Source organism: Electrophorus electricus, chromosome 17, assembly GCF_041902795.1.
Source record: "Electrophorus electricus isolate QZ-2024a chromosome 17, ASM4190279v1, whole genome shotgun sequence".
In the NCBI taxonomy this organism is placed as follows: domain Eukaryota; kingdom Metazoa; phylum Chordata; class Actinopteri; order Gymnotiformes; family Gymnotidae; genus Electrophorus; species Electrophorus electricus.
Genome location: NC_137513.1, coordinates 6,958,304 through 7,028,948, shown reverse-complemented (window position 1 = coordinate 7,028,948; position 70,645 = coordinate 6,958,304). Strand labels below are relative to the sequence as shown.

General features: G+C 36.9%; 8 protein-coding genes across 14 annotated transcripts; 4 read left to right on the top strand and 4 right to left on the bottom strand.

Annotated features, from left to right (window-relative positions):
• Positions 1-887: 887 nt before the first annotated feature.
• lipt2 (lipoyl(octanoyl) transferase 2) lies at positions 888-2,739 on the bottom strand. Of its 3 annotated transcripts, XM_027005829.3 has the most exons (4): positions 2,660-2,739; positions 2,143-2,313; positions 1,460-1,949; positions 888-1,386 (listed from the first exon to the last, which is right to left on the bottom strand). In XM_027005829.3, exons 3-4 carry the CDS (start codon positions 1,902-1,904, stop codon positions 1,133-1,135), a joined length of 699 nt encoding a protein of 232 aa, XP_026861630.2. In that variant the 5' UTR covers positions 1,905-1,949; positions 2,143-2,313; positions 2,660-2,739; the 3' UTR covers positions 888-1,132. The 3 variants fall into 3 exon arrangements, 2 of the variants coding, with proteins under 2 accessions (XP_026861630.2, XP_026861631.2); XM_027005830.3 differs by lacking the exon at positions 2,143-2,313 and having other exon boundaries at positions 2,660-2,721; XR_003410348.3 differs by lacking the exon at positions 1,460-1,949 and having other exon boundaries at positions 1,246-1,386; positions 2,143-2,733.
• Positions 2,740-6,418: 3,679 nt separating this feature from the next.
• Positions 6,419-14,068, top strand: rnf169 (ring finger protein 169). 2 transcript variants are annotated; one of them, XM_027005828.3, is made up of 6 exons: positions 6,419-6,824; positions 8,824-8,897; positions 9,134-9,220; positions 9,556-9,665; positions 9,791-9,890; positions 10,045-14,068. In XM_027005828.3, the coding sequence occupies exons 1-6, from the start codon at positions 6,434-6,436 to the stop codon at positions 11,206-11,208; spliced, it is 1,926 nt and encodes a 641-aa protein (XP_026861629.2). In that variant the 5' UTR covers positions 6,419-6,433; the 3' UTR covers positions 11,209-14,068. The 2 variants fall into 2 exon arrangements, with proteins under 2 accessions (XP_026861629.2, XP_081556554.1); XM_081700428.1 differs by having other exon boundaries at positions 8,824-8,918.
• A 2,143-nt stretch (positions 14,069-16,211) lies between these two features.
• On the top strand, positions 16,212-19,669 carry spcs2 (signal peptidase complex subunit 2). The gene is made up of 5 exons (XM_081700534.1): positions 16,212-16,286; positions 17,703-17,786; positions 17,877-18,041; positions 18,419-18,549; positions 18,646-19,669. The coding sequence occupies exons 1-5, from the start codon at positions 16,248-16,250 to the stop codon at positions 18,830-18,832; spliced, it is 606 nt and encodes a 201-aa protein (XP_081556660.1). The 5' UTR covers positions 16,212-16,247; the 3' UTR covers positions 18,833-19,669.
• Positions 19,670-22,936: 3,267 nt separating this feature from the next.
• On the top strand, positions 22,937-37,362 carry abcg1 (ATP-binding cassette, sub-family G (WHITE), member 1). The gene is made up of 15 exons (XM_035534291.2): positions 22,937-23,125; positions 24,090-24,333; positions 29,344-29,461; positions 29,848-29,980; positions 30,509-30,559; positions 31,124-31,269; positions 32,319-32,442; positions 32,604-32,718; positions 32,982-33,130; positions 33,641-33,742; positions 34,119-34,287; positions 34,493-34,593; positions 35,252-35,410; positions 35,541-35,659; positions 35,999-37,362. The coding sequence occupies exons 1-15, from the start codon at positions 23,063-23,065 to the stop codon at positions 36,225-36,227; spliced, it is 2,022 nt and encodes a 673-aa protein (XP_035390184.2). The 5' UTR covers positions 22,937-23,062; the 3' UTR covers positions 36,228-37,362.
• Positions 37,363-38,424: 1,062 nt separating this feature from the next.
• pgm2l1 (phosphoglucomutase 2-like 1) lies at positions 38,425-50,703 on the top strand. 4 transcript variants are annotated; one of them, XM_081700399.1, is made up of 14 exons: positions 38,425-38,730; positions 40,776-40,943; positions 41,698-41,804; positions 43,006-43,090; positions 43,325-43,408; positions 44,150-44,343; positions 44,442-44,631; positions 44,962-45,059; positions 45,486-45,666; positions 45,959-46,052; positions 47,135-47,264; positions 47,935-48,124; positions 48,289-48,351; positions 48,834-50,703. In XM_081700399.1, the coding sequence occupies exons 1-14, from the start codon at positions 38,629-38,631 to the stop codon at positions 48,834-48,836; spliced, it is 1,689 nt and encodes a 562-aa protein (XP_081556525.1). In that variant the 5' UTR covers positions 38,425-38,628; the 3' UTR covers positions 48,837-50,703. The 4 variants fall into 4 exon arrangements, with proteins under 4 accessions (XP_081556525.1, XP_081556524.1, XP_026861644.1 ...); XM_081700398.1 differs by having other exon boundaries at positions 38,426-38,730; positions 44,962-45,050; positions 48,218-48,351; XM_027005843.3 differs by having other exon boundaries at positions 38,426-38,730; positions 48,218-48,351.
• Positions 50,704-54,891: 4,188 nt separating this feature from the next.
• Positions 54,892-56,182, bottom strand: LOC113574700 (olfactory receptor 4B13-like). The gene has a single exon (XM_027005801.3). The coding sequence runs from the start codon at positions 56,014-56,016 to the stop codon at positions 55,084-55,086; it is 933 nt and encodes a 310-aa protein (XP_026861602.2). The 5' UTR covers positions 56,017-56,182; the 3' UTR covers positions 54,892-55,083.
• A 6,481-nt stretch (positions 56,183-62,663) lies between these two features.
• On the bottom strand, positions 62,664-63,873 carry LOC113574744 (olfactory receptor 4S1-like). The gene has a single exon (XM_027005875.3). It carries the CDS (start codon positions 63,788-63,790, stop codon positions 62,807-62,809), a length of 984 nt encoding a protein of 327 aa, XP_026861676.3. The 5' UTR covers positions 63,791-63,873; the 3' UTR covers positions 62,664-62,806.
• A 1,452-nt stretch (positions 63,874-65,325) lies between these two features.
• On the bottom strand, positions 65,326-67,027 carry LOC118242578 (olfactory receptor 4S1-like). Its single transcript, XM_035534371.2, has one exon. The coding sequence runs from the start codon at positions 66,904-66,906 to the stop codon at positions 65,905-65,907; it is 1,002 nt and encodes a 333-aa protein (XP_035390264.2). The 5' UTR covers positions 66,907-67,027; the 3' UTR covers positions 65,326-65,904.
• Between the last annotated feature and the right edge of the window lie 3,618 nt (positions 67,028-70,645).

Genomic DNA, 70,645 nt, shown 5'->3' with positions numbered 1-70,645 from the left:
GAAAGTACCATGAAGGTGGAGTTTTATCTTACAAAACCCGATGGTATTAATACACACAGACACACACACACACACACCTCTAATTAATATTCAGTAAACCTGATATTTTAACTTTACATTGTAATAAAAAACAAAAGCTAAAAATGTAAAAGCAGGGTGACTCAGGAGTTAAGTTAGTGTGACGTTGGTGGCAAGGGGTGAGTGAGTCGAGTGAATCGGTATTCTCAATAAAACCTGGACTCGAGCAAACTGGAAAGTAAAAAACTGACAATGCAGCAGTACCAGCTCGATATGCAAACACAAGAACGAAGGTTGCTTGAGAACAGGTACAGGCGACAGCTCCAGGCACAGAGCAACTGGCAACGTGCAGCACCGATAGCAGGTACCTGTGAGTTTAAGTAGCAGGGAGAACAAAAAAAGAGCAAACAATGAACAGATGTGTGCAATAACTAATAAGTGGGTGATTGGGACTCTGGCAGGTATGTTGTGTGTATATGCACATGGCCCTGCTGAGGGGTGCCTGGCGCACATGGTGCACCGTGACAGTTAGCTGTTAAGAACACCTCTACATTTAATGCTGCATGTAAACATATGGAGAAAATACAGTTTCATTCTAAAGAATTGTAAAATAAATTACTATTATTTTAATATTTGCTGCTTTATGACCTTATTAAACTTTTTAATAATCATCATTAGTTTCACTATACACTATATTCATTATAAATATTCACTATACTCAATGTTTCATTATACACAAAAAATGACATCCACTAAAAAAGCCTTAAGAGTAATAAATGGGGATCTGTTGTGCAGAACAAGGTCATAAATCTTCAAGTGAACAGGACCATGTCAACAGCCAAAGAATGCATGTACTGGGAGTAACAAAATTAAAACATTTTGGTTTTATATGATGCATTAATACAAATAAAAGAATTCAGAAAAGCCACCATGAAACATATAGAGTATATGTACCTATACTCATATATAAAGTATATAGAGTAGGTGTATTATCAATATAATTACTCAGTGTGCTACAGTAAATCATTGTGCCTTTAGTAAAAAACTCAGCAGGCCAGAATCCAAGATTCAAACAATGAAGACCGAATCCACACTAGACGTTAATGTACATTTATTAATTCAGACTCTGTTCTGCCTGGTCACATGAGCTTTCAGCAGTTGTCAGGGTGCAGTTGAAATGGTCACTGAAAGCCTCTAGTAATACTTGAGTAGCCTCTTCTATTGTGACATCCCGGCCAAGCTCTTGACTAAGAGAGGTCACTCCTTTCCCCATGATCCCACAGGGGACAATGTTGTCAAACCAACTCAAATCGGTGTTGCAGTTCAGGGCCAATCCATGTGAGGTTACATATCTACCGCAATGGATGCCTGAAAAAGATAGATAGCCATTACAATTCTGTCATGCACATGATGGTCACTGTCAAACAAGGAAAAAAATTACCAATTGCACATATCTTGTTGTTTCCAACCCATACACCTGTGTCTGGAGAGGTGGACGCTTTGATCCCAAATTTGCTACACATCTTAATCACAGTCCTTTCCAGCTCGCACACATACCACCTCAGGCTCTTCTTAAAGTAGCCCAGGTTGAGGATAGGATAACAGACCAATTGCCCTGGCCCATGAAAAGTTATTAGGCCTCCTCGATTTGTGCGGAAAAAGTCTGCACCAAGTTGTTTCAATCTCTGTTCCTCCTCAACTGGGTAGTGTGCTCGCCTGATGCCAATGGTGTAAACAGGATAGTGGTTGCAGAGTAGCAAAGTGTTTGGAGTTTGGCATGAAGAATCAAAATGCTTCCTGACATAGTGCTCCTGTATCTTCAGACCATTGCAGTAAGCAATCCTCCCCAAATTCACAACGTTGACTGAAGTCTTTCCCAGTGACATTTCAACTTTAGGTGCTTGCTGTCTCTTAGGTTTGCATGGCCTGATCTGCGGTGACAAAGTACGATGGCAAATAAAATTAATATGAGCAATGTCAGGTGTTGGTTTTTAGGGGGTAGATAGGCATATAAAACTGTACATATTCATTTGACATCGGTAAAGTGCTCTTAAAAGAAAAGGTTTACAGCAAGCTAATTATTTAATGAAATTATTTAATGAAATTTAGCATGCGCAGACTTACATTAGTTGTTATAAAAAATGTGAAAAGGAAATACTTTGAAGTGCACCCTTTTGACAATAGTAGTTCTTCTGTATTTACACTCTCTATTCCCGCAAAACGCAACGACAATGGTTGTGCTCAATTACAATTCCTGTTCGACATGAATTGTTATTTTCTTCGGACTGACGATGTCTGGAACAAAAATACTTTAAACTGTCAAAATCAAATAGATTATGTGCAGGCCTGTAAGTACGCTGCCATTTTGACCAGAGACTTTAGCAAACAAAGCTAGAGACGAAAGAACGTGTAACTGCTTGGAAAGCGAATATACGTTGGGAAAGAACAGTGCTGCCGTCTAGCCTACCCTAAACATTTAGTATTTGTTAATTATAGGTTCATTATTAGAGAGTTGTAATCTTTGTTAAAAAGGATGTAATCTTTGTTACATACAGGCCTGCTACTGCTAGTGTTTTATTCAAGCTGAACTGAGACAGTTAGTCTACGAAACCTGTCTAAACTGAATTAGAGTCGATCTTACGTTGGAAAAACGATCTGCTTGGACATCTTCATTCGCTAATATCTTTGTTTTCTCTTTTTCCGTTTGAGGTTTGTTAGGACTTGTATGGTAACACAGTGCCACCTATTGGCCTGGAGACTATTTTGTCTCCCGCCACTACATAATTGTAGGATTAAACAGTCGGAGCAAAATTCAGTGAAAAAATAGTAGATTTGTGCTGACAGAAAGAACAATTTTCCATGTTTTAGATGAGCAATTCTATGCAATGAATGATTCATAATGTAATGTAATGAAAATCAATCCAGTGAAACAAGTTTATTCCACTCTCCCTCACTCATTTCAAGTTGTACCACAACTACCCTCCATTTAAGAAACAACTATGAAGAGACTTCATAGTTTATATACCTTCATATGAATATATATATATATATATATATATATATATATATATATATATATATATATATATATATATATAAGCAGTCATTAAATTTTACTATATATATATATATATATATATATATATATATATAGTGTGTGTGTGTGTGTGTATATATATAGTGTATGTGTGTGTATGTATGTGTGTGTGTGTGTGTATATATATATATATATATATATATATATATATATATATATATATATATATATATATATATATATATATAGTAATTAAGCTGTCATTAAACTTTTTTTACTTAACAAATATATATTTAACTTTTGATGAAGCATACAGTAAAACCCCTGGGTATTTGTGAAAACAATAGCCTTTATTGTCTGATGCTGAGAACAAAAAAAGTGAGTTTTAACCTCTAACTAAGTAGCTGAGCAGCACTGTTTTCTTTATTTTTTAAATTCTTATCTTTTCATAAATACAATTTTTGTTTTATTCTTATTTCAGTTGATGTGTATCTAATATTTTGTCAAATGTGTTCCAATACTATCCCAGGATGTTTTCCAATCTATATTAATTTCATCATACAATTCTAAGGAACCATTTCCAAATTAAATATCAGTATATGAATATTTAAAAAATGCATTATGATTAAAAACACTTGTGACTGATATATTCAAACTGACATTGATTTGTTCCATCTAAAAATATAAAGAACTTTTTTTAGTTATCAATTTTCATTTATCATTTAAAAATGCTTTAAATACCATTGCATATAATAACCTAATTATATCTTTAAAAGCATTTGCTTTCATTCTTAAGAAATTTCACTTCTAGGATATATACATTTCACCAGTTGGATATTCTTATGCCTTAATGTATATTCACATAGATAGACTACAAAAGAACAATTTGATTTGCTATTAGGGAACCTAATATGTGTTTGAATGATGCATAATTCTGTATAAAATATGCATTGTTTGAATGCACCTCTGAGCTTAAAAGATGCTAAGGGGTCAGACCAAAGAATCAGTTTATGTTTTCAGTTTTACAGAGCACTGCCTCTGGGAGTTGATGCATAGTCCATAACCCTTAATAAAATCTGCATTATTTGAATATACCTATTAATATTAACCAGGAATGGATTTGGCATTTCTGAGGCACCAAGAAATGTTATGACTAATGTTATGACTTGGGGCTCTAATCAAATACATTTAAAAACATTTTTAAAGCAAAATCAGTATTTACCCACCCTGCACAATCTTTACATATCTTCTTACTGCAGTCAGAAGTGAACCACCTTGGTTTCTTTCCTTTCTTTTCTTTCTTTTATGGGTGCCACTGGGATACGAGTGTTTCATGGTTGCATTCAAGAGTTCTGATTAGCTATGTATCTAGCATGTATCACTTAATGTTATACAATGAAAGAATGAATGCAGTTAGTTGTTGTTTTTTTGTTTGTTTGTTTTCTGAGCTGACCACTTGTGGCCACCCAGGGCCCCCAATCTCTGGGGCCCCACACATTTGTGTTTGCTGCGAATTTCATGTAAGCTCATATTTGCCAGTTGACATTGCTTCCTGAAAAACATAAAGGTATGGGGTAGGCAAAAAACCTGTTGACTCATTTGAGACTAGATTAACCATGCCACCAGCCGTGGACACTGCCTTTGGGCTCTGGAGGCTTGACATTTAAGGATTAATTCTTCAGGGACCACAGCACATTGTCTGGCCTGGAGTGTGATACATGTCACCATTAAGTGGCACCATTAGGCCTGCTTAATACCTTAAGACCTCTGCAGCCACCAACAAGGCCCTTTTCAAAACAAGTTATGTATTTCTGTGGACTCTTATTAAAAATATTAACAGAGTTAAAAGTGCTGTGACATAACGGATTGTGTTAATGGAGCAATTTTTAACCAACAAACACCAAGTCCCGTTTGCACTAATTCACTAGATGAAAATGCATTAGGCATGAGTGAATTCCTCCCAACTGCCTTCTTACTAAGCACTCACAGATTAAATTAATCAATATTAGCAAAATTATTTACAGAATCCATGATGTAACTTCTAATAGTTTGAATGGCTTTCTCCAGCATTCCCTAGTCACAGCAAAGTGGGTGATTATTAAGGAATTATGTATTTTTCTCAACTGACAAATTGTGACAGATGGTGTTGTGATGGAAAAGAAAGTTTGCTGCCAGCTATGCTAAACTATGTTCTAAAAATATTTATTGAAGAGCCAATCTGAAGACAAATGACACATTATGATACCACAGTAGACACATATTCAACCTATTCAAGATCTAGATTCCTTTGATGTGATGTGAATTAATTTTGACTAACAACAAATGTTAAGGCAGCATGAGTTATTAAGTTATATGAGTTATTCCACCTAAGGAGTGATCATCCCATCTTTCCATTGCTTTAAAGGCCCTGCTCAGATGTTTTTTGAAATCTGTGAAAAATAAATATTTCTGCAAAGAATGTTATATATTCCAGTTACCTTCCAATCATTTCAACTAAAACGCCATTAAAAGGAATGTTTTGAATGTTCTTTTTTATCTGTCGCCTTTTACCATTGTGTTGTGTGAGCGTGGATCCAAACAGAATAACAGCCTCAATGAATAAATGTCACCAAAGTTACACAATATAGAGCAGGTTGGAAACAGGATTGCACTGGCCTTAGTTTTATGAACCTGAAGAAGAGAAAAGCGGTTAGAGTTCTAGATACATAGGATACATGTTAGGGTTCTCAATACATAGGGTGCTCGATACTGAGGATACATGGAGTTTACCTTTTATATGATCTTTGTATGGAACCTTAACAAGGCCTAAAAATGCCCAAACAGAGCTGATAATGACGCTCTGAGAGTTGGCCTCATTTTTTTTGTGACAAAATTATTTGACGTAAATCAGTCTCCTTACACTCACACCCACCTCCTGCACACTGCTTAAATTACTTTTTAGGCATGTACGTCTAATAAAACAGGGAATAAGAACAAATCTGACAAATAAATGTGTTAAAAGTGAAGAATACGTACAACTGTTTTTTTTTGATAACCAAAAATTTTCACTCTCAATTTTCTATTATAGAAAGTAATTGTAAAATGAACACTGCTATAAAACTTCGTAGTGTGACACTGATATATTTATTTACTTAAAGAGTCACATAAACATTTTATCCATATTTGTAGAATAAGGGTGTGACAAGATTATCCTACTTATCATTTGTTCTTGCGTTCTCAGAGTGCAATTACCCTAGTCCTTGTTACAGAAGCGCACTCCCGCGCTAGTACCGTGATTGGAAAACGGCATTCATATTGAGATTCAAGTAGTCCCTGGCCTTACCCCCTGATGCAAAAACTGGGCGGGGCTTGTTTTTCAAACCTAGTAGTGTGATACCAATGAAAATGGCGGCTATGGGGTGCGCCAAATCCGCCAGTGGATTAGGACAGAGGAATAAAACGAAGCCTGGCGCAGTTGCACCTCGGATTCACATACCTATGCGCGCTCTTACTTTAGAGGAAGCAAGATGTCCTGTTTGCTTGGAGATATTATTAGAACCCGTAACTATGCCATGTAGACATTCTGTTTGCCTTCATTGTTTCAAGCGGACGGTAGAGTTTACCAGTTTGTGCTGCCCCTTATGCCGGCTGCGAGTATCCAGCTGGGCCCGTAAACAGTCCCGTGAGAAGAGCCTGGTAAACATAGAACTATGGGAGATGGTTCGACAAAGTTACCCAGAAAGATGCAAGCGGAGAATAGCGCAAAGAGATGGAGAGGCGGTTGGGGAAGGTAACGTAATCTAAAGCTATAGAATGGTTAAATTAACTGCTGATGCGAAAATACACTCGCATATCATACACGTCGGTGTTAACATTTCGGTGATACATTTTAGTGTTAGGCAGGAGCATTGTCGTATTCCTCTGGCCTAATGTATACCTGTCAAACAACCCTTAAATATATATAAACGTTTCACAGTGTTACGGTACGTCATTTTCCCACGTCTTTATATAGCTGAAAGTGCACTTATGAAAGATGAGTTATCCTAACGTACTTGTATAACTGTCCTGAAAATGGTTGTTTACATAGCCCAAAAGTCGTCTCAGCAGCAGAAAACGAGGCGCTTGTGCGGAGGTGCTGTAGGAGTTTACTCTTGATATCTATATACTTTATGGAGGAGCCAATAGCTTGGCACCTCTCTTTTTGTAAGTTGTGTTTCAAAATAGTTTTTAGTTAGCTCTGTCACTCGTTTTTTTTTCCCCCGTGTAACGATAGCATAACTTCATTTTTTGGCCGGCCAAATAAATTCTTACATCATATTCATAGAGTCAGGTACATAAGTGGAAGACAAGGGAAGCAAAAAAAGGCAGAGTGCAATTTTAGGGACATGGTTTATGCTTTAAAATTCCACAGTTGGTTGTCTGTTGTTCTACATGTCATTTAGGTCACGCATGTGATCGATTATCTTGTATTTAAAATGTAGCTGTCATGTACCTGCAACAATGCAGTATAAGGCTCTAATGGGAAGGCCACAAGAAAAGGTTTTGAAGGAATTGTGATAATGTTGCCACTTAACATGAGGGAGCACAAAGTTTGAAGCACAGATGACTTTCAGTTGCGCGCACTCCACCCCCCCACCCCCACCCCCACACACACACACACACACACACACACACAAACACAACCCTCACTAAATTGGTAGACCTTTTTTATTTGATTCAAAGACCTCCACTGCTGCAGTATACAATATAATAACTTGTGCTGCCCCTGAAAGTATTGACAGATGATAGATTTTTAAAATTAGTTTTAATGTCTTTATTTGTTGAATGCTTGGCTTTAGAGTTACAGGTGGAACAAAAATAACTTCTCAGAATTCCACTGGGTACAATCTTTCATTCAAGGAATGGTAATTCTCAACCATGAGCATAAAAACAGTTTTGCAGCGTCATGTCCTCAGGCTATTTAGTGAATTATTAGTCGGTAATTAAATATACTTGCACAAAAAAGTAACCATAAATCATTGCAGCTAACTAGACAGCTAGTAGCCTAGCTCTTGCTGATAGTTGTTTGATCCATTAGTTAATGGATGCCTATTCTCAAGTGTGACATTTTAATCTCCCATAAACATGTTTGACAACAGGGTTTAAATATAGCAGTTTGAAGTGAATCTGTATGTATTTGAACTGTAGTACCTATAAAGAGTTGACTGCTGACTGACTGACTGCTCATGGAGAACATGCAAGGACATGCAGAAACATATCACTTTCATTTGAGGGTGGAGCAGTAAAGTATTCCCATTTACATTGTAAGATATTTATGGCTTTTGTTCTTTGTCAGGTTCCAACAAGGAAATAAATTAATAGCATATTAGTTTTTAAATGCAATCTTAAAATTTGCTAGTCTTGAAGTCTATAGGAGGTCATTTTTGGTTTAGTAACAAGCATTTGACAATCACTCTAAAACCATTTAAATTGGTTTTGATGTTTAGCACTGAGATATTCCTTTAATGGCATTTCTGAAAATGTGCTATAACTAAGAAAGTCAACATCGTGCTGTTTATCTGTGAGTGAGTAACTAGAAGTAATATCTTGTAGTTTTCTTTCTATGCCTTTTCATGTGAATAACCCATTTTTCTAAGCAATTGTATACTGTATCTGTATTATACCCACCCTGTTTTGTTTTTCCTGTGGAAGTTTGGTTTGCTGGGTTTACTGTTTCCTGCAATATCTTTGGTATTTGCTTGAATCCTTTGCAGTCAGTAGTGACATTTTTTGGAAATTCTCTTGCACAGACATTTTCAATTCACCTCCACAATTACATAAAGCTGGAGAAATGCGGCATGAAAATGAGAAGCAAAAGAGTAAGGTCAGTTACCAAAGCAAAAAGGTAAGCCCTAAGTCCACATTCCCCAGTGTTCTTGGCACCTTAGCTGATGGTAATTAATATTATAGTCTGTATTCTTATATAGAGTGAAATGAAAAACATTAAAGAAGCATTAATGAGAAACCACACAAATACAATACAAGGTAGGGCAACCAGAAATCCTTAGGCACTGTAAAATATTTGTTAGTTGATAAATAATGTGGGCCTCTCATTTCTAGATGACTGATGATGAAACTGAGCAGAGAAAGAAAAAAACGGTGCACCATAAAAAGGAAGAATGTGAATTGCTGCACTTTCAAGACACTGTATGTTTTTCCTTTTCCTGCTTCTTAAAGTAAAGAGAGGGGTTTTTGATCTACAGAGGTAGTGTTGTTTGTCTGCATCATTTCTAAGAATGAAGTACATATTTATATGTATTCTGATTTATTTTTAAATGCTCCACAATGAAGTGCTGTCTGTAAAAGTTTTAAATTTGACCTCAAAACACTGTTCAAGCGCATAAACATGAATATATATCAGGCTAAATATTACGATTTTATTTTCACTGTATTGCTTAATGGCAACATTGGTGAGTGGTCATTCATAGGTTATGTCAGATTGAGGACTACACAGTTCCCAATAACAGATTCTTATTTTTCAGACTCTTGGCGTACTGTCAGACTCTGAGAATGAAGAACCTTGGAGAATGAGGACCAGGCATGTATCAGCATTTGTGCGTAAAACCAGGTTCTCTCCGGCATTCAACAGAGGGTACAGCACCTTTTTTAACTTCATAATCAGAATATGCATCAGTATCCTTCTTGTGTGTAGTGGTGTCTTGAATTTGATTTTGTATTTTTTTGCTTGTTTTCCACCTTTTTATATTCTTTGGACAGTTTACAAAACAGCATTGTGCAGAGAAGCCAAAGTTGTACAGACTCTGAGGAAGGTAGAGGAAAAGGTAGAGCTCAGTCACACCTTTCTGCGCCAGAGAAGGTATGACACAAGACCTGAACAAGTGTATTCAAATGAGATTTTTGCGGTCCCCAACCCCCCACCCCTTCACCCCCATTCACTTCTAATGTAACTGTGCCTACCTACTATATTCTTATTCGTGTAATAATAACAACTGCATTTCTGTTCACTATAGGCCATTATTGCTCATAGTTATAATGCTGGAATCCTCCTGTCCTCTGAGAACAGTTGCTCCTTCTCAGCACCTGTTCTCCCTTTTGATAAGAGACACCACTGGCGTTCCATCTTGGCTTCTCCTGCTACTTCCTTAGTGCCTCATGTTAAGCCAGAGCGGTCTATTAGCCCAGAGAGCAATGACAGCATCTCAGAAGAGCTGAACCACTTCAAACCCATTGTCTGCTCACCGTGCACCCCACCAAAGAGGCTGCCAGATGGCCGGCTATTGGAGCCCACTATTGTTAAGTCCACTCCCAGGAACCTAACCCAGAGCCTGCAGAAAACCACCAGCTATGAAGCCAGCCCCACGATCCTGCAGAAGTGGAAGCAAATCGAGATAGATCGTCAGTGTATCAAAGTGACGTCAAAAGGCACCATCACTAGTCCAGTGGTTGACTATCTCGCTGTCAAGCAGAGCTTTGGAGAAGAGAAAAATGGCAAACCATGTAACTCTGTTCCAGTGGAGAAAGGATCACAAGGTCAGCACTGCACTTGCAGTGCAAAGACAGATGTTTATGGAAAGCAGAGGGAAAAGTCTTTGCTGAGTAATAAGCGACGGTTGAGTTTTGATCATTGCAGGGAGTGCGATGTACAACCAACATTATACAGTTTTAATACTCATAAGTCATGTGGCGTTTGTGAAACACATTGTGCACACTCAGAACAGCATAACAACTTTAAATCACCCATGATTGATAAATATGCTGGAGAAAGTCATCATAATCACAGTATTGAAGAACTTCAAGACTCAAGGGATGAGCATACAGTCAGGAGTTATGTATTCAACAGACCTACCTCAAGAAGGGGCAAGAAGAGGAACCAGAAAACCAAACATTTGGAAGAGACTGGGAAGCTAAAAATATCCCGGACAGAAAGCTGTGATGCCTTTGAAACACAATGTAGAGAGAGTGATTTATATGCTGAAAAGATGTGTCAAGAGAGGAGGGACAGAGAGCTTGCAATAAAGCTGCAAAGACAATTTGATAAAGAAGGCCAGGTAGAAAGGCATAAGACTAGCTCTGATAAATATTTTCTACGTTCCTGGGTATCTGTAGATAGTACAGCAGTCCTCAAGCCACGCAGGTCAGAAAGATCTTCTAGAAGGATTAAACACTTTAATTAGAAGTCTGAAATGACGATTGTTTCGGAGGGGTGGAGGGAGATGGACAAACGCAAATCGAGCATGCAATTCTCGGTTATTCTATGGGGTAGAAAATATTGCTGGGACTATGACAACTATGCTTGATGTTTTTGATCCCCACAAAATGCATGGTAAAATGAGTTTCTCAGATAATTGTGCTAAAACAACAGTTTCATGTGATAAATTTAAGGCATAGATCCTTGCTGTTAATGATTTTCATTTTGCTTCATGTTACATTTGTATAAAGTCTTGTCACTGGTTAAATATCCATCAAAAAGAAACTCCCCTGGGACTGTTATGATTTATTGGAGTCTAGAAGAAAGTAAAATAGCCTACCTTTATGCAATGTATTATTGCTATAAAGTTAATGTCTTATTTTGTAAAAATTCAAAAAGGCACCAATATGTAAATGCTGAATATCAGTTGTAATTTTAACTGCAAATGCATTTTTATTTCTTTATGTATTAACAAACCATTTAAGTGCTCAATATAATGATGTCAATGGAATGGACTTGAATGTCTGGCCAAGAGACACGTGCAGTGCTCATATCCAAATATATACATTTGGGCAGCACTATAAAAGCTTTACCTGCATTACCCAACTCACCTCATTAATTATCTCAGTAAAAATGTACTGTTATGTTGCTTTGAGAGATTTTTTTTTTTATTTTCAATGAATTGATATTGGGAGCTTCCTTCATGTTGTGCATTATGTTTGCACATATGTGAAGTACTTCTTTTTATTACATTTTATTCCCTCTATTTGAATATTATTCAGTACATATGAGTGTGCATACTATGAAAAGTTTTTATTGTATCCAACAAGGCCTACACCTTTAATGTTTAAAGAGAAGTTAAACACTTGCACTATATGTATGAATAGTCATATACATCGCTTATGATTCATCATTACTGTAAAGTTTAAAAAAGTCTATAATGAAGTTTCATAGATGTGCCAAAATCTTTCCCATTTATTCAGACCACATATTTTTTTCTATAGACCTTGTCTACATAGAAGGTCCAACTGGACATTTTCTTCAGTACTGTACATTGGGTTTTAAATACTGTTAAGGACTTTTAAGGAGATGAAACCCTGCTTTTATTGCAAAGGTGCGTGTTGGAAGTGGATTAGCCTAAATTGCCCCGACTTGTCTTCACTTCTTCATAGTATTTGGCATGTATAGCATGTATATTGGAGTGTTCAGAGCAAGTTGTGTATGATCTGAAAATTTTGTGAATAATGGGACCAAATCCACAAATTGTTTATTTTTCTAAAAAATATTTTAATTGTATAGCCTTTGAGCCACAGTGTTCTCTCAGTTCGTCTGGACACAATTATACGACCTACAAGCAAAAAAGAAACGTAGCATATCAAATATAGTTTATTACATAGTTTATTATTTTCCATTTTATTTTATTTTTTTTATATGTTCAGGAAGACATTAAGTACTATTTCAGTAAATTAAGCATATAAAATTGATACTTGTCTGGTGTTTATAAGATTTAGATAATCAAATTAATATGGCTGGTTTATGACTAACGGTAGTTCAAGGCTATTAGCAATCCAGTTTGGTGTTTTTTTTTTGTTTTTTTTTTTAATTTATCATTTATATATATATATATATATATATATATATATATATATATATATATATAAATAAATTTTTCACATTGATATTCTCATTTATCCTCTATACTGTTTTGTTAATTTTTTGATCAGAGAAAGATTCTTGAAGAAAATCGAGACATGTTGACCATTTATTCATTTAATCAGAGTGAATAAAAGATAAAACATATTTTTACTGGTCAGCACGCTCCTTCTTTTTCACTATTGAATGTGCACAAGAAGGGAGGCAGATGAACATAATATTTGACATGGAACTCATGAACATGAGGATATTAAGTTTATAAAATTGGTTTTGCACCTACACAAGAAAGATGTATTCTGCAAATTGCATTGTGACTTTGAAATATTTTGTTTGCATATTATCTAATAATCTCTTTTGGAATAACCAGTTCTTCCCTATGGGCTCTGTTAAGTTCTTCTTTAGAATGATATCACTTGATTAGTAACAAGTTAACCTGTGAAAGTGGTGTGTACTTTTGTCAGTTTTCTTTGTATTATAATGATTTTTATTATGATAGCTGCTGTACTTCCACTCACATCTTTTTTGTGCTTTTGTTTTGTTAAATGGCAACAAAGGAATCCAAAATGCAAGACTACCAATAAAATTTGCCCTCTAAAATTGTCGGCAAAGTAGTACAGCTTGCCTAAGGAGAAATGGGTGCAAATTCAAATCTCCTAGTATGTTTAGGACCTCAAGGTGCTAGAGCTGGATTATAAACACAGTATTAAAACATATTTTTAGAGTACATGTTTCTGCATCAACTTCAGCACCTAATTAGTTTACTGCCTATCCTACACATATGTGTACATTATGATCATCAGTCACCTAATGGTGCCAGCCAGCCAGTGCCTGTGCCTCCAATCTCCTGTTGTTTCTTGACATTGGCAGGGGTGCCTGGGATGCTGGATGCCACAGTGTGCCTAATTTATATATTTATACAGATTATGACTTTATGGTTCATTTTTGAAGCTCACAATCTGTAAAGGAAAGTGAAAGTCAGAGCTAACCCTCAGAATTAACATTTTATTTTCATAGCTGTAATCTCAATAATATGATTTATTTTATTTTATTATTACCTCATCCACATCCTTTTATGCATACTTTCTAAAAGGTAAATGCCAATATGAAAGTCTTTTGTTAGGCACATGCAACATTGGATTAGAGAAGTTAGAATTTTTATTCTTCAGAATAAATACTTGGCTTGACTAAGCAAAGGATCTCCAAATTTATATTGTTTTTGCCTTTACCCTGGCTTTTGACAAATGAACATGGCCAGTGAGTAGGCTTACATGTTTGTGACAGGACATAAAGTAATTTGTTATCTTAAAGAAAAGAATGGCTCAATCATAGTCAAAACACTAGGCAGTCCAAAGGCTTTCATTTTTTGTTGGAAAAACAAAAGGTTTATTATTATAGTTTTGTCATGTCTATACTGGCGCACAGCCCAGTTAAAGTGGGATATTTTACATTAAATAGGCATTATGTCTAGACTACCTTTTTGAGTCATTTTGTTGATGCCATCTGTAGTTACCTTATCACTACTGATGAATGAGGCAATTCCCTTTTTGTTGTTAATTTTTTATTTACCATTTTTAAACTTATTACACAAATAAAGACATACACTAAGAAAAAAAATGAATGAGATAATTCCTGTGTGTGCAGTGATGGATTTTATTCTGATTCCACTGTCAGTCATAGAAGAGGTAAGACACTGAATCATATGCATTTATCACTTTAAATGTTATTTAAATCTTCTAGCTATATTTCTATCTATTATATTTTGATTTTGTAGAAGCTTACAGTTGGCTAATCTGCAAAAATAAAAACACTGCTGGCTGTTTATTTACCAATTTCTACCAACTTCAAGTTTTAAAAAAAAAAAAGTCTCTATCCTCTTTTATGTATCAACATTTTCAGTCTATTTCCAATTCATCTTATTGTATTTGCATAGAGCCTGTTCTGTTTTTTGTTTGTTTGGTTGGTTGGTTTTGTTTGGGTTTTTTTTTTTTTTTGGGGGGGGGGGGGTGTGTTTTGTTTTTTGGGAGTAGGAAGATATTCCTGGCAAAGAATTAAAGACAGCTTACTTGTGAAACATTTACCTGACAATTTATCCAAAGTGACTTATGACTGAACACAGCTTCAGCAACTGAGGGTTAAGGTCCTTGCTCAGGGGTCCAATAGTTGCAGTGGTGTGGGTTGAACTAGCAAACTTCTGAGTGCTTATCTAGTACCTTAACCACTAAGCTACCCTGTCCCCACATTCATTCAGATTCTAAGTGTTGACCTAAATATATGTCATTTGCTCTCTACTCTGTCACTACCTTCTTAAAAAGGACTGTTGAATGTATGGCAGGTAATGCTATTTTTTTAAATTCATCAGTGTAAATATTTGTCATATTTATTTATTGTCAAATTGGTAACCAGAATTGTTGTAAATACTATGATTAGGTGGAAGCATTATCTTGGTCTGATGTATATTACTTTATATGCAGATTTTACTTTATCTGAAACAGCTTTGCACCTCTCCTACACATCCCCTACTCCATTCAAAAAGAATAAGGCTGTGTATGAAATTGTGTACATTTATACTATACCTACTATACCCTTTTTTAGTATGACTGTATAGTATGTTCACACAAAAAAGCCATAATGTAATTAAAAGAAGTGAGCAGTGGATGTTAAATATAATAGTGGAATAGCTGAGTGACTGAAGACTGCTTAGTATATGACTGACATTGTTTCACTTCTTGGTCTTATAAACTTATAATACTTAATTAGGCTTCATTGAATAATTCATTATACATACTGTTAGATGTTCAGTTTTGTACTAAGACAAATTTCAAACAAATGTAAAACAGCATTTTAAAATGTTTATAAATGGCATCTTATTGTGATCTATGCCAAAAGCTCCCTCTGCCTTACGTATGATTCTTCTGCTTATTCTGACATGGCTTATTTTATTTTTTGTTTTCTTGCTTGCTTGCTATGGCACACAAATAACCCAGCATTAAGTGCAGTAGGATGTGGAGCTGTTAAGAACCTTACCATACCAATATAAATACCGTTATAAACTCGTGTATTTCTAACTTTTCACTCACCCGAAATCATCCATACGTATCTAACGCTAGCTAGTATCCTTAAAATGTTCCAGTCGCAAGCGTATACATAGCGCGTAAACATAAAAAGTGCTGAAAGGTGCATTTCCTCTCGTCATATACATCAAATATTTCTGAGCAGGTCATTTTGGAAATAAGAGAAATTTACGTTTCTCAAAATCCACCAATATCTTAGACGGCGCTTAATGTCAGAGTCGGGTCCTTCGATTGGATGCGTATTAAATGGTTCTATCCAATCACAGTAAGCCAGGTCACAGCAAATGACCAGGAAGGAACGATGGCTGCAAAGAATGGGAAGAACAGTCTACTGGAAAAAGTAATATTGAATTATTATATTTTCCAAGGTTGTCCAAAAGACGTCTATGTCAGCATTGTGTTTACAAAACAGCGAAAATATAGTTCCTTCCGATAAAACTTGTATCTAGAACCTCGTTTGGTCGTTATGGCAGCAGACTCGTTACAACTAGCTACTTAGCTAGCTAAGCTAGCTGTTAGCTGGTTTCTTAAAACGGAAACTTGAAATCGTGGCGCTATATTCGTTGGTGAAAACAAGTTAATTGTGTGTGTGTGTGTGTGTGTGTGTGTGTGTGTGTATGTATATATATATATATGTATATATATATATATATATATATATATATATATATATATATATATATATATATGTATATGTATGTATGTATATGTATGTATGTGTGTGTATATATATATATATATATATATATATATATATATATATATATATATATATATATATATAGTGTGTGTGTGTGTACATATATATGCGCGCATGTATAGCTATAGCCATTTGGCTACCCGCATATATGTGCACATACTACACGGAAGTTTAACGTTAGTTTACAATTTCACTGTTAAACCCATATAATATACCGTTATCAGCGCCAAGTAGAGTACTAGTTAAGTTACCGCCTGAATAGACAAGCTGGCTAGCTAGGTAGTTTGGTTGCATATCCTATATGGTAGCTATTTGTTTAGTTACGTATCAATGAATATTCACGGTCCTCTCTATAGCTCTAGTTCAGCTGTAGGGTGTCCGATTTGTTAACGAATATCGTGTTCAAAAAGAATACTGTTTTAAGCAGTTTTAGTTCACTAAATAAGACATGACATATCTGCATGAAGACTTATTTTATCAACAGTAAAGGTATGAAAAGGCTTCTGTTTGCACTGCAAGCATGTGGCATAGCTAATGAATGTAGTAAGATATCTTGAAGTTTATGAATATGTAATTTATTTTTGAGAAAGTAATGTTCAGATAGTCGCAAAAGAACCTTAAAAATACTTCCTGCAAATTAAAGGAAGCATGGTAAAGGATATGGAATTTGATGTAATGTAAAATTTAGTTTTTAAATGAGCCATTTCTTATTCCATGTTTTTCCGAATTGGAAATAATTAGAAAGAAATGGGTTTGGTTCTCTAAAAATGACACCCCATAGGATGATTGGATTATTTTTAGAGTCTGCTGTAAGTCAACTGCACCTTTTTCCTTAACATCCAAAAAGCAGTGTTTCTATGTGTTATTCAACATTATTTGTTGCTGCATAGCACTACTTTAATGGAAAAAGAAGAATCTGTCAACCATGTGCAAAATAACATTCATCCTTGTGCATGCCTGTATGGTTGCCTTATGAAGCTAGGTACTGATTTTCAAAAGGAAATGGGGAGAAGGATGTCTGTGTTGATAATTGTGTGAACAACTTCATGTTTTTAGTGGAGGATTGATGAAAAACCTGTGAAGATTGACAAATGGGATGGTGCAGCTGTGAAGAATTCTCTTGATGATGCAGCCAAGAAGGTAATCTTAAGTGAAAGGGTAATAATATGCGGTTAATTTTGAGATGAACACAGTTTTGCTTTATTTACTCACATTTTTCCCTCATGACAGGTACTCATTGAGAAGTATGGCTATATTGAGAACTTCAACCTTGTGGATGGACGTCTCTTCATTTGTACAGTCTCCTGCCTTTTTGCCATTGTAGCTTTAATTTGGGACTACCTACACCCTTTTCCAGAGTCCAAACCAGTCCTGGCATGTTGTGTTGTTTCATATCCTTTACAGCGTAAGAGAAAGCTGTCTTGCCAAAATATTGTTGTTTAAGTTGAAGGCTCAAATGCTCAAACTAGTTGCATAAAACACAAAGAGGCATCTGATAGTAAATGTTTCAATTTTAAGCCTAAAAGTAAAATTCTTTCATACATTACATTATGCATTTACTTTACTCTTAGTAAGAAATTTGGCTAAAGGGGGTTGCAAGCATGGAATTTTACAGCATACTTTTAAACAATTGAAACACAATGAACTCTGCAACCTTCTAAATCTGAAATTCTGGTTTATTCCCTTGATGAAAACCCCCTTGATTTTTTTTCTAGATTAAAAATTTATTTTATTCAGAAGTTCCATTGTTTCCTTAATAAAATCACACATATTTCATTATGATGGGTATCCTAACCTTGTATACCTCCTACAAAGAGAAAAACATCTTTCTTGTGGCTGTTCAAAAAGATCCAGCTGGCATGGACCCAGACCACATCTGGCAGCTTTCGTCCAGTCTTAAAAGGTGGGGCTTCTCAATTTTACATTTCAGTAAATGTATGCACACACACTTTCTGTTCATCTGCAAATTTCTACTAAATTACTGAAATGTCTTCTGTAGGTTTGATGACCAGTACACACTGAAAGTCTCCTTTACAGATGGGAAAACCAAGCGGTTCAGGGAGATGGAGTTCACAAAGTCAGTGGGGGCATTCTTTGATGAAAATGGCACATTGGTGATGGACCAGTATGAAAAGTGTGTCTCTCAACTTCATGATACACTGGCAGTAGCGAAGAAAACTAAGTAGTGTGAAAACTGGGCATACCTGCAAGGTTGTGACCTCAACACATACTCATGAGGCTGTAGTGGATTCAAAAAGCAGGTTACTCATGCATGTGTTTTAGAGGTTAGCCTTCTGTTATGAAGTCTGTTGTGTTCTTGTTTATACATAGGTCCAATTTCATGTTTGTTTGTTTTTTTTTCCCCCCACTGGTCATCCTTTTTATATAATATAAAATTCAGTTTCAGTAAATCTCAAATTGACATGCTTTGTGAAGGTAAAATGAGACTGTTTCAAAAATATTCCTTGCAGAGGTTTAAGAGAGTATGTTGAATACTGTACATAAACATTGTGCATGAAGTTTTTTTTTTAACTTCAGTTGTGTTACACCTTTAGCTACACTGAATAGTATTTTTTCCTTATGGATTTTCTGAATACAAGGTCTCCCTTATTTTTTGGTTTTAATTTTTGCCTCAATTTTTTGTTGTGAGCCTTACTAAATTTGATTGTGCAGACTGGGAGTTGCTTTTTTTTCAAATTTCTCAGTGTGTTATAAATTGTGCCATTTCTTTGCCTTTTAAAGGACAAAGGAAGGAAAAAAACTATACAAATAATGTGTTGTTTTCCTGGACTCTTAGTCCTACATGCTGTTTAAAACACCACCACCACCACAAAAAAATCTAATTTTATTTTATTGTCCAGATTAAGGTTTTTCTTTGTAATAAAACCAACTGTGTGTTTGAAAGCTTACATTGAAGTATAAGGTATGGGGACATTTGACAAGGCTAACTAATTGCAAGCATTTCTTTTATATGTGCCTGTTCTTCACACATGCAAAAGATTTAAGTAAAGTTTTTGCATCTGTTTGTTGTTCTTTATTTATGCCTTATATTCTTATGTTTACGTTGTGTTATATGTGTTTTCTAGCAGATCTCTATGAACTGCACAATAATTGAAACTAGGTGAAATCTGTCTGTAGGGTCAATAAGAACACAAACAAATATTCTACACTGAATGAATGTTGGGTCAACAAACCCAGACTTACGATCGGACAGGTTTTGCTTGTGTTACGTTGGTCAGATACTGTGAAGACCAATACAAGTGATTACTCACAAGGTCATGCTATGGTTATAGAATTGGCATCTGTTTACATGCATACCCTTAAACTAGTAAACCTCTTGATTTCATCCCAAATGTCTGTAGCATCAGTACATTTATATTTAGCTGACACTTTGACACAAAGCAACTTACAGTTGTAACTGAATACAGCTTGAAAAATTGTGGGTTAAGGGACTTGCTCAGGGACCCAACAGTGGCAACGGAGTGGTGGTGCTTGAATGGGCAACCTTCTCGTCACTGGGCAAGTACATTAACTTCTGAACTACCTCTGCTACCCCTGAAGCCCAGAACAGATTTAGTGCTTCAGTACTTGTAAGTTCAGATAATCTTTAATGTAGTGTCATGTTTCATGTCTGCTTCTGCTTTGTTTGCAATGTTATAAGACTTTGTGTACAAGTAATTGTCATTTTATGAGTTAGCTTGCAGCTTTTATTATAGTCAGCTAAATATATATTGATAGATAGGAATAAATAGGCATTTGCAGACTACAGTGTTACATTAAATTATCTTTTAAATTAAAATGTTTTTTGATTTTTTTAATCACTTTTTAAAAAAATTATAAATAAGGCTATTATTACACTTAAATATGTATAATCATACTTCTACATGAATAATGTTATGAGTTTTTCCTATATTTGGCCTTAGGAAGATCCCCCTTCAGTTTCCAGCTGTAGTCTGCCAACAAAGTAAAATGTCTTACCTTGGTACCACTGACATATAAGTATACTGGAACAAAAAAAAATAGAGAATTGATAGATGTTCTGAAAACATATTTGGATTAATCTTGCAAAAATATGTAAATTTTTTTACAGGAAGCAAAATCACTGTTTATCAGTGTTATATATCAGTGTTATATTTTAATTTCACATGCTTTATTACAATATTAGGAATTTCAGCATTTCAGTTACATTAATTGTTTGTTAGTACACGATCAATTTTAATCTGTTCGATCTACAATGGTTGCACAGCAAAATGTCTTGTGGATCCATGAGATTTTTTCTTTTTTTAATTAGCCTGAATGCTTTCAATGCAGGGCACGAGCTAAGATAACCTGCCTGCTGTAATCCTAATGTAGTCAAATCTGAATGTTTATTCCCATTAAAAATGTAATGACAAAAATGTGACATCTTTCCAAAAATTTGTTTTGTACTTTGGTAGCTATTATTTGCAGTTTTCTGTTTATACAGAAGACTGAACCAAAGTTACTGTTCACAGCATGACTCCCCACTGGCATATGTGTAAGATGACAAAATAAGGTACATTTTCATTACAACATGAATTAACATGTCATCATAAAGCAGCTCACCATTTCTTTTTCCACATATAAAGAGATTAGGAGAACTTGCTTTCAGGAACTGATTTGCTTATTAGAGGTAAAAAAATTGCAAAGAACAGCATCTGGAAAAGAGTAGACATTAAGCACAGTACAGCTGTCTTTGATATGTTTCACTCATTTCTAACTTGTTTAGCATCAGAAATGTATGATTAGTGGCAAATGCTTTCAAAAGAAGCTGCACTGATTAGTGTACTTTTTGTTTACAGCACTAATATAAAATTTATGTTGAATATATACCTGTATCTGTGAAAAGTAGGTAATAACATGGTTGTGAAAGTGAAATACTTCTGAAAATACCCTGGCAGGTGGCCTTTCATGCCAACTGCTTTACAATGACCTATGAGTTGCAAGTGTGGCACGAACTTGTCCTGTGATAACTTCACAGTGCCAGAGCTGAACAGCAGGAGAGTGAGGATAAGCAGTGCCTTCCTCATGCTCTTAGTCAAGCTGTGCCTAGTGTTATCTCGGGCATCGTAGCTGCCATATCTGGGTGTTCATTTATACAATATTAAAACACAGATGGACGGTGGGCTGCATAGGAGGAGACCTAAGAAAAATTGACATCCTACTGCTCAAAAGAACGCCTACTTTATTTCTTTCTTCATCCATAGAAAAGTTGGAAAAGAGGTTAGCTTTATAGGTCATGATGTTTCAGTGTATAAAGAAAACACTGGTGTATAGGGAGGACAGGAACGTGAATGCAGTGTTTTAGCAGCCCAACAATCTGTTGTTGTGTTTTTGTTTTCTTCTCTAGAGGTCATGCACCGTAAAGCTGATTAGATGCATTATTTTTGTTTATTTTGAGATTATGATTATCCCTTCTTGTCCTCCATTCACACTTCATCAATAACTGCAAGATTTCACTTCTCTCAGTATTCATATCTGCAAGTCATGAGTACTGTAGTTTAAACTCCTAGATAAATAAGCATATAGGGAGGCTTTGTCAGAAATATGGATTCAGAACCCAGTGCAACCACAGCAACAAGGGCACACGCGAGTCATTGTGACTAGTCCCTGTCCATACATGCCCACATCTGAAAGCATCAGAGCTGGAAAGGAGTTTTCATCTGAATTCATCTAAGAACATTTCCATGCATTTTTAAAGCTGGGGATAAAATTAGCGTTAGGGATATTTTTAAGAGTATTGAAAATGAAAGTGGAATATAGTGGAAAAGTGGAATATAGCATATAGGAAGGAAATCTTATTGTGTGCGTGAATGAGTGAGAGAGAGAAAGAAAGAGAGAGAGAGAGAGAGAGAGAGTGAGTATGGGTGGAGAGGAGAATGTAAATGATTTCTCGGTTATATACGAAAATAACCCACAAGGGGGAGCATGTATTCTGTCGTGTGTCTTTGATATTCCCGCGTTATATATTCACTGTTCGGCAAACGTGAAATGTGGCAAATGAGGTATACGCTTAATTTCCACAAAATATTTAGAAAATGGTTACTGCCGATATTTAATGTGGGGAACATTTCCAATAACATATCTGTGAGGATTTGTTTGTGCATTTATTCCAAGTATTGTAGGACTGGCAAACCACTTAATTCACATGTGTATTTTTGCCGGTAAGTGACAGAGATCTTTAATAGTCATGTTCATCAAAACGCCGGTAGCTGGCGGTAATGTCCCTGACGTCACTATATAAACACAAAGTGCTTGCTTGTAAACAGAACGGATCTATCTCAGGCAGATTAAGGAGTATTGCGAGTTGAACACCTATAGTGATCAAGCAGATGTAGACGTTATCTTGGAAGTGACGAACCACATAGGGTTATTTTACTGAGTCACACGCAGGAGGAATGGCATGTCTTATGGCAGCCTTCTCAGTCAACAATACTACCGATACCAACTCTGTCATAATGGTAAGAAAGTCCACTATAATTTCTCAGTTTGTTTTATGTTGGGGGGGGGGGGGGGGGGGGGTGATGGTGATGGTGTCTACACCTTCATACTATGGAGTCTGCACATTCATGCCGGACAGCAGCACTTTATGATGGTCAAGTGAGCCAGTTACCTCTTGTGACACTAAATGAAGGTACTCCAATAGTACCTTCTACAATGGGTCTCTGTCCCCATGTATTTATAAAAATCAGTCTGTAAAATTATGTCTTTGTATATTCTATTATGTTGTTTATTACAACATATCCACTGTAGACACTGACTACAGTGTGCTTAACTGGTAAAAAATAAAAGTTCTGATTATTGCATCAACATTTCACATGGCAGTATTTTCATGTATAAACTTGTTTGATATTCATTTGTAAAACATAAGCCACTGATTTGACATTATCACTATCTGTATTCCATCACTACGTGTCTATCTATATGCTCAAAATAAACCTTGGCCTGTGATAACCCCTCTGCTTTCTCTAGCCAGTGGAAGAGAGATTAGACAACTATATGGCTTTGCAGCTAACAGATTCCCCTGATAGTGCAACACATTTTAAAGAAGAGTACTATGTTTGTGGAATTGGGTATTAGCTCAAATGTGTTGTAGGCTCAAATAGGCCCAAATATTAAACAAACAAAGTATAATTTTATTTTGTTGTTGTTAAACTAGTTGTAGGAGGTGTGCCTGGAGAGCTGCAATTTATTTATTTATTTTTTTAATTTTGGCGGGGGGGATTTGGGGGCTTGTATGACTGTTAGCATGCCTTTACAAATTAAGCCTGCCCAGTGTTATTACACTGAGTAAGATGTCTTCTTTGATTTTAGAATTTCTGTGACCCTCAGTTTCAAAAAAGACATGCTCTAGATTAAACACACCAGGCTTTCCCCTGATTGTTGCAGTGAATTTACATATGCTCTCCTCTCCTCCTGTCTCAGAACACCAATGGACCCCCTGATCTCATGCTGGACCCCAGGACTGTATGTGTGCCCATTGATGATGTAGTGGCCAGTCACACTTGTAGCCAGCATATGCCCCTGTTACATACACTTTTAAAAACAGTGGAGAATCCCCTAACTGAGGCCCAGTACTTCTCCTGCTCACCTCGCAGACAAGTGGTTAACATTGAATTCAAAGACCTGTCATACTCTGTTCGTGAGGGACCATGGTGGAGAAAGAAAGGTAACTTGAAATGGACTACTTTTGTGAATATGGTTTTAGACAATTTTGGGATAAAAGGGGATTTTTAGTCTGCCTGAAAACCATCTTACTTTATGCTGTGGTGATTTTAAAAAGGCATTGGTATATTCTTTGTAATGATAACCTTTGTGTCAAGAGTTCCAAACAGCGATATTGAAGCATTTTCTGAATCTACAATACATTCATATAACGATCAAATGTCATCTGACCCCCCTAAGACCAAAGATGTTTGTGGAAAATGTCCCTGATAGTATTTATAGATGTTGATGGTGTGCTAATTGCCATTTTAAGCATAAGTTAAAAATGTTCAATTGTTCAGCTGATGGATAAGTTTTCGAGATAAAAAAATGTTGTCATGTATCATATATTGCCATGCTTTAATGGACAAAAAGTACCAAAGATAGTTCCATTAGAAACCAACACCCTTAGAATTATGTTGCAATACTCACTAGAATGAATCTTTGTTTAATGGTTCTGGTGTTCAGAATGTGACTACTAGTAGAAAGGTTGTTTTGGATATTATCTCACTAGCCACTTTATTAGAAATGCCTACATTCTATCTACATTCACAGACCACTTTTTAGACACATTTAGAGCACTTTCTAGGCATATTTAGGCGAATGTGAATGTTGAGCTGGGTTTTTAACATGTGTCATCATCACTGTTGGGTAGAGTTTAGATCACTATCAAAAAATCTAGTCAACCGAATTACTGTAGTCAAAAACTGAACAGTTATGAAAGACTAGATGATGGCTAACCCAACTGCATGAAAACATGGGTTATAACTAAACACCTTCAAGGCTGGTGAGTATACACACTATATGCTTTCATCTGAAAGAGGAACATCACACTAAACAGAGTCTTTAAACAACATTTTCAAAAACGTGCTAATTTGTGCATTGAGTAATTGACGTGTGTGTTTAGCAAGTGTTTTGTCATGCATTTTTAAAATATTAATTCTAGTTTTAATTAAGCACTCCCAGCTTGTTGTCCAGATGTTTCCTGGCTCATCCCATAAATGACTTCTTCTACATCCCTTCTTCATTGTTTCCCCACATTACCTTGTCCCTTTTCTTTCCTAAGTCTTTTTTCAGTGTGTCCATCAGTGCATCAGTATAGAAATGCTATATCAGAGATGCTATATCATGATAATTATGCTCACAGTATAGATCCCACCTTTGTATGGCTCTCTACCTCATGCACAGTTTGTAAAAGGCATTGCAAGCCAAGGAATAGTACAGGTTAGCATGTAGACACAAAGTCTGCTCATAGAGGAGAGGACTGATTTGATCCTATTGCACTGTTTGCGTGAAGTAGACTTACACTTTAGAGGTCACGGCAAATAAAGGCTTTGTCAACATCATGACTGAGAAACAGGACCCCTTACTCTTTACAAGGGTGAGCGTGTATTATTAGTACAAATTAGACTCACAATTAGGAATTCCTTTACAAGCATTCACTGATATACATAAACTATCTTACAAACTGGCAAGCCAATGCATCATTTTAATTCCATAATATGTTATTAATACATCTTTCTTTTCTGCCTTCAAAAAAGTGGTCTCCTTTCACTCGCTCCTCATCCCTGATTGACTGCAACTGAATCTGGTGTCTTTGTGCTGTCCAACAAATGTTTGTAATCCATACGTAGTGGAAAGTGAGATCTGGCTACAGCCAAATCAATGGCCCTGATCCGCGCACACGGCAGAGTTGGTTATGATTGGTCAACAAACTCCAGTAACCTTGTATCATGGCATGGGGGTGGGGCGATCTCATCAGGATGACACTAGGAGCTTGGTGCCTGGAGAGAGCAGTTGAGGGAGATGCTGGGTGGCAGAGGGAGACAGTTTTCTCTTGCCAGGTAACCTTATGTGGTGATTGCTATGGTGCTCTACTGGGCTTTAGGGAGTTTTAAGTGTCCCTTGGGTTTAACAGACATTGAATCCAATAATGATAATAATTTTTATTTGCACATACACAAATGTTGTAAAACCACATTCATGTATCAAGAAACAGAAAGTTTCTTGAGAAAGTTAATTTGTGACATTTGCATCTGCATGTGAAAAGTACAGAAGGACCATGAAGTGCAAAGAGTATTCCATACATTGGTAAGTAAATGAAGAGTCATCCAGGATAGGTTGAAAGCCACATTTGGCAGGCAGTGTTGGGAGTTACTTCACACTGCTAAGTACAGACCTGTTCCTAGAGGACAAGGCATAGTCATCATAATACCAGTTGATCAGGTTCCATCCAGAATTTGAAATGCTTATAAGTGAGAATATGCAAAGTGTAGTTATAACACAGATGACCAAAGATGCACTGATAGCAGGATTTAACATAACCATTATAATATACTGTTGTTTTTATAATTATGTTTTTGCAAAAACAAATGCATTTTGTTTATTAGTCCATAACAATATGTTTTATGTCTGCTGTTTTTCCAGATGTTAAATAATGTAACTCAGGCCTATTGCTATATAATAGTATTATCTTCTTTTCTGCTATGATAAAGTATTTACTACAGTTGGGATTGAAGATTGAATCTCATCTATGCCATACACTATTCAGGACAGAGGGTTTTGATTATGCCATTGGTGCCTCTCAATCAGAGAGACCCTATGCAACATTCCAGCTACTTAGGCATGTGCATGATTACCTGGATAGTGCTAAGTATAAAGTTACTCTGAGCAACTTGATATACTCAGTAACTGATTGAAAATACAAGCTAATGTGTGAAATATTATTACAGGTTGTCAATATAATGAGTTACTAGCCCAATTCATACTATGATGTTAGTCTTACCTTGCTCATCAGTGTTCAGTAGGGATGGCTGCTTGCCTGTGTTTACATGAGTTTGCTTGCATTGAGTTTTTCCAAACAAGAGTAGCAGCAAGCTTTGAGCTGAATTCTCAGAGTATCAGAGCAATGAAAGCAGGGAAGTTTAAGTTATAGATAATGATCCATGTGATTTTTATTTAATTTGTAGCATAGTGATTTTAACATCAGATATAGTTACAAACCCATTTGTAATCTAAAGGTGCCAGAGGAAAAGCCTGGAGGTTGGAGACTTTTTGGTGTGTTCATAAAGAGTCAGTGGGCATAAACCAGAAAGCTCAGAAAGGGGCACACACAAGCCCAGCAGAACACTGAGGGCCCCATACTGAGAGAAAGTCACAAATGTTTACAGCAGACATAATACAGAATAAGGAATTATATCTCTGTGATGAGCATATATTTTAGGCAACTACAATTCTCCTTGCCACCCTCCCAGGATAACTTGATTCCTGATACTCCCTGATGTAGAACACAAGCACATCGTAAAACATTAGGTTGCTGTTCTAGGGTCATGTATTCAACCAAAATCAGTACGACTGGGTAGCAAGTAGTGAATGAACAACAAAATGGCTTCTGTTTCAGTATCCATGCAGTATCCTTGGCCTCTTCACCCTAGAAGAAATTTAGTACTGCTCTCTGAACAGCTAAATATATTCTCCTCTACTTCTCTACTTTCTCTAGTCTGTGCTGGTTTTAAAATGGCTGCTCCTGCAGCATCAGTGCTTCTCCATGACATGTGATGTTGCTCCTTCTCTAACTTCAATACATTTGATTAATTCATACTATAATAAAATGAAGTCAGTCATACATATATATGATAATTAACATATTAATGCAAAGTCACTGATGACATAGGATATATTCTTATTGCTTACTTATTATTAACCTCAACATTTCACTGAATATGGCTGTATTATATTAATAATGTCAGATTTCTAATCAACTATTACCACATGAACATAGAGAGTGTGGTACTGAACAGCTGTGTAAGTCAAGGTTGTTTGATTTGGCTATATTAATTTGACTGTTCATTTTAGTCCTCTAGGGAATTTGTATGCACTAATCCATTTTAATGACTTTGTCAGAATGTATAAAAAATCTCAATTCAGCTCTGAAGGTATAACAGACATTGGTACACATTGACCTGATTATTCTGTTTAAGTGAAAAAGAATAGTGTTGAAATAATGGTACATCAGTTACAGGTTAACGAACATTGATCTGCATTACAGTGCATTCATATGGCACAGATGATCCTTGCGTTTGACTGTGCTTTTAGGTACCCTCTGTGTACTGCTGCCTCAGACATCTCAGCTCCCTCTACTATTTATTTCATTCATCAAGTGCGTACAGAGTGAATGACCCAAGCTGCCTGTATTTGCCAGGCATCAGGTGTTCATGCGTTCTTTCAGAGAGGAACTCCAGGACCCTGTACTCTCTGAGGACAGGGAAGGTCAGAGGTATTTGTGTATCACTGATGGTTTGGGACTGCAAAATCCAATTAAGATTCCAGCCACTGCTATCAACTGGATTAGCATCTTAGCCTGGCCTATCAGATAAATAAAATGTTACCATACGTTATATCTCTCAGTTGTTCTACCATTCCAGGAGAGCCACTTTATTATGATCTGTATACAATACATAATGTGGACTCCGTAGGCCTACATATAATAAACTTCCTTGACAAATACAAAACAACTATAATATGTTTGTTACTGTGCAACCTGAGGAATGGATAAATATTTGTAAATTCACACATCACACAAAGGTCCTTACAAATGTACTCATTGCACTAAGTCTGGGCTTAATTTGACCAAGGATGCATTGTGAAGTTGGACAGAAGAAAGGGAATAGGTACAACACAGAATGGTACAACAAGCTCTTTGGAGGCCCAGTATTGTGAAGGTGAAAATGAGATCTACCCTGTAATGTGTGCAAGGGCAATCATGTGCAAAATTCCAGAAATAAAAAGGTGTATAACAAACACTTCTTTTCACCCCAGCCACAAAGCATCTTTTATGTTGGGATGAGGTGCTGAAGGGATAAATTTTATGCAGGTATGTGGTGTGTGATTTTGGGAGAGAGCCCAGCTGTCTACTATGGAGACAATGGTAGGTTTTTTACAAGAACCCTTTTGCCCTTGCACCATTCTGTCTTAGGTTACAAGATCTTGCTGACAGACATCTCTGGAAACTTTACCAGTGGAGCTCTGGTAGCCATTATGGGTCCCTCAGGAGCTGGGAAGTCTACACTTATGAATATCTTGGCAGGATACAGGTGACTACACCAAGCCAAACCTTTACATAACAACATGTTCACTGTTTATATACCCTATGCATATTGTGATTTAAGGACATATCCTCAATAGCTATATTTCTTTTTGAACCAGTAGTTGTGAGCATTGAAGCATGAGCATGAGCATCACTTTGTAGAGAAATGTTCATAGTTTTAAGTAATTTCTCGGATGTCTGTATTTTTATGTCTTCTTTGTTTGAGGAAAGCCACTGTAAAGTTTACTTTATAGCAAGCTGATCTGTTTGTAAATAGGATTTGAGTATACAAATTTAGAGTTCCTATGATGGTCATATTGAAACACTTAAAACACATTAATTCATATACATTTAAATTTACATACCTCTTCAAAGATTTTTTTTTCTTTTCAGGGAAACAGGAATGAAAGGAGAGATTTTCATAAATGGACATCCCAGAGACTTACGCTCCTTCAGGAAGGTGTCCTGCTATATTATGCAGGATGACATGCTTCTCCCACACTTAACAGTGCAGGAGGCCATGATGGTAATGAGCTAATGAGACTCCAGTGTGCCATCTGTAATGTTTCTGTTACTTCTGTCATTTGTATACAGTTGTTGTGCTTATTTGTATGCAGTTGCTATGTTTTGTAATAAATTCTGCAAGAAATATTGGTAATTAAACATACATATATAACTGACAAGATAAAACAGGATATAGACATATAATACACTTTTACCCATGCGCTTAGATTTGTACATATAATTTGTCTAAATTTATTATTAACAAGAATATATGTACTTCACTAAATCCATTTTTTGTTTTGCTTACATATTTGCTATATTCTGGAAATGTTCTTGCATTCTTACAGTGCATGATCAAAAGAAAACCTCTACAAAGGCTATATTATAGGGACCTACATCAACCAACATTATACAATTGACTCAGCTCTTTTAGCACAGTGTATACTACGTGACATGTTTTTGTCCATTAAAGCATACAAATCCCTCACCTTAGTTCTGCCTGTTAATGCTTAGTGCACACAAACTAAATCTCCCCCCTCTGCTTCCTCAGGTGTCAGCTAATCTCAAACTCCAGGAGAAGATGGAAGGCAGACGAAAAATGGTAAGGGAGAGCCGTGAGAACCTCTTCACGTTTCCTTCTTGCACAAAAAAACAGTGATTGGCTGTGTTTGCATTACATCATTAATTACTTGTGAGTTATGCAAGAACTTGTGTGCAAAAAACATTGAAGGAAATGTTTGGCTTTTATTTGAAACTGGCTCCCCTTCTTGTCCAGGCAATGCTATCATCTGAAAATCTCTGACTATCAAATAACATTTGGTTATCATTTCATTATTTCATAATATTTAAATAGCTAACAATTAACATTTAATTATTATTTTGTTATTTAAATATTCATGGAGGACTTGTAGGAAAAATCTACAGGCTAAATAAATATCTCTAGCTGTTCATTATAGCAGTTCAGACCATTTTAGTTATGCTTCTGCTTTTTTTGTATCTCTCTCAGATAAAAAAGCTGATAGCTAGCCTTCTGGGAATTATTCTTCCAAATTCACCTTGGAATTTCAAAATGTGTAATCAGATCAATAAACAATCTGTTAATTTCTTTATTATCAGACTTACGCTATAGTCTTTCTAGACCTAATCAACAGCTGTGTCTCTGTAGGTGAAGGAAATCTTGACTGCACTTGGCTTGTTGGACTGTGCCAAAACACGCACATCTAACCTCTCTGGTGGCCAGAGGAAGCGTCTTGCCATCGCCTTGGAACTTGTCAACAACCCACCCATCATGTTTTTTGATGAACCCACAAGGTGGGGCCAGTGGCGCACACACAAACATCGATTTATGTCCTGTCATGACATAAGAATTATCACAAGTCAAGCCTTATCAAGCAACATAGGATGTTTCTCTTAAGCCACATATAGGCCTTGGAAAAATAAAAAAAATTAAGATGCGGTCCCCACTGTATCATGTCCTTGTACTGTGAAGTAAAATTGAATTATGTTTTAATACACTGGGCTGCTTCCATTTGGATGAGGTGTTTGGTAACTACATAGATCCCTAAGGAACCAATTAGGCAAATAGTTCACTTCTACCCTCTATGGCTGTCAGTTTGTATCCTCTCAAGAGATTATCCTCCCGCAGTGAAACAATGCCACCATTTTCTGCAAATTAACCAAGCAGCATGCAGAAAAAAACATGTTTGTGCATGCACACACACACACACACACCTACACACACACACACACACACACACACACACACACACACACACACACACACACACGCACACAGACACACACACACACACACACACATTGCTACAAATACATAACTCATTAACACCTATATGTATAGCAAAAATATATGATTCCTGCTTTGTCTTCCAATGCCTAGAAACTCTTTATTTCCTTTTTGGGGCACTACCTTTTCCTCATTTTGTTCCTTGTTGTTTGTCTACCTATCCCTTACTTCTTCATGACAAAAGAGCATATATTTTAGCTAATTTACAATGCTCAGTGGGATTCGTCCTGATTATTGAAACAGTGTAATACTGTACCAGTTTTGATAAAGCTACTGATGTACTGGCTGATTATTTTACTAATTATCCACATTTCTATTTGTGTAGAAATTTTTGTCCTCTGTAGAAATATCGATCATTTCTTAAGTTCAGTGTGTGTTGCTTACTTCTATTACACACCAGCCTACATCTGTGCCATCATTGTATTTTATTTTATTCTAGTGGAGCAAAAATAGATAGGCGCTGAAGTATGCCAGAGGATCTCTTCTGTTAACCCCATTGAGCTAATAGCAATTAGGCTGTTCAAGTCAGACTCTGTGGTCTGCCTTCCCACTGCAGTGGACTGGATAGCTCCTCCTGTTTCCAAGTGGTTTCACTGATGAAAGCTTTGGCCCAGGGTGGCCGAACAGTTATCTGCACCATCCACCAGCCCAGTGCCAAGGTCTTTGAGCTCTTTGACAAAGTAAGAAAAATCAGAAATCATCAGTAACATAATGCTTCAATCATTTATCAGTTACACAACCCAAATCCTAGGTAAATCTGACTTTTAAACTTTCATTAAAATTTTCCTGTATATTTTTAACAGATACACTTTAATTTGACAGCTCTTTCTTGGTTTTACAGCTGTATGTCTTGAGCCAGGGCCAGTGCATCTATCAGGGGACAGTATCCAACCTTATTCCCTATCTTAGGGAACATGGACTTAACTGCCCTACATATCATAACCCTGCTGACTTCAGTAAGAATATCTCCATGAAAAAACTAACTGAAACTAATGTCACCAGATGCTCTTGCTGAAAATCAACGTATTTACAGTCCAAACAAACTCTTAGTAGCGTCTCAAATAGATAATTTGCTAAATGTGTTGTGTTCAAAAATGCCTTTAGTCTAGTAAGCCTGTACATGTGTATGATGTGAAAGGTGTTTGTCTGTTTTCAAGTGCCTATCAGTGTTTGAACAGTTGTCTGCGAATGCGTGAATTATCCTTTTATCACCACCCAGTCATGGAGGTAGCATCTGGAGAATACGGTGATCACATGGCTCACCTTGTGAAGGCTGTACAGGACAGGAAGTGTGAAAAAGATTGCAAATCTGAAATCAATGGAAATGGAATTCTGAACCCCTTTATGTGGCATAGACCATCTGCTGAGGTACATGTTTCCTACAGGCACACAAACAGACCATGTTTTGTGATCTATTACAGAATTTGACACTATAATGCTGTTGATTCAGAAGCAGCACCTTAAATACCTGTCCTTTGTTTGGCTTTTTCTCTGGCATGGTATTCAACACTATGAAATACAGACTGAAATCTGGATTTTAAATATTTCTATTTGTTCCATTACAGAGTGGTACAGACAGTGAAAAACTGAAAAAGTACAAAGGGCACGTTTCGGTCCATGTGTGACTTTCCTCTATACTGTAATGCTGGGACAGAACGTGGTCTGTTTTGAAATACATAGATATGATCATATTTTATAGTTTTTTATATGACAATATTTCTTATAAGCTTTCTCTTGTAATTAAATTTCTGTTTTGAAACATTGTAAAATTTGGATTTGAGAAGATATATTATTAGAAGCACAGGATAATACAGACTTCATTATTTAGGAGTCTTAGATGTTGAATGGCATTGTAACAAGGGTAATTATTCACTCTAGGACTCCTCTTCCACTGAGGGCTGCCACAGCTTCTCTGCCAGCTGTCTGACACAGTTCCACATCCTCTTGAAGAGAACGTTCCTAAGTATCATGAGGGATTCAGTAAGTCACACTGCCATGCACTGTACAAAATTAGTTATGCACTTGAAAATTCATAAATCCAATTAATTTTGGCCACACTATGGCATGGGTTAGAGGACCACACTGTGAGGCAGTCTGACTCTATCCATAAACTTAGTCTACATAAAAATTAGTTTCCTAATTCAAGTTTTTTAATAGCATACTGAGCATTAGCTACTATATGAAAATGGCCAGCCTGTGCACGCCAAAGGTTACCAAATAAAAACAACCAGTCAGACAGCTGAGTCAGGGTTTCGGATGTTTTTTTGGCATGTTTTGTTGTCAACTAATAGGCATTAATATAAAGAGAAAATGAAATTAAAAGGTTTAAGAATAATCTTATCCTTCTTCTGACTAGGTGCTGACCCACCTGCGTATAGTCTCCTACATTGGAATTGGGATTCTTATAGGGCTTCTATACCTGGGCATTGGTAATGAGGCCAAGAAAGTCCTTAGCAACTCTGGTTTCCTTTTCTTCTCTATGCTCTTCCTCATGTTCGCTGCTCTAATGCCCACCGTACTTACCTGTGAGTGTATTAAATTACTACATATTTACATCTATCTTTTTATTTTCTACAATCCATGACATGTTATAAAATAAAAGTTTTAATGGGCTCTTATAGCAATTATTGCCACCAGCAGAGGTGTAGCCTGCATAGCCCTGTAATGCCATTTCCCCAATATTCCGTGGATTGTAATGAAGGTACATTTTGCTTTTTTTGGTTAATCTAGTTCCTCTTGAGATGGGTGTGTTTTTGAGAGAACATTTGAATTACTGGTACAGTCTGAAGGCATACTACCTGGCAAAAACTATGGCTGATGTTCCATTTCAGGTAACACATCTAAGACGATCATATAAGCCTTCCATTTACCTATGAAAAATGAGTGCCTTATGATGTCCTAACTGTTGTCCTAAAATGGGATTTTCCATATATGATAAGAAGGAGAATAAATATCAGATTTTCTCATAGGATTAACAAATAAAGCCCAAACAGATAGGATATGATGAAGCTGTGATATAAAAAGGGGATTTACAGCTCAGGTCAAAGCAGGGTTTTCCCAGTTTATAGAAAACCACCAATAACTACATGCGAGTTTGAAGTAAAAAGGAAGACATTTGTACTCTAATGCTATTTACCAGGCTTGGTTGTTTTACCCAAAATATAAATTACTTGAATACTATAATTTTTACACATTTTAATAAAGACCACATCAAGTCAGACATTGCATGGTTTCATATGTTTAATAAAGCATAGTCTGATATTGGAACTAAATACATGAGGGATCAAAGGAGAATCAGGAAACAGAATGAGACACAGATAAGTCAAATAACAAAGAAACAATGAATGGAATGAGGAGCGGTGTAAGGGCAGAACAAAACACAGGGCACATGGGTGGTACAAACATAAATAGAGAACATGTGTAGGAGCAAGTTAGAAGGGGGCTACTGGTACAGTAACTATGATTTGATCTACCTATTCTGTCTTGTAGATCATATTCCCAGTGGCCTACTGCAGCATTGTCTACTGGATGACCTCACAACCATCAGATGCAATTCGTTTCATTCTTTTCCTGGCCTTGGGTATGCTTACGTCTCTGGTGGCACAGTCTCTGGGACTACTGATTGGTGCAGTATCCACATCATTGCAAGTAATTTGGACTCTCTATGTAATTTTGGGGGGCTCTATCTAACAATACTGCTAATAATATGTTAATATTTTATGTATTATTAATTAGGTTTTGGAATTGCATTCTGATGTATATATTTTTTTTGTCCTAGGTCGCCACATATGTAGGTCCTGTGACTGCCATTCCTGTGTTGTTATTTTCAGGGTTTTTTGTCAGTTTTGACACCATCCCAAAATACCTCCAATGGATGTCATATTTTTCATATGGCAGGTAAAAAATATTGGTATTAGGTCTGGGAAATGCTTTTTAAAATACCTGGCTGAGTTGGTGCTCTCTACATCAATTTGTAATAAATTAATAGTGTTTTTTAATCTTTTACAAATTACTTATCTACTAAAAACACTACTTATTTATCACAAAAATTACTCATATTCAGGACAGTGTAGATGCTGCAGCATGTAGAGGACAATGTACAGTATTTAAATACTTTATTACAGAGTATTTAATGTAAAGTAATACTTGCAGTTGAGTTTTTAATATTGGATACATCTTTGAAGCTGAACTGATGAACTGATCAGTCACCTAAAGCAGCTGTTCCATGATTTTTAGGTATAGCTTTGAAGGAGTCATCTTGTCCATTTATGGGCTGAACCGTGAGGACCTGCACTGCAATAAAGATGAGACATGTAATTTTCAAAAGTCCGAAGCCATCCTGAAACAGCTGGATGTTGAAGATGCCAAGCTATATTTGGACTTTATTGTGCTGGGCATATTCTTTTTCTCCCTGCGTCTTCTTGTGTACTTTGTGCTCCGTTACAAAATCAGTGCAGAGAGGTAGATAAAGGATATGTTGGACAGGGAGGGCATCTCTTAGAAGGTGTAATCAGAAAAGACCAAAGTGGGCCATGCTTCCATCAATCTTCAAAAAGCACCACATATACAGGGTAGTAACTATGGAGGTCCCTGTCAGGCAGTTACACACTGGACATCTGATAAAGAGGGTGACATATAGGGCATCAAATATTTTCTTTGAACATTGATATGGAAATTGTAAACACTATCAGGTAGATCTTTTTTTAATTTCTTTTTGTCAGTTATTCTCTGCATTGTCTATTTTAGTTTTTCATTTGTAAGCTGGATGTATATTACTTTTGTTCCTTGGAATTCCTTTCTTTAAAACCTTTTTACAACACCTGAAGTCCAAAAACATTATATCAGTTATTATTGACTAATAACACTCTTAAAGTCATTACAGTTGTATTTAATTTTTTAGGGCAGTAATAAAGAATATGATATGTTCATTCAGCTGTGTTATATTCTGTAAAGATAATATCTGGTGTAATGACATAGTACAGCAGTAATAAAGTTGTATTATTTTCAAAATTGCGTTATTACTAACCTTTTTTGCACTGGTACAAAACGCAAGCAAAAACAAATGTGAGCACTAGCATGGCCAGAGGGCAGAGTCTGTGTTTGTTTGCTGCTTTCTGTTCTTATGGGTAATGGGTGTTTCTTGTTCAGGGAGGATGCAAGACTTTTTAAAATAGCTCGTACACACCGCCAAAGAGATTTAAGAGGTGTGAGATAACTGATACAGATACAGAGCCCGAATTATAGATTTTTCCCCCATGAACGAATTATGTATTACAGTTTTTAAAGTTATGTTTCATTTTCTCTTGGTTTAAATGAAGTACTTCTGTTTCACCTGTTGTGGGCAGGCCTCTGGGTGTAAACCCAAGCTCCTCCTTGTTGTTGGAGTAAGGGGTATGTGACTCTGACTGGTATCATAATCCTATACAATTAAACAAAATGGCTTGTGCATTAAAACATTACTACTCTTCATCAAAACAATTATTAGAAATATTTTTATATCCGAGGGTAAACTACTGTCACATAGATGAGTTATTCAAACAACTGAAAACATGTTACTAATAATGTAATGTAAATTTCAACTGTATATTTCATTTCAATTCCTCCTTTCAAATGAAAACCTAACATGATATTTGGTTTCTTTCTGAGTACAAGAAATTAATTTTTCATTTATTGAACATGAGAGATTTTATGAGTTGAAAGCCATTCTTTTGCTGGTTTGGAATGCATGCATTTGAAACCTGTCCATAAGATGACAGACATGGTATTATTATTGGTAAAGATATATAGGTTTTGAAGATAGAGATATGGTATATTAGGGATGCATTTTGAGCCTGGTGAATCACTGTGAACCATACAGCTTAATGACCCATTAGAATGACCCAGTTTAAAAAAAAAAAGAGTTTATTAAAAAGAGTTATAAGTCAGTCAATTAAGACGGGAGACAGTAGGCTGAAGTTTTGAAATAAGGCCATACAGACTAGTAGAACAGCAAGAGCGTAAGTACTATATTTTCCTCACGGGCTACCTTAACGAATTGTACTGGCTTTTAACATTGTGTTTTTGCCGCTTTGGTTTTGACATTAAAGTGACGTCATACCTTGTCCGCGATTATGAACTTCCAAAATAGGAATGAAGGCTAAAGCAGTGAAGTTTTTATATCATAGCCTATATCATGTTCACTTGAAAAATTAATAAAAAAAATTAAACCTAAACAGAGAGTATGATTCAGAACTAATTATTCTGGGACACCAGTGTTAGGAAAGTTTTTGTTAGTCCTAAGTGTAATTTGCGAAATAGTTTCGTCTGTCTAATAGTGATAAATAACCAAGTTCATGAAGGAGCGCTACGCTGTTTTAAAATCCTGTACTTCTCTGATGTGGCATAATGCGGAAAGCAATTTATTATTACAATAACTAAGCCTAAACTTGACCTTAAATGTTCAGGTAATTGATAATGTGTTTAAATCTATACACATTGCATTGACTCATTAATATAAATAATGACAAATGATGAAGCAAAATACATTCATACCAAGCATGATTTATCACGTCTTTAATTCCGTTAATTCATCGACAGATTTACACATATCAAGGTTTCCGTTAGACGTACGAGATGTATCCGCCTTGATCTTTCTAGTAGGTCTTGAAACTCTCGCGATATCACATGAAAATCTCACGCTACTATACTGCGGTATTCTCGTGATAGCTAGCGATGACTAGAGATAGGTATGATTTCTTGTTTTAAACTGCCGAACCTATTTTGTATTACCAAAGCAGTCTGTCTTGGATAGGCTAATATAAAAGTCAACGTAAGGTGATTAGAAAGACTGCATTTCATTGTACCTTGTAGTTAGCTATCTGTCTAGTATGTGGTCAAATGAAGACCTTAACGCTAACTGCGACTGTCTCGTGAGCACTGGAGACCCCACTTTGGACAAACTGGTGAATCAGTGGATTTCCTGGGATAAGGTTTGTGTGACCTCTGTTTGGTGTGTCATCAGATGTGTCATCCTTCTCTTAGCGGTCGACGAGCATAATGACTATGCCTACGTTATGCAGGTTCCGTGAGCTACAGTTCACTGCAAGAGCTAGCTGGCTAGGTTATAACGCTCCCTTTTAAAGCAACATTTCTGGAAAGCTAGCCAGCTAGCTAACTAACTATCTCATGTTTTGGAAAGTCAGAGAATCTCTGCGGACCTCAAAGGCGCACTGACATTTTTTATTTTATTTTTTTCTTAATCAGACTGATAATGAACCTAAATTCTAATGTAGCAGCCATGGTCTGTCATGATAAAGCAGGCGCAGTCTGGACCACTTTCACACCTAGAACTGTAAAACTGTTTCCATTTGTAGTGTATTGGAGTAGGACCTGAACAGAAGCATTCTCAATGATGCATATCATTATCTGTTCCCTCCCATCTCCACCCATAGTCTGGTACACATTTTTACATGCCTTTGAAGCAAGGATGTTTCCAGAGGCTGGATCAGTGACAAATTCTGTCTCATCTACATTGTAGATATTTTTAGGATTTTGTTCTGATGCATGTGAGATCCCTTTCCTTTTTGAGCATCTCAAACTAGTGGGTGAATATGCCGGTATCAGTCACAGCCCTCACCCTAGCTACAGTAACCTGTTCCAACGTGCAAATGGTCAGCTTAGGATCCTCTTGCATAGAACGGCAAAACCATTTTCATCCTGGTCTTCCAAAGGTTAGTGGGTTCTGTAGGCCAGTAGCCACAATATATTCCCCAACAAAATGTTCTGCTTTAGTGTTGAAGCCACAACCCCAGTCACACAAGACCTGCCAGGATGGTAAAAAGACATGGACAGATTAGTCTAAGCAGCCTTTAGGTCACATTGCAATCTCACATTTACCATTCTTTCATTTATTCCTTTAAACTTGGTCTTTATTTTGTATATCCCAACTTCTTGTTTTCAGTCTACCTGAAGACACTCCAAAATCTCCTTCCCTACCACTGAACAGAGGAAGGTCTCTCAACCCTGATTAGCCTTTACACTGATCTTGGCCTTCACTCTCCCCCTCAGAGTTTCTGTCCACTCCAAACTTTTTGCTAGGATAGACAAGGTTTTTACTGTGCCCTCATAAAGGCAACATTCCTCTATGATTTTTTTAACTGGTGCAGTAGTCTTTTTGTCATAATGTTTCTCACTGAACAAATGATAGCATCAGCTAATGTTTAGGTTAATATACTGGTTTTAAACAATGTGTAGTTCATAATGTTTGAATCTAATTATAGTTGTACATTAGGTCAGCAAGCAAAAAGAATACAAAGAATTATCAAACACTTTCAAACAAGAATAGAGTGAAAAATTTATCCAAGTTCATGATTAGAGGAGCTCCCCATTGAAACATATTGAGGTTGTCTTAAATGGTTCCACAGTGACTAATGGTGAAAAAAGACAATGTAATAATAAATTGCAATGCCAATAAAGGCAAACAATGCAATAAAAATCACAAGGATGAAACAATTTGCTGGATTGGTTAAAATAATGAGTAGTATTGTTCTCTCTTTTTTAAAATTGACTTAAAAATTGAAAGATGGATTAAAAAACACATGACTTAAATGACTTGGCTTAAAAGGCTTAATAGGTAACATTTACCCTATACAAGTTTACCACACATTCTTTTTTGTCGTTGTGTGTATAATATGAACTAGGTGCTACTTGTATGCATTGCCTAACTCAACTGTTTAGAAGGTACACTTCTTAGAATCCAAAAATCATTATGTGTGCATTACTTGCACTAATTGTATACTGCAATTCTGCACTCATAGTGACTGAAGCATGTCTTGCATAAAAGCAAATGCTGTTGGGCCTATTGTATGTAAATGTGAAAGTATCATCTCTTTTTGTTGTTGTCTCTGTGAGTAAGGAGATGCTGAAACAGCCAACAGGCAGGGGAAAATAAAAGAATTTTACTGTTGCATTGGTATCTCCATTTTTTTAAAAAAGTGCTATTTTGTATTTTTGTTCTTCATGGTGGTGGCATTAGAATGGTGCAACCCGGGAGCAGATCAGGAGCCTGGTGCAGGATGGCTGTATGGAGGAGCTCAAGAGGAGGCTGTGCTCTAGAATGACTTTTGGAACCGCTGGGCTCAGAGCAGCCATGGGAGCTGGCTTCTCCCGTGTTAATGATCTCACTGTCATACAGTCAACACAGGTCTGGCCCTTGATTACCCACACCTGGGCTGTCTAATTTCATGCTTTGGTGTATTACACTGGTGCTTTAAGTTTGGAACTAAACTCTTCAGGGTGTTAGAGCTTCATGACTAGGGGACAGTTGAACATTTATGTAAAAATGCTGAATAAAACGGACTTTTTTTTTCAGGACAATGATGAAATGACCAATGTTAATATAATTGGCAAGAAGCAAGAAATCACTTAATGCTTTTTCTGTAGTGGGAAAAATCTCACAGTAATTGGCATGTACTACCTTCTGCAACTTCCCTTTGGCAAACTAACAATCTTTGATCCTTGCTTGTGCACTTTTTACTTTGTTATTGCTTCAAACATGGCTTCTAAAGGGTTCTGCATGGCCATTCCATGTAAACCCTCAACCCACCTCTGGTGTTTGTAACCAAAAATTCTCTTTTGGTCTACATTTTTGCCTTTTTATTGTCATTGTTATGGGTGGCATACTTTATACTTCTGTACAATCAGCAACTCCAAGATACAACTGATTCTTAGAGAATTTAATTATTATTTGAGCAATTGTACTTTACATTTAATGTTCAGTTTCTCTCTTATTTTGGGAGTAAGATGAACTCCAGTCTTATTATGAATTCCTGAAATGAGTTCTCTTTGTTGTATTTAACTTGTAGAAAACACTTTTTAAAGCACCTTAGTGTTCTCACTACAAGTTGGCATAAAGCTCATTTATCTTGTACCTAACCTTATGTATAAATTTAAAATAGGGGATGTACATATACTTGGCCAGATGTTTCTCAGATCTGGGTAGCAGAGGCTTGGTGGTTGGCTATGATACACGAGCACAGGAATGCAGTGGCTGTTCCAGTGAAAGGTAAAAATGAAAACCGCCTCATTGAGCTAATTTTGCTTTAGACTTTAACATATTCTAAAATTTGTCTAGACTGATTTAATACATAAATACTATTTTATGAACAGTATTCAGCATATATAGCATTGTGTACATGGTGATAAAAAATAATGATAGACAAGGTGGAATGGGGATAAAAGTATTGGGACACCTACACATTATATCCACAAGGGCTTTTATGATATCATATTCTAAATTCACAGGCATTAATATGCAGTTGGTCACCCCCTTTGCAGCTATAACAGCTTCCACTCTTCAGGGAAAGCTCTCAACAAGATTTGGAATATGTCTGGAAAGACCATTTCTGAGGTCAGACAGTAATATTGTACAAGAGTGCCTGACTTGCAATATCTGTTTTAGTTCATCCCAAAGTTTTTTGATGGAGATGAAGTCAGGACTCTGTGTGGACCAGTCAGATTCTTCCCTGCACAGTTTTTGTGCTGATGGTAATGCCAGAGAAGGTTTGCTTTAATGTGCTGTGTGTCTCAGCACCCGATGAACCTGTTCTTTAACTTTACTTGGTCTGCCACTTTGTTGCTAAGTTACTGTGGTTTCTAAACTATTCCACTTTTCAATAATACCATTCACAGTTGATCGTACAATATCTAAGAGGGAGGAAATTTTTTTGACCTAGGATGGCATCCTATTACAGTACCACACTCAAATTTAGTGAGCTCTTTAAAACAGCCCATTCTTTCACAAATATTTGTAAAGGTATGGCTACGCACACCTGTGGCAATGGGACTGAATGAAACACCTAAATTCAGTCATACAGAGGAGTGTCCCAGTACTTTTGTCCATATAGTGTATGTTGGGCAGGACCCTTTTCCTCAATAAACCAACATATTAATATCAAACGCTTCCAGTGTTTTGGGAGTGGCTGTCTATCAGCATGCTCTCGCCAAATACTGCAGCAGTGGTCTCTGATACTGTGGGTGTTCTTGTATCTGTAGTGCAGTTCTCTAGTTAATCTCATGGAAGTTACTATTATACAGCCTTTCTGGTCATTTCTAAATTTTATATCTGTCTGCATTTAGTCACTCATAAGAATTTGAAATTTTGAAAATTCACCAAATTTACTACTTTACAAGTACCTCACTTTCTATTTTCTCGATATGAAATGTTCTATTAAGATGTTTTTCTTATTCTGCTTTTCTTTTGGCAGGCTTGCAAGATTAACTGCAGCAGTTATGCTTTGTAAAGATATTCCTGTTTATCTATTTTCTACATATGTGCCTACCCCATTTGTGGTAAGACTGCAAAAATCATAACTGGTTATTGATGTACTCTGTACACATATCTTCATCAATATTCATTTTAATTATTCTTGGGTATACATGTCTTATCAGACTCTTTAGCCTTAATAAGCAGATATTTAATCAGCCAGGAGACTTTACATAAAATAATGCAGTGGAACCTCAGATTAAGACAAGTTGTATGGAACAGTTATACTTTTGTTTTGACTTGTTTACATTGTCCTATAGCCATATGCTGTAAAGAAGCTTGGAGCTGCAGCAGGAGTAATGATTACTGCCTCTCACAACAGAAAAGAAGATAATGGATACAAGGTAAGCAGTAATTCTTGCGTATGTAAAGCATAACCTATATGAGTGGAACAAAGAACAGTTTCCCATTGATGGACAATATACTTCATTTTATAACCTTTATTTTATATTGTTTCTTACTTGCATTTCCCTGTAGAGAAAGTGTTTTTCAATGACTTATCAGAAAGTTGTGTACTAGATATCAGATAAGAAATGTCAGAACATTGACTCTCTTATTGTGGAGAGATGCAAATAAAAACCTATGATCCATGGTCCCTCTCAAATGTCAGTATAAAACACCAAAATCCAACACCAGTCTTGGCATCCAGCTCCCCTATATACATTTTAAATAGAAATACCTACTTAAGTAAAAGTTACTCTAGGGGCTGTTCTGATAATATAATTTGCCATAGACATTTTGCTCATTTAAGACCAAAAGGTATTTTGGCATTAGATAGGAGATATGGAGTGTCTAACATTAGCTAATAACATTGACTTTTATTGTTGGCTAACTAATCCGTTGTTTGGTAATTTGTTGTTTGCATATGTTGCAGTTTGGTAGGCATTCAACTGGCGTAGTGATCTTTGGTATTTACTGTATGTTATTAATACATTGTGGGAAATGTCTGTGTCCTCAAAATTACTCTAGAATTACATTTTACACTTTAGAAACTATTAGAGTACAATGGCCAAACATATGTAATAGTGTCCTAAAAATACAGCTAGGGATCCATTTCAGTCACAGCCACAATTTTTCCCCCACAGGTTTACTGGCAGAATGGTGCTCAGATTTCTTCACCACATGATAAAGAAATCCTACGTTGCATTGAAGGAAATGCTGAGCCCTGGGCTGAGTCCTGGGCTGAAGACCTGGTAGAGAGCAGCCCACTAAAGAGTGATCCGTTAGAAGACATCTGTCGCTGGTATATGGAGGAGCTGAGCACCATCTGTTTCCACAGGTTCAGCTTGGCACTGCTACTGAAAGATGGTTCACACTCTGTACCTTTACAGTTGCTACATTAATATAAACATCTCAGATGCAGCTCTTCTATTGTAGAGATCTCAACGCAAGGTCTTCCTTGAGGTTTGTGCATTCGTCCTTCCATGGAGTTGGACACAACTATGTCCAAAAGGCATTTCAGACTTTTGGGTTCCTGCCTCCCATCCCTGTACCAGAGCAGATGAACCCAGATCCAAACTTCTCAACTGTTAGCTGCCCTAATCCGGAGGAAGGTGAACCAGTACTGGTGAGGACACCAAATCTACATATATTAAAAAAAAATTTAAACAAGGAGGATATCATCAGGAATTTGATTTGTTTTTCCATATTTGCTCATGGGTCACAGTGCTAAGGTGGTTAGACCACAGGCAGAGATAAATTATGCAGTGTTGTACTTATCTAGCCAAATAACTGCAGAAACTTTGGCTACCTGCAAGAAGTTCTTTACAATTAAGACTCAGTTAAGTATCTATAGAGGGTTTTGTGTAACTATGAGTCTATAGCATCCAGCCTCTTCACAAGCTATAGCATTTAAGGCATTCTGAATTAAAGTGCTTTCATTCCCGGCTCTTTCCAGGAGCTGTCCCTTCGCCTTGCTGAGAAAGAGGGAGCGAAGATCGTGCTGGCCACAGACCCTGATGCTGATCGCCTGGCTGTTGCAGAGCAGTGCGATGAGTTAGTCATTATCTGGTTTAAGGATGTAAATTGTAACTTTCTGTACAGTTAATGGTTTTAAGTATACTACATGTCCCCCTCCTCCCAAAACATTATCACAGCACAAAAATGCACTTTGCGTTACCATGCTTTTTAAAAAGGTTGCTGAAAGGTAGAAATTATGAACAACTCAAATATCTGGATAATCTATAAATTATGTAGATAGGCATATCTTTCAGTATGTGCCAAGATATATAATTCTCATCAAATCAAGAAAAAAATGCAATTAAAGACTTTTGTTAAATGTATTTAAAAAGCATTATGGGGTTAAATAATGACTGACTACCAGGTTCTTATAAGATGTATTGGTATTTATTTTGTATATACTGTCCTGTTTAAAGCTCTTCAGTAGATGCACTTGTGTTTTAATATTTTGTATGCGCACAGGTGTGGTTGGAAAGTTTTTACTGGCAATGAACTTGCTGCATTACTGGGCTGGTGGATGCTATTTAATTGGAAGAAGATGCATCCAGACTCAGCAGAGACTGAGAGAGTGTACATGCTAGCCACCACAGTCTCCTCGAAAATACTCAAGGCTTTGGCACAAATAGAGGGCTTCCACTTTGAGGTTAGTGAAAACCTTAAGAAAAAGATTCTTGTTTTTTTCTCATGTCTGTGCATGATGATGGTCATCCCTGACTGCATTAGTGTCCTACTTGAGGCTTTACATAGTCCTTGGTGCCTTTTTGAGGGTTTTTTTTGGTGTTACAGTGGATTTAAGTGCACAGTGAAAACAAAACATTAAAACTTTAATTTCAACATTCTTGACTGATTTGATTTATACCTCTTTGCATGCTTGTTAATTGAAAGGCCACATGTGTCTTGTTCCCTTTGTCCTGTATTACATTTTCTCATCTCAGGAAACACTACCTGGCTTCAAATGGATTGGAAATAAAATCCATGAGTTAGCCAAAACAGGAAAAGAGGTCATTTTTTCCTTTGAAGAGTCCATTGGTAAGTAGAATTTTACTGTGTAAACAAAACCCCTGATAATCAGGCTGCAGCAAAAAATTTTCATTTGACTTTTCAAGCAATTATAGTTTTGATTCATCTATTAATCTGAAAGCCTGCTGTGTTGCAGGTAAAGGGTGAAATTATAGGTCTTTTTTTATGCCTTCTTTTTCGCCTTTTATAATTTTTATTTGAATCTGTGTATATTTAATTCAGCATAATTAGTAGTCTAAGTGATCTTTTCAGTCTATTTTTACAAAACTAAACATTAGGGATTTTTTATGGGGCTTGTTTATTATGCTAAAGTTTATATTTAAAATTAGTAAAAAACTATAATTTATAGTGACCCAATGTCATCAGGTTTTTCAGTAGGCTGGTTAAACTCCAAGAACAACATAGTTCAGTAGTTTAATGGTGTCCTCTAGTGAGAGAACCTGACATTACAGCATATTGATTCTTTATGTTCTGCCAAAGCATGGAAATAATTGAGATGAGAAAATATAGCTGGTAAGTGTCAAGCCACTTATTGAGCAATAAAGAGCATGTGTTGTCCCAGATATCAGAGTCTAACTTATTACAGCAGCAGAAGTAAGAAAATGTACCTGTTTTCATGCAGAGACAAATTTTGTATTACTGTGTATTACTAATAGTGTTTTTTAGTGTACTAATAGAATTTTTCTATTCCAAGGAAGTAAACCTTCAAGAAAATCACTCCTCAGGTGTCATTTGCTAACAGCTAAGGCTGACCCCTGAATCTGAATATTCATTTCCTTATGTGATTTGAAAACGATTTGTTTTAATTGTTTGTTTTATTTTTGCCTAAATGAATATAAAGTATTTAAATAGACAGCATGCAGAGCATACCTGATTTTTTGTTTCTTGATTAGAAATATATTATGTATATTCATAATTTGATTAAAAGATTAAAACTGAACAAAAATCGTTGGGGATAGCCGTAGTACTACCAATTGCCTAAGGACTGAAGGTCTGGTCCACAAACAGTTCAGAAAGTCAGCAATATTACCCATATTCTTTTAAGGTTGTATATGCAGTGAATTATGATCTATTGTCTACTATGGTGTTAGGGTTTCTGTGTGGAAGCATGGTCCTTGACAAAGATGGAGTTAGTGCTGCTGCGGTTGTTGCTGAGATGGCAGCCTATTTGCATACCAAAAATGTAACACTTACCCAGCAACTTCAAAACATCTATGAAATGTGAGTGTTGATTCTCAATTATTTCCATTATTATTATTTTGCCTCTATCTGTATTTAGGCAAGTGCAAAATTATCACAATTATCTTATGTTGATCTAGGGATTTTTGGTAATATGGTATACATGAAAGAAACAAATTCCCTTTAAAGGCATGAGACTAAATATGTTTGTTTGCTTTGAAAAAAAGTCATTTCAAAAGCAGTGACGGTGTTTCATAACTTTTAGTTAATAAGTGTTAAGTAGTCAATGTAAAAATTATTGGTAGCTACCACTATAGACATTGAGCTTGTGATGTGCTGTAAATAATTGGTGAACAGTCTATAAAATGTTACCATGGATAATACTAATTCTGGTAAATGACAATTACTTATCATGAATTTTCCATGTTGTTTTATGGTACAAAGAGTGATGTGCAGTTTTATTGAATGGACAGTTCACAAGCCTGCTTTAGTAACCTAACAATAAATGCAAATATGACTGTCAATAGGATTATAAATCCTGTAAAACCAAATGCAGAGCTTTGACAATTTTTGACAAGATTGTGCAGGGAATTGTTTGCATCAGGATGCATGTTAGTTAATTACATAATGAACTACAAATGAATACTTTGTATATCTGAAAAATGTGTTTATGTATTTAATTTCCTAATCATGGCTTACTTATTTCCTGTAGTTATGGCTACCACATTTCCAGAACCTCTTATGTTGTCTGTAATGACCCACCTACTGTAGAGAGAATATTTAGCCGCTTACGCAACTTTGAAGGTGAGGGTATTTACCCAAAGACATGTGTCGGATACACCATTGCACACATCAGAGATGTAACTACAGGTTACGACAGCAGTCAACCTGACAAAAAATGTGTATGTATCCTTTGTCTTGACATAGCTTGACTTCACACAACACCAATGTTTGAGTGACCAATCAGGAATTCTATTTTTGTTTTTTTTCATTAGGTTTTACCAGTGTCCAAAAGCAGTCAAATGCTTACATTCACATTTCAAAATGGCATTGTTGCCACTCTTAGGACAAGTGGAACAGAACCCAAAATCAAGTACTACACAGAGTTCTGTGCACCACCTGGAAAAAGGTATGTGACACCCCACGGTTCATTTTTGGGCTTGCAAAGACTGTTTCAAGTAGTATATAAACTGTATTAGTGGGCAATGTGGACAGACTCTCTTTCAAAATTGTCGCAAAAAATCCAATGCACCTTGTATTATTGGTGCAATTCATGTTGTTTCATAGAGTGATGCTGTTCACACTCAATTTGAATTCAGGTGAATGTTTTTTAGTGCACTGACTCTACGCTTTTCCAGTCATGTAGCAACTCTACCTACGACCTATATTTCATGCCCACTTATTATGTTTATTATTCTTGTGGTGATCGTGAGGCAAGACACAAAGGTAAATTATTCAGCAATTAGACTGTTGCTGGATAAATTACCCCGATTTTAGATCATGTTTTTATCTGTCAATTTTCAGGGCAAACTAATTATTTTTCATTGACCAGGCATAGCTTTGTTGCTTTCCTCAAAAAAGCACATTTTGTTTTTGCTTTTGTTCATGCAGTGATATCTCAATGCTGGAAGAGGAGTTAATGAAAGTGACCTTAGCTCTGGTGGAGGAGTACCTGGAGCCTGACAAAAACAATCTGATTCGCAGATTCGTTTAGCTGTCTTAGCTATGACAATTAAACTTTGTGGGCTTTCAGTTTAATATCCTAAAGTCCTAAATCATGAATGTTATGTCTCACTGTGAAATGAGAAATTAATAATCTTGTTGCTGCAAAAGGTCTTAAGGTGCAATTTAATGCAGAGTAAACAAACATGCTTAGTTTTGGCTTTATGTATCATGAGCATTAGTGTCGTGGACTTTTCATGAAAAAAACAATGTCTGTTTATACGAATAAGCAGCAAAGGTTGGTCCTTGCCTTAGTGTTTTGATTTTGCCTAGTTATGGGTATTTATTGATTACTTTCCCTGACTTGGATCATAACCTCATTAGTTTCCTTGACTTGGAACACTTTTTATGTCCTTGTGGTTGTCACAGAAGAAAAGGTTTGTCACCACTGTCAGAGTGCACTGAGAGTTTCAATCTAATGACAAGCTGCGAACAATATGTTACACTTATGAAATTAAAATTCCACCCCTGTCAAGTATCTCAGGTTAACTTTTAAGAGTATACAGGCATGACTTGCCTTAAAGTGAGTGCTATAGTATTTTTGAAAGCTGTCTGCTAGCATAATTTGCCTTAAGAGGTCAGGAATGTAGAAGCTTGCATTACTGGGGGTGAAAAAGTAATTGAAAATTTCTAGAGCTCACCTGGGTGTAGAGCAAGCCATCTGGAACTGTATGCACTGGATAGGCCACATAGGGCTAAAGTTATTTTGGGCCAAACTGTTTGGCGGTAACCAAAAATGCCGTTGGAGTGTAACATTAACATTTGTAAAGTTTGATAGTAGGGCATTATAGATTGTGGCTAGTCTGCTGCTTTATAACACTTGAGTACTTAATTGTTTAACAAGTATGGAAAAAAAGAATACCCAGTCCCCTGCTTCAGCTATAGAGATTACATTAAACATAATTGGGAACTATGTAGATAGTATAGGGCTATCTCTGATACACAACTAAGGAAAATATAACAGTATTTGTTTTTATTGTAGCAAGAGAGTTAAATTTGACATCAGTAAATTATTTTTGGTGGCAATGTGCAAATATTGTACCAGAGAGAAAGTGGAGCATTTAATTAGTTATTTACAACATTTGATGAAGGGGGGGGGGACCAAAATGCATGCTGCTCTAATCTTTGGTTTTCTTGTTAGAGAAGACTGATTTCTTTGTAGCTGGATTTAAAAAAATTTTGTATTGACATGCGTATATAACAGCAAATGTAACCACCCCTGCCCCTTTATTACAGTGGAAATGCACCACTGTTTTCACCTTTAAACATGTAAGTGCTCTTTCTTGTGTTGTGTGAATCTTGATTTGTGGGTTTTTTGTGGGTTCAACTTGCACAGTTGCTCTTAACAAAGGTAGACTCTTGCTGTTAGTCTCCTGATACAGAATTGACTCTTGTATTATTGAGCTTATACTTAATGTCTTATTTTATTTTTTATTTTATTTTGACATTTGTCAATATTTGCCAGAGATTTGTCAATATTTATTTAGTGTTTGCTTTACATTACACTAGGTATGGCCAGAATCAGGTAGTTATTGACCTGGATTTGAAAGGTCATAATGGAAAGCACTCAGTGTGGGAGCTATAATGTGGAGCTAGGAACAGATAATATATTTTAGTTAAGTGACAGGTTTGAAACCCAAAGGAAACATATTTTTTTATGTAATATAAGTACAAATGAAATATTTATTTGTAGTGACATACCAGATATATTTCATGTATTGCATCTGTTCTCTTTTAGCAATAAAAAATGCTTTAGAAATTTGTTGTCTTTGTTTTCTATAAGAAACACATCACCACCTAGATGGTTCATTGTTAGCAGGGGAGTTGTTTCATTGCCCGGAGCAACATTTTATACATTTCTGTTTAATATATTAAAAACATGGAGCATATGATATGCTCACAACTTTGTAGCAAAAGCACATAATTTTATTGAAAATTATTGAACTATTGAAAAATGGCACCACCCAAAAAATAGGGAAAATACTTCAACTAACAATGTTGAAGTACTGAAGGCTTATTAACATTATATCAGTCTCATTCCTAAATTAGTTCATATCTTGTGCAGTGACTGAATACCATTGCTTCAAATATATTTGCCACCACAGCCAGCTTGTTGAATAAATGGGGAAGTTTACTGATCAATAATTAATCAAATGAATGACGTGACACGGGTGCTATAGACTATTATGACAGACTTGGCTCAGGCGCACAGAACACGTAACGAGTGACAACTGAATGAGAAAAGAACGGGCAGAGGAGATAAAGAAAATCAAATAATAATAATAATAATAATAATAATAATAATAAACCACCAACAAAGACAAGAACTGCGATCAGAGGGAAGAACATTTGCACAAGCCAGAGAACTGTTTAGCTAGGGTGCTAACTAAGACTAGCCTATCCCAAAATGTTAACAGGGATATTCGTAGATTTGGCTGGTTTGTCTGCGCAAAAGGGATTACTAAAGTTTAGGTATGGCCGTGGTAGGCTGGAAATACACCTGATCCTGAATATTCCAGTGTGCTGCCAACGACCCTGTACCAAAGGTTGTCCCAAATTGGCGAGCCTGATCTTCACTGAGATTGTACTGCTGAGATGGATGGTTCCTTGACTTCACAGGTGTCAGTGTGAGTGCATATCCTAGACGTAGTTTGTAGAAATGTAAGGTTGGCTAGTAATTGCTAATTACTGTTGGCCAAACAGGATTAATTCTAACTTTACCAATGATGCAAAACAAAAATTATCTTATCTTGATGGAATAGTGGAAAACAAATTAAACGGTTTAAGACAGACTAACACACTAGATATAAGATGAACATAAAATAAGACACTATGCTAAGTACTTAATTCTTCTTGTAAGAGGTTCTAACTACTTCTTTTCTGGATCCAACTTTCCTCACGTTTAACCACCTAAAAACTCCTTATTCTTCTGCTTTGTTCCTGAGCGTTGATGTTTATAACCCTTCCTCAGGGAGGGGGATAAATTCTGGTTTGCTCATGCATATTCATGCATCTTTGTCTTGTCTCTGGCTTTGGTGGGTAAAAATAAAAATAATTCTAACAAAAAGATGAGAAAAGGGGAATAAAACAAGTAGGTAGTGATATTTGATTTTGAGACATATGTGTTTTAAGATATAACAGGTGGGATCAGTTATCTTAATTCACCTGAGCCATTTGGTGCACATATTTAGATAGAGTGCAGATGTTCTGATAAGTAATATAAAGCACACAATTATATGTAAGAAAGCAGTTACATTTTCCAAGAAACACATCACTTAAAAACAGAGTTGGTTACTGAGTGATAAAGGAGCACAGACGGTAGATATAGAGAAAGGTAGAAAGCATGATTACTTTACATAAATGTTACTGTATTAGTATTAATAATCTAAATAATCTTCCTATAGCTGTTATAATTGAGCTGAGGAGCTAATGACTAAGTAATAAATGTATAAAGGTTCATTTGCAAACACTAGAATAATAGGGTTAAAGCATGGATGTAATGGTTTCATCATTGAAATAACCAGACATGCAAAAAGTTAACATAACGAGAGAGAGAGAGCAAATGTCATAACAGTTCAGTGCTAGATATCTTAGTTAGACATCATCCTAAATTGAGTGTGTTGAGTCTGTTATATATATTACAATTCATGGTTGGCCATACAGTCATGGCCAAAGGTTTTGAGACTGACACAAATTTTGTGTAAGAACACTGCCATGAATAAGAAATGGTATCAAAACATCCTCCAAGAGCAACTTCTCCCAACGATCCAAGACCAGTTTGGTGACGAACAATACTTTTTCCAGCATGACGGCGCACCATGTCACAAGGCAAAATTGATAACCAAGTGACTCGGTGAACAAAACATTTTGGGACTGGAAACTGACAAAAAAAAAAAAAAAAACCTTATGAAATGCTTATAATTGTACTTCAGTATACCATATAAACATCTGACAAAAAACTGAGGCAGTAAACTTTGCAAAAACCAAAATTTGTGTCAGTCTCAAAACTTTTGGCCATGACTGTACATGGATAACAAGTCTAGAAGGGAAGTCAGCACTGAGAGGTGCTGTGGATTAATTGTCCGCACAATCCGTCTGAAATACCAAACCTTGTTACAAAAGGAAACAATTAAAAATTATTTTCTTTACATGATCAGGGTCTCGTTACAATGCTCACAAGAAGGCCTTTCACAAGGGAAACATCAAATTCCAGTATTCTTTAAGGAATATTGTCTTTTATATGTTTTTCTTGATCTAAGTATTCCAGGTTGCAAAGTCATTCCTAGATTCCACGAGGTGTTTTATGACTTTGTTGCCCCCCAGTTCAGGGCTTGGGTCGTAAGGTTTTGGCCATGTGTCCTGGTGGGGTAATAAACCTTCCTTACAGAGTGGTGAGAAGACCTGACATGGAAGGGACTACCATTTTAACGGAGCCCTGTAAAATTTTTAAAAATTATTATTTTTATTTACAATCCTCAGCTAGAGGTTCCTCTGCAGTGCTTGTCTTGTGTGCTGCTCCCCTATGCCAGTGCATATAATTTAGGAAAATATTCTTAGATAACAGTTAAACTAATTTAAAAATGAATACAAATAATTATACATAGATATTTGTAATGTACTGAATTACTGAAAAATGGTTACTATTTGGGCACAAGCACCCAGTGTTTTTACCTCAAAATAGATCAAAATAGATAAACAAATAGGTTAAAAGGGGAGGTTTCGTCATCTGCACTACATGGACATTTGAACATCTGAAAGGCCTGTCTCCTAATTTGATTAATCTGAGTAACTGTAGTATCTGAGCTAGTGTCTGATCAGTGTTACCATGGCAACAGATTTACTCAGCAAGCCAGTCACACAGCCTGAAATAAAGGTGATCAATTCCCTTTTGTAAACTCTTATTCCTGGACTTTAGAGTCTGAAGGATGATAACCAGCACCTGGACAATGTGTCTTAATCCACCAAGGAGCAAATGGTGGAAACAAACATACATCATCTCTATATTTGGCCTTTACAAGCTTAAAAGCACTACTGACTATTGTTATTAGTTTGTTTACACTTGGTGCTATTGTCCTTTGTTCTGCAATTACACTAGAACAAGCCCAGCTGAGCTTACTATCATTCAGGTACAGACTAATATACAGTTTTGGGGGGCCTCCCAGTGCTTGTGTCTTAATAAATGTATTGTATAATTTATTTCTACCAGGTTGTCTGTTTTGCAAATTCTGGTTTTTGGCAATATTTAAAAGAGATTACATTCATTACATTCAAAAATCAAATAATTAATGGTTCTTTAGTTAGAAATTAGCTATGAATTACTCATTTTGATTTGAATGTACATGAGACTGGTAAATTGGGACTGATTAATGGGATTGATTATTAATTATGAGGCAGTGTATCTCATTTAGTGTAAAGGGAAAACACCTTATTCTTACATTTAGATTGCTACTGAATTCTTTCTCAGAATTCTGGCTAACAATAGTGTCATGCTACTTATGAAATCTCCCATTAGTTGTGTTCACTTACATGTCTGGCAGTACTACATTAGCTAGCTTTATATTAATGTTTTGAAACCTCAAATACTCGAGAACATAACCTTACAGCACGTCCATACAGCAAACTGAATAAACTTTTTTTTTTCCTTTGGTCTTATATCCTGTCTAATCAGCAATTTACATGTGATATTCAATAAGGTCCTATTCTTTTCATTTTGAGTTAATGTTCTGCTTTTACTGTTATGTTTTCACATTTGTACATTTGTCAGTGCTTTGGTTTATTCTCTAAAAAACATCATTTTGCTGTTGTGGTTTTTTCCTTTGTTGTGGGGGTTTAAACTGTGAAGGTATACTTTCTGATTGTCTCATTCCTGAATTGCCTGTCCCAGTTTAAAATCATCAAATATACATTTACCTTTAGGATATTTTTTTATTTTTAATTAGGTGATCTTTTCACCTTATAGTAGAGTAGTTCAGGATTAAAGTAAAATATGAATGACATGTTTAAAAGAGAAGTTATCATCTTCTCTAAACACATCCATTTAACATGGAATTACAACTGAGTAGAAGATAGCCTGGAAATGAAAAGACTGATGAAGGTCAAAAGGGAAACAGACAAACACATTCTACCTCTGCATTACTACTTACCTAAAAGTGTTAATTTTATAACTATACATTTTCACAAACCGGCTGCGAATCTGTGTTATTCTGATCCCATATATGATGGGATTAAGAAGAGGAGGCACCACAAGAAACTCTATACCTAAAATATTGCGCAGAGCTCGCAAACCGTCTCCTTTGCCATAGCGAGCACACAAAATGTCAAGCAGCAGGGAAATAGTGAAGTTAGTGAGAGTTATTAAATGGGGCAGGCATGTCTGCATGAATTTGACTCTTTCTGTCTTGGACTTCAAAGATGCTTTGATGATGCGAATGTATGAAATAATGATGAACACAGCTTGGGAGCTATGAGAAAACATTACTATGTATCCATATAGGTTGATCACTGTGGCATCTGTGCAGGATAGCTTTACAACATCCCAGTTAAAGCAATAAAGTTTGTCAATCCCATTACCACATAAGGACAGTTGTGCTGTCAGTGAAACTCCAACAGATGTTTCTAGAAAAGAGAAAAGCCAGATACAAAGCAACAGTTTGATCACCATCTGGTGTGTCATAATGCAGTGATATTCCAAAGGTTTACAAATGGCTAAATACCTGTCATATGCCATGACTGTTAGACTTGTAAATTCACAGAAAATATACCAATATATGCTGCATATTTGTGACAGGCATCCTGTATATGAGATAACATGAGAGTCTGAAAAAAGATCAGCCAAGAACTTTGGATAGAAAGCAGAAGCACCACCAATTCCATTTACATATAAATTGCATATGAACAAATACATAGGTTCATGAAGTGTTTTGTCCAGAATGACTGTAATAATTAGTGTGAAATTTACAAACAGGGTCACAACATAGACAACAAGACCAACTGCAAAGTAAATTTGTTTGTGTGCTCTTGTGTCATTCAGTCCGTGAAGCACAAACATGAACTCTGAAGAATAATTTTGCATGTCTCTTCAGTACATTTACCAACAAAACCAGATGACAAGCTTAAAAAATGTTTAAAAGCATCATTCCCAAAAGAAAAATGAATGGTATTTCCTAATAAACCGCTTGTGAAACTTCTCTTGATTCAAATTTGTCCACATCCAGATGAGGGTCATTGTAAATGGTGTTGACTTAATCACATAGCCAGTTATTTTCCAAGCCTGGCACTCTTTGTTATATATACAGATTTGAAGTCTGTCATGTGATGTTTACAAGTGATGAAGTTGGAAATCTCCCTTAATGTACACTGCTGAACCTCTTACCAAGCAAATTATTATGTATTGTGAATGTACTTCTGTCAATGGCTTTTTGAGTTTACATAACATTACAGTCTTTGAAGTGATTAGAGTTATATTGTTTATATAAATATTGTGATTCACATAAAACTATGATCACAAGTAAAGAAAAAATAATAAAAAAAAAAACTGTTACATTTTCACATACATCTGTTCATGAAAACCTGACTTAATTAATGGGATGTTGGATACTAACACAATATTGTATTTTATTGTTTAATTGCTTAGAACAAAGTCTTAATGTATATTGGTTGGGATGGGCCTGTGTAGTTTGTTGCGTGACTGGGGTGGGCAGTTGGTCTGCCCATGGAGAGCTCGCGGTTTATAGGTTCACATGGCTGGATACTTTTCATGGTGAAATGTGATGAACGGTAGTTCATTATATGTCTTTAATAAAACATTTTACTGATACCTTGAGGATACCCAATTATGTGCCCTGTATGTATTTTCTTATTTAGCAGGCCATAATTCACTTTTTTGTTTGCTCAATCCTTGAGACTTGTAACAATATACAAATAGGTAAATCATGAAATCTTGAGATCATATTAGCTGATCGGTGTTATAGTTGCACAACAACATGAATTTGGATGGTACTGCCAAATCAAAAGGCCTTCACTTTTGTGGTTTTGTGACATTTGCCTGATGTGTGGACATAAAAAGGTGCAGTTATAGGCATGAATCAAGACAGAAAAAAAGGCATTGAATGAAAACAAAAGTAAAAATGCATACAAAGGGGCAAACGTAAAATAACAACAAATAGAACCATGAAGATGTTCGTATAACACATTGACAAACATCTTACAAATGTATCCACAAACAATAACCAACACCTTAACACACACACATATATGCATATATATATATATATATATATATATATGCATATATGTGTGTGTGTAAAAGGAGTATAGAGAGAACAAGATGCAGGTGAAATGGGGAACGTTTGAGTCTCGATGTGCGAACTGTTTGGACAGTGGATCCCAGTCCTGCGACATGTGGCAGGGTGCAGGCAAGACAGCCATACAGGGAGTGGGACTAGAGAGTTGAAGACATTGACCAGGATAGGAACATGCATACTGAAGGGGACAGGAAGTGACATAAAGGGAGAAACAGGGATAGCAAGGGTAACAGTTATGGGGAAAAGACAAGGGCAGGAGACTAAGCAGGCAGCCTTGCCAGGAAAAAGAGCTTGGATCCAGTGGCAGACAGAGAGAGGGCACCAGTAGGAATTCCTGCTATAGGAATTGATGACAGGGGTGTCATCCTGGGAGCTGGACATGGCAGAGTCCTGGGAGCCAGGCATGGCAGCACAAGCACCAGGGAAATAGTGAAATTAGTGAGTTATTAAATTGGACAAGCATGTCTGCATGAATTTGACACTTTCTGCCTTGGACTTCAAAGATGCGAATGTATGAAATGATGAACACAGTTTGTGAGATATAAGAAAACATTACTATGTATCCATGTAGGTTGATCACTGTTGCATCTGTGTAGGATAGCATTACAACATCCAAGTTAAAACAGTAAAGCTTGTCATTCCCATTACTACATAAGTACAGTTATGCTGTCAGCAAAACTCCAACAGAAAAGAGAAAAGCCAGCTACAGTTTGATCACCATCTGGTGTGTCATAATGCATTGATAGTCAAAGCACCCTGAGAAAGAGTCCTCTGGTGAGCAGGGTGCACAGGATGCAGTGGGTACGTTTTGGCAAGCAGAGCATAAGAGAAACGCTTGCTGAGGAGTCAGATGTGCGGGGAGCCTCTGCCAAGGAGTCAGGCACAGGAGGGGCACCTGCTGAAGTGCTGGGCATAGGAAAACCACCTATCGAGAAGTCAGGCACTGGGTGATCTTCCTTAGGTGCACCAGGTATGCCAGCCGAGACCTTGGCATTCACACCTGGAATGGGGGTGGAAGAGAGAGAGAGCTACACACAGAGAGAGAGCACCATTTAAACCAACTCCTGGGCATTCCCCTGAGCCAACCAGAACACCTACATTTAGGTGCAGGAGGCCACAGTAGGATGCAACCCAGAAGTTCCTAGCACCCCTAAGAAATTCCAGGAGGGACTCCCTCTTCTGGGCACAGGGAGAGCTGGCTTTGGCCTGGGAGATGCTCCTCTGTGTTTATGGTGTTGCTGGCTCCCTGTTGGGCTTAGAAGATGGGAGTACTCTGCTCATGGCAACTGGTGGCTGTTCAGGCTGGCTACCACACCAGGCTACCTCCTCCCTCCTCAGTGGAGGAGTCAGGCCTGCCTCATACTTGTCCACGAGAGCAGGCGATCTCCTCAGTGGACCTTCCCAACTAACTGATCCAACATATCAGCCAGTTGATGCACAGTAAGTCCCTTAGCATCACAAGCCTGCTCAGTGTCATCAGGCAAGTCCATCTAGAAACTAGAACATGTGCATCCTTTTGACAGTTGGTTATTCTGTGACGGTTGCCTGTCAGTGGCGTGTGAGCGACAAAAGGGGCAGGATGCAGACATGGGTTAAAACAGAAACAAAAAGGTGTTTAATAACCTCCTATTGCACCTGCGCCATCTATTGGTACACTCAGATAAATCACATCATAGCATCAAATATTCTTAAAATACAGTACATCTATCAATGCACTATTTCTTAATTTTCAGCCATCTATTGACAACCGTTTCCCACGCTGAATACACCGTGTTTTTTTAGTAAATTTCATTTACATTTATGGCATTTAGCAGATGCTCTTATCCAGAGTGACTTACAAAAGTGCTTTGTCATTTACTCATAGAATATATCCAAGTACAGTATAGTAGGTTAGAATTAAACATACAAATGAACTAGAATACTGTAGAATACAGGGATAAATGGTGATACCTAGAAGTGCAAAATACATAAGGTCTATCTTAAACAATGATAAGTGCTATAAACAATAAGTGCTAGAGATAGTTAAAAAGTATAAATAATGCGCTACAATAAGTACTAAATTAGTCAGTCAATTAGGGAGCAGTGTCAGTTGTCCTTTAAATATTCTGCAAATAGATGGGTCTTCAGTCTGCGTTTGACAGCAAGTGGGAGTTCATTCCACCATCTTGGAGCCAGGACAGAAAATATGCTTATCGTCCATGAGACCTGAAGCAAGGTATTTCAAGCTGAGCCGTACTTGAGGTTCGAAGTACTCGAGGTACAGATCGAGCTTTGACCATTGACCTCATGTATGAAGGAGCTGGTCCATTTTTGGATTTGTAGGCAAGCATCAAGGTTTTAAATCTGATGCGTGCAGCTACAGGGAGCCAATGAAGGGAGCGCAGCAGTGTAGTAACGTGTGAACTTCGGAATTGAAGACCAGTCATGCTGCTGCATTCTGGACAAGTTGTAGAGGTTTGATAGCTCCTAGAGGAAGACCAGCAAGTAGCGAGTTGCAGTAGTCTAGCTTTGAGATCACAAGAGACTGCACAAGCACCTGGGTAGCTTCCTGTGAAAGAAAGGGTTGAATCCTTCGCATGTTACAAAGGAGGAATCTGCAAGACCGGGTTAGATTAGAAACATGAGTTGAGAACGAAACCTGGTTGTTTAAAGTTACGCCCAGGCTACAGACAGCTTTGGATGGTGATACCAGGGAGTTCTCAAAGGAAACAGTAAGGTCATGGTAAGGGTTGGGAGTACCTGGGATGAACAGAAGCTCAGTTTTACTGGGGTTGAGCTTCAAGTGGTGGGTTGTCATCCATGACACGATGTCAGTCAAGCATGTCGAGATACGTCTGGAGACCTGCGTGTCAGAGGGTGGTAAAGAAAGAAATAATTGAGTGTCATCAGCATAGCAGTGGTAGGAGAAACCATGAGAAGATATTACATCACCAAGAGAACGAGTATACAAAGAGAAGAGAAGGGGGCCCAATACTGAGCCTTGTGGAACACCAGTGGAAAGTCTACATGGTTTGGATGTGGATCCTCTCCATGTCACCTGATAGGACCGTCCATCCAGATAGGACTGAAACCATCTTCAAGCAGAGCCAGTCACACCAAGCCTGGAAAGAACAGAGAGAAGAATGTTGTGGTTCACTGTGTCAAAGGCTGCTGAAAGGTCTAGACGAATCAAAACAGATGACTGTTTGGCAGCTTTAGCGGCATGAAGTTTCTCAGTCTCAGCTTTAGCGGCATGAAGTTTCTCACGCTATGAGGGCTGTTTCTGTAGAATGTGCCGGTTTGTAGCCAGACTGATTGGGATCATGCAGCTGGTTGAGAAAAAGAGACAATTGATTATAAACTGCTCGTTCAAGGGCTTTTAAGAGGAAAGAGAGAAGTAATACCTGTCTGTAGTTGGTAACACTGGAGCTGTCAAGTGTGGCCTTCTTGAGGATTGGTACCACCCTGGTGGTTTTCAACGCAGTAGGCACGTATCCAGAAGATAAGGAGTTGTTGATGACAGAGATGAAAGGAAGCAGATCTCTTGCGATTGTCTGAAACAGAGCAGAAGGAATCGGATCCAGCGGACATGAAGTCGGATTGCTGGAAGTCAGGACTTGAAGAATTTCATCTGTGGAGAGAGGAGAAAAAGAAGTTAGAGATTTGGATGTTGGGAAATGCACATTAGTTGGAGGAGTGGGAACAGAGGATTGTTTCCACAACAATCATGACTGTCCTTTAAAAACATGCTTCCAGTATAAGAAAACTTCAGATTTTGTCATAGAAAATTCAACTACAATCAAAGCAACTGCATGACATGTTTAACTAGTATATGGAATGCTAGTAAAGTTCTTTATTTGCTTGCTCACCTCTTTGTATAAAAACATGCGTTCATTTCCTTCGTTACCCAATACAAAATATGCAAGCCTTTTGTTACTACAAAATGCATGTTACTCATGTAGCAGTGTTCCTGGATAGACAGTTAAGACCCTCATTTCCTACTTTATGTTGTTGCTGTTGGGCCATAAAGAGCTATTTTCATTGAGTGATGGTCATTCACACTTACCAAGTACCAAGGTGTTAGGGTGGAAGGGGAGGAAGGGCTATCAAATTACTTTACATGTGTTTTCCAGGTGCAAGCCTTGTCATTGACATCTCTTTCATCAAATAGCGGATGCTGAGATGAAAATGTTGATGCCTCATTTGTTTACCCACTACATGAACTAGAGCTATGCACACAGCAAAACATCGCTTGTGCCTTGTAATCAGATAAACTAGTGCATGCATGTGACACTGTTTGGTGGATACTGCTTTTTGTGAGTAATTTGATTGCTCATACTTTTGGACATCATGGAAAGGAAGAGTCTTATTTTAGCTGAAGTTTATGTGGAGTTGTTTGGGTGCAGTTATGAGCTAGAAGCTGAGAGATGATTCAGTGGCTTCTAGCATGGACTACGATGTTTGTATTGCAAATCACTAGATGTTTCCATTCAATGCTGGAAAATTCATAATCCTGCTATGAATTGTAAGTATAAATGAGAAAACATACTATTTCTTTACAGAATTACAGTATTTTCCCCAGCATAACCTTTTAGCCCAATAGCAATGAAGCTAATAGCATTGGAGCTAATATTGTTTAGCCTTTCACAATGAAGCTATAATGAAACTAATATTGTCTTTTAGTAAGTTGTTGAACATTGTTGTGATTTTTTAAAATCAAACTTTGTGTGCATTTCGAGAGGTTTTTGGGCACTTTGGGAGATGTCTAGTACACTTAGTGGAAATACTGTGTCGCTCCTAAATAATTTAATGTATATGTTCAAAATTGTTCACTTTTATTTGACAAGACCCTGTTGAGTCAGGAAATGTAGAGCATAACTGAAAATGAATCTCCAGCATCCAAATACACATTATACAACGCCTATATATATTTAAAAATATATTTCTTTCTGTATTAGATGAGAACAAATGGAACCTATCTGATGGAAAAATTAACCTGGATGTGAATGGATGTCTTGGCCTAAGTGTCTACTTTAGTTTGAATTCCAAATGATCATTGTGTTATGTGTACAATTTCAGATAAGTAGTGCTAAAGTGAACAAGTACAAATCATTCAAAATGAGCTTTAAAACTGGAGGTACACATAACACAAAGATCATATTGTGATCATATTGCTAACATGGGGTGCATGGCAATATGTGTAAAATGTGAAGAAAACAGGGGACATGTAGAAACATGCTAACAGACAAAAAAACACAAAGCCATGTTGTGGATCTCACCTATGTATTCAAAGGGACAGAGGAGAGAACCATGATGTCTTTTTTTCTCCTACTATTATTTTGTATGAATTTTATGCCCTGCAAAAAAAGTGCAGAATGTCCTTTTTACTACATTAATAACTGCAATATATTTTTATGAGGAATGAGGTTTTTTTTTATTGTTTTAAAGATTTTATATAAATTGTAAAACAGAAAAGAAAATGTGGAAAGATTTTCACTATAACTATTAAACTGTTGTATTATTTGTATTCCAGGTAGTTCACCATCAAAACCAACAAGAGAAAAAACCGTTATCCTTTTTTCATCTAAGGGCTTTAACTTTCTGTCTGTATATTTTTACAAACCGGCTGCGAATCTGTGTCATCCTGATCCCATAAATGATGGGGTTTATGAGAGGAGGCACCACAAGAAACTCTATACCTAAAATATTACGCAGAGCCTGCAGTCTCTCACCTTTGCCATAGCGAGCACACAAAATGTCAAGCAGCAGGGAAATATTAAAGTTTAAAAGAGTTATTAAATGTGGCAGGCATGTCTGCATGAATTTGATTTGCTCTGTCTTGGAGTACAAAGAGGCATTAATAATGTGAATGTATGAAACAATGATGAAACCAGCTTGGAAAACATGAGAAAATATTAAAATATACCCATATATGTTGTCCAAAGTGATATCTGTGCAGGAAAGCTTTACAACATCCCAGTTAAAGCAGTAAAGCTTGTCAATGTCAATACCACATAAGGTTAGTCGAGATGTCAATACAATTCCAATAGATATTTCTAGTAAGGAGAAAAACCAGGTACAAACCAAAAGTTTCACCACCATTTGCTGTGTCATAATACAGTGATATTCCAAAGGTTTACAAATAGCTAAATATCTGTCATATGCCATGATTGTTAGACTTGTAAATTCACAGAAAACATACCAGTAAATTACAAATATTTGTGTTAGGCATCCAGGGTATGAAATAACATGAGTGTCTGAAAAAAGATCAGCAAGGATCTTTGGATAGAAAGCAGAAGCACCACCTATTCCATTTATATACAAATTGCATATGAACAAATACATTGGTTCATGAAGTGTCTTGTCAAGAATGACAGTAATAATTAGTGTCAAATTTACAAGCAGAGTTACTATATACACAACAAGACCAATTGCAAAGTAAATGTGTTTGTTTGTCTTTGTGTCATTCAATCCATGAAGCACAAACATGAACTCCTCAGTGGTATTTTCCATTACTCCCATTGGAAGCAAAACTGGATTTGAAAAAAGCTTTGAAAAAGTCATAAAAGCATAATTCCTGAGAAATATGTCAAATGCAGAATTCTCTTAATAATGTAAATATCTTGTGCACATATCGCAACTTAACATATCCACACCGACTTATTGTAACTCATAGTATACTAAGTGCTGCTGACTATCACTCAGACATTCAAATTCCATACCTAGTGTCCCATCTTATATATAGGTTTTTGGCATCTGCCATGTGATGTTTACAAATGATGAAGTGGTAAAGTCTTTTCCCCAAAGAGCCAATTTTGTGAGCTCACCATCTGATTTCCATCTATAATGATTTTTTTTTTTAATGGCCTTTATGAATTAACAAGGCTACAGTTTTTAAGCAGGCCCGGGTACCGCAGGGCAAGGAACAGGACGCACTGGACTCCCTCAACGTAGACGATCATTTATTAATCACAACACAAACGATGAACACAGTGGCACTCACACAGAACAGGCTGGGTGAACACAAGCAATGTTGAACACAGAGCTACAAACAGATACACTACATGCAGTACAAATAGCAACATAACAACCAGGATCACGATTAATGACCAATAAACTTGCACACACCAACAGGGCTTTAAATACATACAAACATTACAACAATAAACCGTGTGCAAATGTGTGCAAACAACATGGGCGTGGTTACAAATTAGACAGTCTGTGAATTCCCACTGCACACGGTGGGCCACACCATGTGAACAGGGGGCATTCGGTGACAGGATGAATGCAGTCAGTATGAAATGCAGTTTGGTGCTTGGGTTCAGCTGTTGAATCCTTTCACCAAGTTTGATGTCTCTAAGCTTGAAAATTGTAGGAGTTATAAAATCAGTGGGCTCTTATGGGATGATGGAGGGAAGAATAAAAGGGCAGAAAGGGTGGAGAGACAAGAGCCATCATTATGAAGTGTGGTTTGATGAGTGGGCCTAGTAGTTACAGCAAAGTACAGTAGTTACCACACCCAGATTCTCCCACTCCAGGGAGACTCCATCGACTAATCAGATCAACTTCTCCTGAATACTAAATTGCTACACCTGTTCTTTTCTATTATTGCTGTCATGAGAGGCATACAGAGAGTATTCTTATCCTGTTGGTTTTCCTGGTTCTCAACATGTTTCCTTCCCAGAACATGCCATACTCCTAGCCCCTCGGTACCTTCTGGATTCTGCCTACTGGTTTTGACCCGGGACTGGAAAGTTGACTCTCTGCTTAGTAATCTCCCTGTTACTCTTGTCAACCCTGCATATTTATGCACTATCCCTGCTTAAGGAACTGTAAAGAAAAGAATGACTTCCACATTTAGATTCTAACAAGCCAGTGTCCTAGTGTTCCTTACATATGCTTTCCAATTAAGTATGCTCACAGGAAGACATAAGGCTAGACTTGTAGAAAAGCAATAAAGAAAGAAAATAAAAGAGTAAATAAAAAAAAGAAAGCTAAGAAAAAGTCATTTGGAAATGTGGAAAGCTTGAGGCACACACCCTCTGCCACCCCCCCCCCCCCCCCCCACACACACACCTTCCCTATTCCCAATCTCCTGGTTATTTTTTGCTTACACCTGTCCCTTCTTTACCTTTTGTTTCTCTGTTCATTGAGGTCCACAGGAATGCTTGTCCAGTACTGTGCTTTGTTCTTCGCCACTACATTTAAGATGCCCTGTGTCTGTGTTTTACTGCTGCTATGTTGCATTATAATGCTCCAAGTTCTCCTGCCAGGGCTGTTTATTTCCATCTGTTTTTCCCATAATATCTAGATTGTATAATATATAGATTATTATTTTACAACATATTCAATTATTTATATATTCAATTGTACTTATTCTTATGGTTATTTGATAGTTTTCAGTTTTTTAGTTGTTACATACAGAATTACCGAATATTTGAATTTAACAATTTTAAATCAACATTTTGGCAATCACCTTTAAAATTCTTTATTATTCTTATATTAGCTAATTTGTCCAAAAGTAGTTGAGTCCTACTAGAGTTCATGATGCACCTACAATAAAAATGACTTGTATAAGTTGTACAATCTCTTTATACACATCCATCTATTAGGGAGTCATTATAGGGTAGAATTAAAAGAAAAGACACACACAAGACCACACACAACACATATAGATTTTACCCCTGCCATACTACTGATCGAAGGGCATTAAATGTATGACTGTACATTTGCATGAGTCGACTGCGAATTTGTGTCATTCTGATCCCATATATGATGGGGTTTATGAGAGGAGGCATCACAAGAAACTCTACACCTAAAATATTGCGCAGAACTTGAAGTCCCTGACCAGTGCCATAGCGAGCACACAAAATGTCAAGCAACAGGGAAATATTAAAGTTAAAAAGGGTTATTAAATGAGGCAGGCATGTCTGCATGAATTTGACTTGCTCAGTCTTGGACTTCAAAGATGCTTTGATGATGTGAATGTATGAAATAATGATGAACACAGCTTGAGAAGTATGGGAAAACAATATTATGTATCCATAAATGCTTGTCGCTGTGACATCTGAGCAGGATAGCTTTACAACATCCCAGTTAAAACAGTAAATTTTGTCAATGTCATGACCACATAAGGTAAGTTGGCTTGTTAGTGAAGCCCCAACAGATGTTTCCAGTAAGGAAAAAAGCCAGGTACAAATCAACAGTTTCACCACCATTTGGTGTGTCATAATGTAGTGATATTCCAACGGTTTACAAATAGCGGAATATCTGTCATATGCCATGAATGTTAGAGTTGTAAATTCACAGAAAACATACCAGTAAATTACAAACATTTGTGTTAGGCACCCAGTATATGAAATAACATGAGTGTCTGAAAAAAGATCAGCAAGGATCTTTGGATAGAAAGCAGAAGCACCACCTATTCCATTTATATACAAATTGCATATGAACAAATACATTGGTTCATGAAGTGTCTTGTCAAGAATGACAGTAATAATTAGTGTCAAATTTACAAGCAGAGTTACTATATACACAACAAGACCAACTGCAAAGTAAATGTGTTTGTTTGTCTTTGTGTCATTCAATCCATGAAGCACAAACATGAACTCTCCAGTGGTATTTTCCATTACTCCCATTGGAAGCAAAACTGGATTTGAAAAAAGCTTTGAAAAAGTCATAAAAGCATAATTCCTGAGAAATATGTCAAATGCAGAATTCTCTTAATAATGTAAATATCTTGTGCACATATCGCAACTTAACATATCCACACCGACTTATTGTAACTCATAGTATACTAAGTGCTGCTGACTATCACTCAGACATTCAAATTCCATACCTAGTGTCCCATCTTATATATAGGTTTTTGGCATCTGCCATGTGATGTTTACAAATGATGAAGTGGTAAAGTCTTTTCCCCAAAGAGCCAATTTTGTGAGCTCACCATCTGATTTCCATCTATAATGATTTTTTTTTTTAATGGCCTTTATGAATTAACAAGGCTACAGTTTTTAAGCAGACCCTCCTGTAGTTCACCTGTTAGTGCAAGGTGCCAATACCACCATGGTCAAGGGTTTGATTCCCAGGGAGTTCACATGCTGCCCACTGAAAATTGTATGTAAGTCAAAGTCTATAGGTTTCCTGCAAAAGGTTAATGCTAATATCTTGTGTAGTTGCTATATTATATCATTATTTTAAGATATCATCAGTCATGGAGAAGCCTGTCAAGAATTCAGGAAGACCATTGGCAGCATTCTGAAGGATGCTGCCTCCATTAAGGTTAACAAACAGGAATAGGAGGTATGGTTGGCATTAGTTGAGAAATCAGGGCTACTAGGAAAATTCAAAGACTGGATCTAGTGTGGTGCAACAGAATTCAGAAAGTTTTAAAACACAGTTCTAGAGCTTTTCATGAGCTCCAAATGATATGAGCCTCAAAGTTGAGTCCTTTTTTTCTTCCAGGACAGCCCTATTGTTTGGTGGAATATTAGTCACTGATATAAATTTTTATCAGTGCTTATTAAGCACTAATTCACTTTTTCAATGCTTTTGCACATATATTTGGTTATTTTGAATGCTTACAAACCCACAGACTGTGAAAAAAAACATGCACCAGACCTGCTATCATTATGTTGAAGCTAAGAGCTAAGCAGGAAAACTGCTCTCTGTTAGCTGCACAGGCCAGCACAGTCAGCAATACACCTTTGTGTCTGACTGCTTTTCCAAACTGGGTCAGTACAATGCTGGGCTGGCAACAATGCTTTCCTTAAAAGAGAGCTGTTGTGTTTATTTGGCTGATTAGCACTAACTAGCACTACCACTATCGAACTGTGCATTCTCTCAGACCAACCACAAGCTGCAATGAATGGTGCAGCGTGAAGAGAAAATCAATGGCTGTCAGCTTCCCACAACCATACCATAACTATATCCTTATAAACAAGATCCCCTTCCTCCTACTGGAGTCAGTGCACATATGCACTTTAATTCATTGCAATATACGCACTCTATACATTCACATTTATATTTGCATTACCACTCACTTATCTTATCAGTACATACTGCATAAATGTACCTCAGCACCCCAGTACTTGGCCTCATCTATACTCATCTCACACTGCACACATTTTACTTGCTACTGTTTGCACTCTTCTCTTTTAGTCTTTACTTTAAATATATATATATAATGTATAGTATATATATCTTATATATTCATATATATATGGATTACTTATAGGGTATATACAGTTTATATTTTGTTTACAAATAGTTTATATAAAGTTTATCTTTCTCTTTATTGTAACGGCCCGAGTGCCGTAGGCTGAGGGGCAGGACGCACAGACTCCTTTGACGTGGACAGACATTTATTAACAAAGAACGAAAACAACGATGGCACTCACACATAACATAAACGGTGAACATCTACATACATAAAACTAGTGTGAACAAAGGCAACCATTTACAAAGACAAACATGCACAAAGGCAAACATATCAAAGACCAACAGCACTGCACTCCACGACACGGGTTTACATACACACAGACAAAACACTAACCCGGTGCAGGTGTGCAGGCTTGGTCACAAATAAACAGAAATCCTCCCACTGCATGTGGCAGGCCAAAGCACATGACGTGCAGGAGATGAGCATTTTGTGACATTTATACTATTCTACTAAACATCCTATTGTACTGAATCCTACTGTGCTTAATTCTATGTTGACACCTCCACCAAGAGAAATTCCTTGTATATTTTGTACTTGTTAAGATTCTGATTCATATCATAGATATTATAGATTGCTGCAACTTAGCTTATTAAGTCAATAAATATTGTTATTCACCCAATAAGGATACATTATTGAGTTGATTACGAAGATTATTCCATCCATAATTTAAACATTCCCTTGAAGTAATATCCCTTTTTAACACAGATGTTCTACTGAACACTTTTATATACTGTTCTACTGTAAAAGAAGTTAAGACATCCTTTCATTATGCCTTCTGGGGAAATTTGTAATGCGAAGGGCAATGGCCCCACTGCATCCTGCACAGCTTGCGCACCAGAGGGTGGTTTTCCTGCGGGAGCAGGCTTTGATGCACTCCGCATGCACTGCTTGCCAGAGGGCGCTTTTTCCACATCCTGCATGCAAGGTGATTGTCTTTAAGGTCCCTCTAGCAGGGAGAGTATGGGAAGAATGCCCTCTGGTGAGCAGGTCACACAGTGCAGCCCCTTCTGTGCCCTGCTTGACAGAGGGCACAGTCATCACTGTGCCCTGTGTGACCCGCTCACAAGAGGGTGTTCCTCCCATGCCCTCCCTGCTAGAGGAAGCTGGTCCTGAGGACAACACCTCTGCTGTGCCCCGGCGACCCAAGGGGGCTGCTCATATGGCATCCTGGCCTCAAGAGGGCGCTGTCTTGAGGACAACGGGGGCCCCCCTACTTCAGGTCCAGCTCCCAGGACAGCATTGCTACTGCTCAATGCGCCCAGGATGGTGCAGCTGTCTCCTTGGCCTATGACCAAGGAACTTCATCAGACATGTTCCCCTGTTCCCATTCTGGCTGCTTACTACTTCTCCTATCATCATCACTGTTGTGTTGGTCCCTAAACCAGTCGTTGTCATCCTATCTATCTATAATCAAAATTGTAGTAAGTACACAAGTTTTTCAAAGAAACAGGATCTTTCAAACAGAGGGCTTTTATCAGCTGTGCTTCTAAAGTTCTATAAGGATGAACCCAATTTATGTTATATTAAATGCTGTTTGGTGACAAACGCTTTTAAAACATTAATCAATACATGCAATCGATACATGCAATTGTTAAAAACCCATGTAAGGTCAATAACATGAGGCTTATATGAAGAGATGGAGCATGTACCAAAATGACAGACACATAGTTCAATGTCCAGCCATCTTTGTTTTTAAATGGTGATCAACATGTGAATGTTACCATATGTAAGAAACACAATGAAGCATAAGCTATAAACCTCCAAAGGTAGTCTGGGCTATCACAGCACCAAAAGAATGGGGTTCTGAACATCAAATAACTATATGTTGTGATACATATGGGCACGCCCAGCTTGCCTGCTCAAAACCGAGCTGCACCACGCAAACAGGGATAATACCAAAAACAGGTGTGTCATGAGCAATGTCAAATATCCCTTAACAGCAGTAGTATAAAGTAAAAAAAGGACTCTAAAGCATAGGAGAAAAAAAGCATAAGCCACAAGACCACTGTGACCACATAAGACCACATAAGATTCCCCATTCATTAGGTACTCAGTTGTTTTCGCTCAGCTCTGACTCTCTCTCTCTCTGTTTGAAACTCAATATCTACAATACAGCCCTCAAAAAATCTCGAAAAGATAGAACTTAACTTAGCATGATCTATCAAAGAGGACCACTCAGCTCAGAGGAAAAACTCAAAGTA

Excerpts from the sequence above, each read along its gene's own strand:
- lipt2 (XM_027005829.3), bottom strand. The coding sequence starts at position 1,904 with ATGTCACTGGGAAAGACTTCAGTCAACGTTGTGAATTTGGGGAGGATT. Across the intron at positions 1,387-1,459 it reads CAACAAGATATGTGCAATTG|GCATCCATTGCGGTAGATAT; the intron begins GTAATTTTTTTC and ends TATCTTTTTCAG.
- rnf169 (XM_081700428.1), top strand. The coding sequence starts at position 6,434 with ATGAAAATGGCGGCTATGGGGTGCGCCAAATCCGCCAGTGGATTAGGA. Across the intron at positions 8,919-9,133 it reads TCAGTTACCAAAGCAAAAAG|ATGACTGATGATGAAACTGA; the intron begins GTAAGCCCTAAG and ends TCTCATTTCTAG. Across the intron at positions 9,891-10,044 it reads ACCTTTCTGCGCCAGAGAAG|GCCATTATTGCTCATAGTTA; the intron begins GTATGACACAAG and ends TGTTCACTATAG.
- spcs2 (XM_081700534.1), top strand. The coding sequence starts at position 16,248 with ATGGCTGCAAAGAATGGGAAGAACAGTCTACTGGAAAAA. Across the intron at positions 16,287-17,702 it reads AGAACAGTCTACTGGAAAAA|TGGAGGATTGATGAAAAACC; the intron begins GTAATATTGAAT and ends TCATGTTTTTAG. Across the intron at positions 17,787-17,876 it reads TTGATGATGCAGCCAAGAAG|GTACTCATTGAGAAGTATGG; the intron begins GTAATCTTAAGT and ends CCCTCATGACAG.
- abcg1 (XM_035534291.2), top strand. The coding sequence starts at position 23,063 with ATGGCATGTCTTATGGCAGCCTTCTCAGTCAACAATACTACCGATACC. Across the intron at positions 32,719-32,981 it reads TCATAACCCTGCTGACTTCA|TCATGGAGGTAGCATCTGGA; the intron begins GTAAGAATATCT and ends ATCACCACCCAG. Across the intron at positions 35,660-35,998 it reads TCATATTTTTCATATGGCAG|GTATAGCTTTGAAGGAGTCA; the intron begins GTAAAAAATATT and ends CATGATTTTTAG.
- pgm2l1 (XM_027005843.3), top strand. The coding sequence starts at position 38,629 with ATGTGGTCAAATGAAGACCTTAACGCTAACTGCGACTGTCTCGTGAGC. Across the intron at positions 41,805-43,005 it reads AGTGGCTGTTCCAGTGAAAG|GCTTGCAAGATTAACTGCAG; the intron begins GTAAAAATGAAA and ends TTCTTTTGGCAG. Across the intron at positions 48,125-48,217 it reads GTCAACCTGACAAAAAATGT|GTTTTACCAGTGTCCAAAAG; the intron begins GTATGTATCCTT and ends TTTTTTCATTAG.
- LOC113574700 (XM_027005801.3), bottom strand. The coding sequence starts at position 56,016 with ATGCAAAATTATTCTTCAGAGTTCATGTTTGTGCTTCACGGACTGAAT.
- LOC113574744 (XM_027005875.3), bottom strand. The coding sequence starts at position 63,790 with ATGACTTTTTCAAAGCTTTTTTCAAATCCAGTTTTGCTTCCAATGGGA.
- LOC118242578 (XM_035534371.2), bottom strand. The coding sequence starts at position 66,906 with ATGACTTTTTCAAAGCTTTTTTCAAATCCAGTTTTGCTTCCAATGGGA.